This window comes from Columba livia, chromosome 2 (assembly GCF_036013475.1).
Source record: "Columba livia isolate bColLiv1 breed racing homer chromosome 2, bColLiv1.pat.W.v2, whole genome shotgun sequence".
Taxonomy (NCBI): domain Eukaryota; kingdom Metazoa; phylum Chordata; class Aves; order Columbiformes; family Columbidae; genus Columba; species Columba livia.
Window position 1 is genome coordinate 80,058,495 of NC_088603.1, and position 72,089 is coordinate 80,130,583.

The 72,089-nt window shown below is 39.8% G+C and overlaps 1 protein-coding gene and 1 long non-coding RNA gene across 2 annotated transcripts in view; one reads left to right on the forward strand and one right to left on the reverse strand.

Annotated features, from left to right (window-relative positions):
- Nucleotides 1-3,615: 3,615 nt before the first annotated feature.
- Nucleotides 3,616-40,831, reverse strand: LOC135578558 (uncharacterized). The gene is made up of 3 exons (XR_010470335.1): nucleotides 40,791-40,831; nucleotides 34,364-34,439; nucleotides 3,616-12,758 (listed from the first exon to the last, which is right to left on the reverse strand). It is a non-coding gene; the product is annotated as an uncharacterized LOC135578558 (long non-coding RNA).
- An 8,024-nt stretch (nucleotides 40,832-48,855) lies between these two features.
- Nucleotides 48,856-72,089, forward strand: part of MC4R (melanocortin 4 receptor) — a 28,855-nt gene continuing 5,621 nt past the window's right edge. The window contains exons 1-5 of the mRNA XM_005510159.3: nucleotides 48,856-49,848; nucleotides 51,532-51,633; nucleotides 59,738-59,899; nucleotides 61,847-61,894; nucleotides 63,152-72,089. The exon at nucleotides 63,152-72,089 is cut by the window's right edge and continues 5,621 nt beyond it. Of these exons, the coding sequence (XP_005510216.2) occupies nucleotides 63,237-64,232 (996 nt within the window). The 5' untranslated portion in view covers nucleotides 48,856-49,848; nucleotides 51,532-51,633; nucleotides 59,738-59,899; nucleotides 61,847-61,894; nucleotides 63,152-63,236 and the 3' untranslated portion in view covers nucleotides 64,233-72,089. The remainder of the gene's footprint in view (nucleotides 49,849-51,531; nucleotides 51,634-59,737; nucleotides 59,900-61,846; nucleotides 61,895-63,151) is intronic.

Consider the following 72,089-nt stretch of genomic DNA (forward strand, 5'->3'; position numbering starts at 1 on the left):
CAGATCCATATTTACAGAACTAGTTATCCCATAGGAAAAAAACATATGACTAAACTGTCTTTGATATTGTGAATAGCCTGGTTCTGCTTAGTGCCAGAACCAGAGTGAGAGTTGCTAACAAAACATTTCTCCATTTTACTTTGTTGTTATTGTACTAGTCTCTTCAGCCCCTTAATCCTCCTGAATGTTAACTGGATGCTTTTGCTTGATAACTCAGTGTGTTGAGCTGTTCGAGCTGTGTTTACAGAGCGTGATTGATCTGCATTCACATCTCTCCAAGAGCTGCAACTAGTAGTAACTGTGGCATTGAGTTTACTTATTCATCTTCACAAAATGTGAGCCAAATATCTAAATTTTTCTACTAAATCTCATACTTTGGAGCTAAAGAGTTGTTGTGTACTAACAACAGCTGTAATGACTCATACAGAGATGCTTTTATTTTGCTTCCCCTTATTGAGATTTTCTTCTTTTGGTACTGTCAAAATCATCATCATCATAAGCAAGGCCTCTGTATGTAAAATGCCATCTAAATAAACGAAATCCAGCTGAAAATTCCTGTGTAGAGACTAAGACAACAAATAAACACTTTGATAAAGGTTACTCAGGAGAAATGAGACAGTGGTAGACAACACAACAGCTTCATCTCCACTTGCATGTGGGAGGGACATTTCTTCCAAGAAAAATTATGAGGCAGGATTTGAGGGAGGCCAGTGAGGTGGGATTAGAGGCTTAGAGAGCTCCTGCTTCTCCAGTGCAGAGCACCAAGATACAGAGAACTGGAAATGAAGCAAATTTGGTGACAACAACCTTCCTGGTGACTGAGTGATTTTTAATCTTTTTCTGTTCAGCAAGACTATATAGCATTGTATCCATTTAAGTTAGCCTGTGACTTTGGGTTGTTATATAAAGTAAAACATAGTGTTTATCTGAGTCAGATTTTATGAAGTTCAATAGTTCTTTTTCAATAGAAAAAGAACATATAAGTGGATAGTAATGTATCGTTACTGAAACAAGAACAAGAATAACAATTAATATATAGAGGAACAGGAACAACAAGTGGGTTTCATCCAAATGGCACCAACTGGGGGTATGTTGTAATGAGTCATAGTTCAGCAGAGGCTTTCTGCAAGTGAAACAGCACTCAGTCCTTTGCAATCTCATAGTTTCTTATTTTCCAAAGAATAATATGGATGGTAGTGTTCCAGGACAGGATCTCATCTGTACTGTCACAAGGATTATGGTCTGTGTGCAGAGGCATGGAAATACATGTCTGAGCATTGCTGACAAACCACACACTGTATCTAATACTGTAAATGTTGTACAGAGTCCAAATTCATTTTGGTACTTCCAGTTTTCATGAGTCTCTGCTAACTGAATTAATTTGAAAAGGAAACTTATTTTTACCTTGATGCAGGTTGCTGAGGAGGCAGTGGGGATGAGGTTTGAGCAAAGAAGCAAAGCCTATTAAAAAACATTAAAATGAAAAGACTTGATGAGGAACATATTGCTTCTGTGAGCTGATGAGAATTCACTGCGTGGGAAGAAGTCTGCAATAAAGCAGCAGATAACGTGTTCTTAAACGGTAGATCAGGAGTCTGCCTAGTGGAACAGGCAATCGGCAAAAATCAACTATTAATCTTTGAAACTCTTCTCACTTGGAGAACAATTTCCCATAGATGAAAATGATCCTCTACAAACCCTGTCAAGGCAGAAGTTAAAGCCTTCACTCCTTACTATTACAGGGAACACTGTAAGTTTCTCACTTTGCCTTATAATGAAGAGCTCAGTCTGGGGGAGGATTTACTGGGGAGGAGCAGAGTCAGGCAAAGGAAAGCCATTCTCTAATGGATCCTGCAGCACAGCAGAGTCCTTTTACTGCTTACTCATCCAAGTGCTCAAACAAGAAGAAGATTTGTCTCCCTCAGGCTCTATCTGCTTGAGAAGGAAGGTCAGGTTAGCTCAAGAACTGGGATTTGACCACAGCTAGTTCTTGGAGCTGTGCCAGCAGAAAGAGCTGCTCTCTCTGCTGCCTGTTAGCAGCCCGTCCCCATGCCTTGTTGCAGGTATGTCTGTGCTCTGCCTTTGCATTACTGACCCAGACTTTGCCTTGCCATCTTGATTTCCCAGCCTCCTTCAAGAACTGTCTCATAGCTGCAGCTTCACCTCGTTATTGCTGGACTGTGACCAACCCTGGGCCACAATCACGGTACCAGCTCTCATTAAGCTTGGCTTACTGAGGTGAAGTGAGGCTGTGCCTCATGTAAGAGAGGAGAAAAGGGTATGGTCCTGCTGGCTTGTGGACACCTACCTGCTAGCAGAGTTCTTTGTGTGAGCCTGTCCTAACCCATCTAAGCAAAAGCCAGCAGGATTGGTTCAAATGGAAAGTCTCTGGTGATCTGGTCCTTCCTGACTGAGCTAGTTCAGGGAAGTAATGAGCTCAGTCTGTGGAAAGCAATGGTCCCATGGGTGGGGAAACTGGTGAGTGTCTCTTAGCATGCTAGGGTCAAAGCTGTCTTCACTGGCACATCCTTGCCAAGAAGATGTATCTACACCCCTATCTCCAAATTGGTAGAAAGTGTTCTCTCAACTGCTGCCTGACCCTGAGAACCCAAAGCCAGCTGGATGGGGGTGTTCCCCGGGTACCAAAGTCCTTGTAAGCATGTCCAGAGCTGACCCACTGAGAGTCACTTGATGCTCTCAAGATTTAGTCCTAGATGTAAATGTCCTAGTACAGGTCCTAGGTATTCCTCTGCACCTCCCCTCAGGGCCCCTGTCTGGACGTTATTTTTACTATATCTAAGATAGAAACTAGAATACATAGCTCATAAAATGCAACTGTGTCCAGTTACTTTTAAAACCACAGGCACTGATACCTTTGTCAAGCAGAACATGGACACTAGAGGATCAGGTTATGGGGTATTGCCTGTATCCCAGGGATGGATTTCTGGTTTTGACCCCCAAAAAGTGATATACAAAGAGTGGGTAACTGTGGCTCTTTATATTACTTACCTGTGAGTATTACGACAATGTTACTTTATTGCTGTCACCTTACTACACCAAAACAGACTTGCTTTTCAGTCTCACAGATCTGAAAGTAAGCTGTGTTGCCTGGTACTGTGAAAGATTTTCAGAGGCTCTCAAACAGGAATGGACAGAGTGCTTACTTTCACTGATGGAAACAAGATAAGACATATGAGAATTGGGTCTGTATCCCCAAAGGAGTGCGAGTGAAGAAATCTTCTCTACAAACATCCTGCAGCAGAATTTGTCATGTATCATCTACTGATGTATGTTATAAATAACTCTTTTTTAAGCTTATTTTCACAACAGAGATGTGGTATAGAGAGTAGTCCAGTGTATGTTCTGAAAGAAATACGCTGATAAATTGTATTTTTTTTCAGTGGTGAGACTCATGTGCTAGTTTATTTTGAATATCTAATCAAAATAATCTCCTACCACCTTATTCTATTTTACTTTGTCTCAAATAATTTGCATTGTTTCACATTCTGCCACTGATTTTCCAGCCAAGTTTCACAATAAAATTCAAACCAGAATGAAATTTTTCTCTAGATAAGTAGGGGGAATTGAAAACAAGTCTGCTTTGTTGCACCAGTATTGCACTCTGTCATAGGTATAGATATTATATATGTGTATATATAGATATATATATGTGTATATATAGATATATATATATGTGTATAGATATTAATAAGTAAGATGATAAGTCTAAAGGGAGTAGAGCAATTTCCACTACTACTAATTTTCAGCTGTCTGCAGAACCGCATGCAGTTTTCAGCTATCCCATTACTAATGCATAAGTTATCAATAGAGCTACCTCAGTGGACATAAAAAATAACAAAGCTTTACTGAATATAAAGTCAGGTTTGTGGAAACTCTGTGCATACATAGTTGGAAGCTTCCACACTGTTAACTCCTACTGTCTTTCATTCTTTGGTATATAACTTATGTAACTAATGTACAAACAAATTCTTTTTTTTTTAATATTCATCATGGGCTGGTTTCAGCTACTGTATACAAAAGAACACTTACAAGCATAGTAGCCTTCTTCAGTTTTTTCAAAAGTGTCTTTAACTCTTCAGATCATAAACAAGGTTATTATCTTTACACTCCAGTGGATGAGATATTGCTTTGTGATTGCTGTGCAAGGGGATATGCAAGGGGATAAACAACATAACAGAGCTCACATACACCTCATTGGTGTAAATGTTGAGTGCGTTGCTACAGTAACAACCCAGAATGAAGAATTCACTAGTTCCTTCCACTGATGTCTCAAATTACTCAGCGTTTTGGAGGTGAAGGAAATGTTTGTTCTTGTTCAGCAGAAGACTCAAAATAGCCTTAATTTGATTTTTGGAGCTCTCCATCAAAATGGGAAAAAAATTTAAAACACAGATTTAATCAATCAAATATTTTTCCTCACTTCTGTTTAAAATGCCCGTCAGTGAGATATTTGTGAGAAGACACCTAATGTGGAAAGGAGAAAATGGAGCATTAATCTAGAAAGAAATGAGAACTCTCAAGCTTAGAATTCATAGACTCATAGAATGTTCTGAATTGAAAGGGATCCACAAGGATCATCGGCTCCAACTCCTGTCCCTGCATATGGCAACTCCACAGTTCACACCATGTGTCTGAGGGCATTGGCTAGTCTTTTCTTCAATACTGTCAGACTTAGGGCTGTGACACCTCCCTGGGGAGCCTGTTCCAGTGCTCCCCTACCCTCTGGGGGAAGAACCTTTTCCTAATGTCCCACCTAAACCTTCCCTGGCACATCTTCCTGTCATTCCCTTGGGTTCTGTTATTGGTCACTAAAGAGAAGAGTTCGGCATCTACCCTTCTTTCCTCCCCATGTGAGGAAGCTGTGGACCGGGATGGGTCTCCCTTCAGTCTCCTTCAGGCTGAACAAACCAAGTGACTTTAGCTGCTTCCTCTTCAAAACCTTCACCAACTTCATAGACCTCTTCTAGACATCCTCCAGTAGCTTAATATCCTTTTTATCCTGTGCTGCCCAGAACTGCACACAGTGGTCCAGGTGAGGCTGCACCAGTGCCAAGTAGACCAGGACAATCACCTCTCTTGCCCGGCTGGCAATGCTGTGCTTGATGCGCCCAGGACATGGTTGGCCCTCCTGGCTGCCAGGGCACACTGTTGGCTCATGTTCAAATTGCCATTGACCAGAACCCCCAGATCCCTCTCCATGGAGCTGCTTTCCAGCTTCTTATTCCCCAGTCTGCATGTACAGCCAGGGCTGCCATGTCCCAGGTGCAAAATCCGGCACTTGTTGAACTTCATGCAGTTGGTGATTGCCCAGTTCTCCAATTTTCGCAGATTCCTCCACCAGGCCTCTCTGTGCTAGAGAGTGTCGACAGCTCCTCACACTTTTGTGTCATCAGCAAACTCACTAAACAATCCCTCAAGTTCTGAATCTAAGTAATTTCTGAAGACATTGAAGAGTGCTGGCTCTAAGATGGATCACTGTGGAACCCCATTAGAGACTGGTCTCCAGCCCGACGTAACTGCATTTATTAGAACCCTTTGAGCCCAGCCCGTCAGCCAATTGCTCACCCACCCATCCAGCTGTGTGCTGGACATCTTGTCCAGAAGGATACTGTGAGAGGCAGTATCAAACACTTTACTGAAATCAAAAAATATCACATTGACAGGCTTCCCTTGGTCAACTAGGTGAGTAACCTTGTCGTGGAAAGAAATTAAGTTTGTCAAGCAACTTTCACCTCATGAACCCTTGCTGGCTGGGACCAATGACTAGTTGCCAGGGTCATCCCTGTTGCCCTTCTTGTAGATTGGTACAACGTTTGCCAGCTTCCACTCATCCTGGACCTCTCCACATTCCCGGGAGTGTTGAAAAATCACAGAGAGAGGTGTTGCTATGATGTCAGCAAGCTCTTTAAACAAGCTTGGATGAATCCCATCAAGTCCCATTGACTTGAAGGGATCTAACTGAAGTAGCAAATTCCATACAAATTCCAAATTGATTGGGAGTTTGTCGTTCTTGCAGCCATGGTTTTCTAACCTAGCATTATGGTGGCCCCCAAGTCCATCTTTGGTGTTGAAGACCGAGGCGAAGAAAGCATTAAACATCTTGACTTTGTCTATGACCCAGTTGATAAGGTGACCACACTCATCAAGTAATGGACCAATGTCATTTCTAGTTTGCTTTTAACATTAATATATTTTAAAAAGTCTTTTTTATTGTCCTCTGAAGTAAAGGCCATCTTCAATTCCAATTAAGCTTTGACAGCATGAATTTCCTCTCTACAGTGGCAAGCAGCATCTCTGTAGTCCTCCCATGTTGCCTAACCTTGCTTCCACTGACACTGTAATTTTTTTTTCATTGTATTTCAAGAAGATCTCTGCTCAACCAAGCTGGCATTTTGCCTCACCTGCTAGATTTTCAGCATTTGAAAGTCAGTGCTTCCAATTAACTTGTGTCATACCTCTGCTCTTGTATTGGGAACTTAGATGTCAAGCCCTTGAACAAATCTTGATTTTGCAGATGCCTTTGCTGGTTGAAGATGTTACCCTCTTTCACCATACATGACTTCAAGGTGGAATATAAATCAATTGAGGTAAGAGCTGGACCAGAAATTTTTTAAGTGTTTCCATGCTCACTAAAGAAAATAAGTTTTTAAAACTCCATGTAGAAACTTTTTTAACAGCACCTGATTACTTGGGTTCAAACCTGGACACTAGGTTTTGAAAGAAATTTAGTGTAGAAGCACTGACTCCAAAACCATGAAAGCAGCAGGAAAACAAAAAGAAACCCATATTCGACTAAGCCCTGGAGAGTAACAGACTGTTAAGTACAAGACTGTTAAGAGTTAAACAAACTGTTGCAAGCATATATAATGTCTGCAGTTGATTTGTAATGAGACTGAGGCAGCAGAGAGCAAAGTTTTCAATTTCAAAATACAATGCTCAGTACTTCAGGGGACAGTTTCCTGTTCTGTTAGTTGCCTGAAGTTTAGATCAAATGAACTATGTGTTAAATCAGCCTTCTGCACTTTCGCTTGCACTTTTCTGGAGTAACAGCAGTTCTGGCACTGGCAGAGACATCGATGCTTTGTGTTAGGATTCTTTCACCCGCAGAGATAAGAAGTGTTATCAGCATGTTCAGTGATGCTGTGATAATGAGGTCACAGCAGAGCAGCTAAAGGAAGAGAAAGTGCTTAATTTCTGGTTGGTTTTGGGGGTTGGTTTGTTTTTTTCTTTCAGATGAGAAAAATAAGTGCTTTATCTGAGCAGTTCAAATGCTTTGAAACATACAATTTCTGGGGTAAAACTGAATGAAGAGAGCTCATCTTGACATGACAGCTGCTGGAGTATCCTTCATAGCTCCTACACAGCCCAGTCATTAGGACAGTTCCTGCTGAATTCAGTAAAAATCTCAGTCTCTAAATCCTGGTGTACTTGCTTCCACTCCTCACCTGGTGGTGAGGAAAGTTGATGCTTCTGGAAAATCTTGAAGTATGAGCAGCAAATCCAATGATCTTAAACGTGTGATAAAATATCTCCAAATAATGTATTAAACATCCAAGTGTACAAAGCTGAAACAGATACTCAGAAAACAAAGATTATTTTCTATGCAGAATGTTCTTCTCCTGTTTCACACCATAAATATTCTAGAATTTTCTTCTTTCCCACTTCTCAGCATCTTTACCAGACATGAGTTGGGTTCAATAACAGGTATTTTATGCATTCAATGAAGCTCCAGTCAATGTTAGTTCAAAGTAAAAATGGAAACGCTTCTTTGGGATTAATTGAATTAGTGGCTTATCTACTTCAAAGTGCTGGCATTAACAAGGGTTGTGACTATGAGTGGGCATAAGGATGCTTCCTGTTGTCCTCACCAGCCAGCTCACCAGACTTAAGAGCCTGCCTTGCTTGCTCAGTCTTTAATCCATGATAGAAGCAGTTTTGAAACGAATGTTTAGGATCAACAGCTCAGCTTTTGGAATGGCTGACTGATAAGGGTGTGTTTACTACTTTCTCTGATGTCCTTGACTCATGTTATCCACTTAACATTTATTTAACTCCTCCTTGCTCCACTCAAACACTGCAGACTCGTTCTAGATTCAGAAGAACTATTATGACACCCTCTTTGAGGAGAAAAAAAGCTGGAGTTCAGTTTCTTATTTCACAGAAACACAGAATCACAGAATTTTAGGGATTGGAAGGGACCTCAAAAGATCACCTAGTCTAATCCCCCTGACGGAGCAGGAACACTTAGATGAGGCTACACAGAAAGGCGGCCAGGCAGGTTTTGAATGCCTCCAGAGTAGGAGACTCCACAACCTCCCTGAGCAGTCTGTTTCAGTGTTCTGTCACCCTCACTGAGAAGAAGTTTCTTCTCAAATTTAAGTGGAACATTTTGTGTTCCAGTTTGAACCCATTACCCCTTGTCCTATCATTGGTTGTCACCGAGAAGAGCCTGGCTCCATCCTCGTGACACTCACCCTTTGTATATTTGTAAACATTTATAAGGTCACCCCTCGGTCTCCTCTTCTGCGAGCTAAAAAGACCCAGCTCCCTCAGCCTTTCCTGATAAAGGAGATGCTCCACTCCCTTCATCATCTTTGTTGTCCTGCGCTGGACTCTCTCCAGCAGTTCCGTGTCCTTCTTGAACTGAGGGGCCCAGAACTGGACACAATATTCCAGATGTGGTCTCCCCAGAGCAGAGTAGAGGGGAAGGAGAACCTCTCTTGACCTACAAACCACCCCCCTTATAATACACCCCAGGATGCCATTGGCCTTCCTGGCCACAGGGGCACAGTGCTGGCTCACGGTCATCTTGTTGTCCACCAGGACTCCCAGGTCCCTTTCCCCTACACTGCTCTCTAATAGGTCATTTCCCAACTTATACTGGCACCTGGGCTTGTTCCTGCCCAGGTGCAGGACTCTACACTTTCCCTTGCTATATTTCATTGAATTTTTCCCCGCCCAACTCTCCAGCCTGTCCAGACCTCACTGGATGGCAGCACAGCCTTCTGGCGTGTCAGCCACTCCTCCCAGCTTGGTGTCATCAGCAAACTTGCTGATAATACACTCTATTCCCTCATCCAAATCATTGGTGAATATATTGAATAATATAGGCCCCAGTGCTGACCCTTGAGGCACTTCACTAGATACAGGCTTCCAACTAGACTCTGCCCGATTGACCATGACTCTCTGGCTTCTTCCCTTCAGCCAGTTCTCAGTCCACCTCACTACCCGATCATCCAGACCGCAATCCCTCACTTTAGCTGTAAGGATGCTGTGGGAGACTGTGTCAAATGCCTTACTGAAGTCAAGGTAGACCACATCCACCGCTCTGCCATCATCCATCCATCTTGTTACATTCTCATAAAAGTCAATGAGGGTGGTCAAGAATGACTTACCCTTGGTAAAGCCATGTTGACTGCCCCTAATGACCCTCTTACGCTTGATATGCCTTGAGATGGCACCAAGGATAAGTTGTTCCATTAGTTTCTGAGGGATGGAGGTGTGGATGCATAAATTAGGAGTTGGTTAGACAGTATTGGTTCACTTCAGGTCTGAGATGGACTACCAGGACTACAAAAATCACAAATTTACAAGGCTATTGATATTTTTTGTATCTTTGCTGTGTGACTAACACTGATCATTCTCTTGTTTCCAGTGGGTGGGGATTGCATTGCAATATCTGTTGCTTCCTCATCTCTTTGCCAGACATTTTCTCTCCATGACATTCTGTTTCTCAAGGAAGGCAAAGTGGCTTTTCAAAGTGAGCAAGCATTACAGGAAAGACTCTTATTGGGCATTGTTTTTCATTTTGAAGCATCTTTCCTTTGTAGAAAGCAACTGAAATCTTGATACATTGTGCCTGAATTGACAGCGTTTTTCATAAACACTAAAACTCTCGTCTGTGCTCTTGTATCCTGCCTCAATTACCACAACACCACCCGCTTTAGCATCAAAAAAAGCCTTAAAAAATAGTCTTGCTTCATGAATACCTAACTGTAACACTTCTGCAAAGATATTTTTTCCAGACAGTTACTCAGCACGCTTCCTTTAAGATGTCTGAAACTGTTTCTTCACAACAATAAGCTACAATTTGACTCTGAACTTCCAACTTCTGACTCGAAGTACTTGAGTTATCTCATGCAATAGTTGAAGTCTCTTAAAGATACTGACAAGCTTTCCAAGTTGTCTACTTGCCTTCATCTTTTGCTAGCACGGGAGAGTCTTGGTTCATATGGAAGGCTTTTTTGGTATCGGTGATTCCATTGTGCCCAGAACAATAGGTTAAATATGGTTATTCAATGTGCTTTTTGAGATGGCCTATGTATTTTGGGAAAACCTTGTTTTGGTACATCCCTTATTGGTATCTCTCCCCATTCTACCTGCAACTTTCAAGTATTTGCAGACATTTACAACAGCCTTTAGTCAGTAAGGATCTGACTACCTCTTCCTTGCCCCCAGCTTTGATAGAAGGATTGAGAAATATCTGCTGGTAGGATAAGCCAGGGTTGCAGAAATCAATAAATCGTGAGATAATTGACTACATTTTACAACCAGTGTTTTACACCAGACAATGAATATTTAATGATATTTTTTAGGTAAAATGATGTGAGGCAGGACAAGGAAGTAAAACTGATGCTTTTGGTATTTGTTATGTACTGCATGCCTATACATTTACATTAAAACTAAATAAATTTTCAAATAAAATGTGTTTCTTTGTCAAGGTAGTAACAACATTTTAAAATATTGCACAAAGATATAAGAAAAATTTTAGGGCTGGATGCACTCATTTTTTAAATATGGATCAGATGTCTGTCAAGAAAGAAAGTCATAACTAGCTGCCTAAAATCTGAAGGTAAATTATCATCCTGATTCTGCAGTGCAAGTCTGGGTTGTAAGTTAAAGATATTTACTATGAGGCAAGAGACAAACAGAACAGAGGTGATCTACCTGTGACAATCTGCTCTTGAGTTTAAATTGTGTTCACTAGTCTTATGAACCTGTATCCCATATACTACGGATAAAGTCTGTTTGCATGTTTTGCAGAGCACGAACCTAAGAGTTTTCTTTAGATCATTTGCAGCAGTCTAAGCAACCCGGCAAGAATGAATCATGAGCCACTGAAATCACTGGACTGGAGAGTTGCTAAGCTGATTGAGCAAAATCACCGAGCTAGAAAAAACAATATCTTGTCTCTTGTAATCGTGTTGGAAAGGTCTGGTTTTAGTTGTTTTGGTTTGTGGTTTGGTTGATGGGTTGTTGTTGTTGTTTTGTTTGGTTTGTGGTTTGTTTTGTCTTTTTCTCTCCATAAATTAAAATTAAAAGTCTTTTCATGTGTAGCATTGAATCTGAAACTCTCACAGTTCAGTCCAACTTTCAGTCTTCTAAGGTACAGATACTAGTAAGTAAAGCATTAATCTGAATCCCAAATATGTGGTATTAAATCTATGGGTAAATATTGTTAGATGAATGACCAATTAAGAGGAAACTGTAGCTACATATGCTGTAATTTGCCAGGGGCCCATTCAGTCACTTAGTAGTTACATTATTGTGGTGTCTTATCTGAGATGAAAGGAAGCAGTTGTTTTCTTGAGGCTGCAAAATTTTGTAGTTTTGCATTAAGAGAACGGAATTAGTGGGACGTCCTTGATTTCATTTACTTGCCCTAAAGGATCCCTTATAGTCAAAACAAAAACTGATAAAAAGTATTCCAGTAGACAGAGGAGAAATGAGGAGGGAAGAAGAGGAAAATTATTTTCTAAGCACAGCTTCCCAGGAAGAATAGAAAAAGCTGAAAATGCTGTTAAACTTAGTGGGTGGGACAAGATTAAAAGCTGTGAAGAGCTTCTCATTAACTCCATTGTCCTATGGCATTTTTTGAGGAATGCTTCTTTAAAAGCTGGCTCCTTCGAGTACAGATTTGCTTTCTCCTCACTCACAGAGCTATTATTTGCCTTTGCAAGATGAGGCCACTTATGAACACACCAACATTTTACAATGGAAGCTTCTATCCCTTTGATAAAATACAATTGCATAGAGCCCTTATTTAAGTCATGTGAGGAAAGGAATCTAACTGTAAAATGCTTATATATATATACATCCACCTGTTCTAGTGTCTTATTTTGTGTATGAGTTCCTCAGTGAGCCCACATTTTGTTCTCCAGGCAGATCCCCTCCCTTCTCTTGGCAATCACATTAAGTCCTTAGCACAACCTGGCATAAATGGATATGGAACTCTTTATATATTCATGGACCACAGTAGGTATCACACTGGGTCACTTGGTACAGTTTAAGCCAAACTAGAGCACTTCAGAAATGTGCTCTTACCAGAACTGGCAACACAAAGCAGACACTATGATTAATCAGCCATGTATAGACCATCACCAGCCAATACAGAAGAAGCAAAAAAAAAAAAAAAAAAAAAAAAAAAGTAAAACAATGAAAAAAAAACAACACTTTGTGGGAACTTCAAAATCTACGGAAGTCTGAACAGAAGGTATAGAGAAGAATAACAGATTCTGGTCTATGATGCAAGCTAGCGTACTTACCTGTCTCTCCAACAACCTGCCTAGAAAGCAGTAGAGGAACCTGCAAACCATCAGCATTCTTCAGCTCGTCTCACCAGAGCCCTCCTAAGCTAGTGACCTAGGTAACTAGCTTTTCAGGAGTGGCAGCTGCTGGCCAGGTCACTAGGTCTTCTTCCTCAAGCTGAACAAGATTTCCAACATGGAGAAAATAACCTGCAATAAAATCACATTTCCCCATTCAATTTTGCATTCACCAGAGCTGAGTTCAAGAGAAAGTAGTTTACTAGTTCCTGCTAGGGACAGAAAGCAAATACAGTGATATCTGTATTTAAATCAAATCAGACTTTAAATTAAAGGCTTTGCTCAGTTCCTATGAGTTCCACCTCAATACTTTTTTCCTCCTGAAATTACTGCAATTTACCATCTAAAGGATGATGCTCCTTTAGTGGAAAATTATGGCAGTGGAGTAATTTGCTTCTGATTAGCTACTTCCTGTATTTAGTAAAATGAATGCAAGAACATAACCTGAGTCTTCAGTAGATCAGCTAGGAGCAATCTAGCTCTATCAGGACTAATAAAACCATTAGCTATTTCTTGTCTTTCTTTCCCCAGGTCACTTTCTATTTTATAATTAATCAATTTCTTGCTTACTTGTATCTGTAAATTAGAAGCAGTACACTAAACAGAGGAGGTAAAGAAAAGAATGACCATTCCTAATCTAGTCACAACTGCATTCAAATTAAGGAAAAAGCTCCTCAAGAGACAGAGATTAATGGTTGGTCTTGTAACAGTATAAGGCTGTTTATTTACAATGAAAGCTCAGCAGCACCTTAAAACAGGTGCAAGTTTCAATTTAAATCACTGAAATTTTTTAAAGTGGTAAGATTTTTCTGGTATTGTTGTTTATTCTTTTATACTTTTCTTACACATCATGTTCTGAAGCTGTTTTTAAATGATCGCTGTTGAACAAGCGATCTGCTTTTTTTTCACCAGAGGACAGGGAGCACAGAATTGGTGATTTGAGCCCCCTTGGTAGTCCATGTAATATTAAGCACAATCGTTTTTACTACATCTGCCTTCTAAGTGTATAGATACCTATACAATGGCAAAGAACACTCTCTCACCATTCTGAACAGAAATTAAGATGAAGGCTTTCTTTGTGCACTTTTAAAAGAAAAAAATTAACCTGGAAGATCAGATGGTAATTTATCATTTGCTAGTTGACAATCTAATCTTCAGTGCCGTTTGCTTCCACCAGCAAGCAAATAGGGAAGGGAGGTACTAATTTTTATTCTCATATGTGTTGTTATAGGTGCTCTATGACTGCTTCTATTCCATATAAATTAAGTAAGTTTACACCCAAAATTTACTTTCTGTGAAGTCTGACAGATTGTCAATATATGGAGCTTGTTTAGTCAGTTTTGAGCCACTCCAATGATTCTTGCTTAGGTAAGTTCTAGCAGTCCTTGTCTTACTCTAATGAATTTTTCATGTCACATTTCAAACTTCATTATATATATTCTGATCTTGCTATTTGACCTCCCAAATGCATTAGTGATAATACGAGTTGCATCAAGTTCTCAGCACTGCAAAAACAGAGAGGATCAATTTCTGTGAGACTTGTTAATGCAATAGCATAAGTACCATCAATGTTCTGTTAAGTGCAGTCACTAATAACCTTTTTAAACATTTATTCTTTCTCCCTGTGCTGGTGCTTTATATGTTCATAGCATCAAGATTCTTCTACTACCCATTTTCTGTGCTGCTGCTGTTGGTGTTTTTGTGCCAGTGCATGCATAAATCAGTTCTCAAGTGAATTATGCCCACCCCTTATTCACAACTTTATTCCTTCTTGTCTTAACTAATGCTATTAAGTCCCCTCCCACTACATTGCATAAAGTCTGCCTTTTGAATTTCAGTCACAGAGGAATGCTGTCACCTAACTGTTCTCTCACTCCGCAGAAATTGTCCCCATCCAGCCTCGATCACTGTACATTCCATCTTTTTCTTCCATTTTTAGTATTTTCCTTGTAGTTCTGAAATCTCTATGAAAAATTATCTCATCCTCACTTTACTTCTGAAATGTCATCCAACTAAACCCCCAGGGCACTCCTCAGCTGAGCTGAAAGTGTTAAGAACCAGGAAGAGGAATGTTGACTTAAGATGTCAGTGAGGGTTCCCTTCCTAGTTCCTGTTTAATTTGGAATGGAATGGCAGATATGAGTGGTGGCTGGCTGGGATTTGTGAATTTAACTGTTTGGAATAAAACTTACTTGGCAAGCTATTTTTCCCTAAGATACTTACTTCAAACATCTTGGAGGATAACCTATCTTATCTTTGGTGTTCATGGTACTCAGTCTTGCTGATTTCTAAATCCCATCAGTATTGAAGTGAACTGCACAAGTGCCGTATAATGTTTAAACAGAAACAACAACAAAATCTTCATCATGCTGTTGAGTAGTATCATCTGTCCTGGTAATGACTGCAAAGTACATCTGCTTTAGAGAGGTTCAATACCTTTGGTATTAACAGCTGTCTTATTGGACTGTCCCTCATCAGTAGGTTGTTTGCTAAGTTGGCATCAGTTTTGTTATAGATGAAATTATAAAGAAGATGCAGCTTAAAAGCATACAATAAATTCCAATTAGATAGATCTTCCGAGTGCTGTCCTAGTCTTTCTTATGTCAATTGAGAGAATGTTTATGTACACTCCTCTTTTAAAAAGATGCCACCATGACTTTTTTGTTTAAAGTCTTTCTTTTGAGAAGCTACAACACCATTTTATTAATATATGAATGGGAAAACTTTATCATATATGGAAGTATATTTATGCCACTAGGACTTAAGACTTCTGCTATCTGGAAGATCATGATGACCATTCATAGATATTGTGTCCCAAACTCACATCAGCTCAGTGCACCATCTAAACAACGTGTTGCTCCATATGTGAACAGGTCCTGAAAAACATTAGGGTCTATGGATTCAATGGAAACATTTTACTTGATTTGATTGTGCTCTAATTTGGTTCTTAAAGTACTGGCAGGGGTGCCTATTTTGGCTTTAGGTTTTCTTTCTTGTTTCCTTGGCATAAATTTCTATTTAGAATTCTGTACATCACTCCTGGTTTTGTATTTTGTATGTAGTCAAGGGGCAAATGATTATTGCTTACAACTAATATTGTAAATCCTTAGATCTCTGAATCATTTTTGCTTGGGCGTCTGTTTACTGTGCATGGAGACTTAAAAACAGAATTATACCCACAACCTGTTAGTGTCCAACAATATTCTTAGTCATGGCTAATGCTCATAGTAGTGTGTTGAGAGCAGAATGCCTCAAGGCCAGGCATTTACCTCTCCCAGCATCTGCTGTCCAAGCTGTCACCAAGCTGATGAAGATGTGTCAGCCTTTGTTCCCGGGAACACACTGATCCTTGATCTTTCTGAGTTGCCATCTTCTGACCCTCCACTCTCTCACTAGTTTCTATATCCTTTCATGTGGGCATTTCAGTTCTGAATCCTTGAGTTACTAACTTGTTATTAATTCAGCACACTTACTCCTGTACTCTGTGTTCCTTTCTTCTTTCTCATCTTGCCTCATGTAGTGCCCTCTGGGCTCTCTCACAAACTAGTGGGGTTAGTCATAGCTCAACATTTTTTTTTTTTATTTTTTGAGTAAGGCAGGATCAAAGTCACAAGTTTGGGTGTTACATAATGTGTGTTGGGACATAAGCTACAACATGAGATGACAAATAATTGCATTGTCATTTCCAGTGAAGAAGGTAGCAAAACATTAAAGAGGAGTAGAAATGAGGGTCAGGAGGTATTTCAGCTTGAATGCATAGATATTCAGCAGAAGCTAGTGTCCTTTGTGGAAATGCATACTTTGTTCTGAAACTCTAAATTAATTTATCTGAATTTTGTAGCAAAGCTCCTTTTCTAAGGAGCAAATAATTTCTTTTTCACTGTCATAGTCTGCGTCTTTGAACAGCCTTATTTACCCGGCATCACTGCAGTACTACATGTTCTCTGTGCTTGGTAGAAATGCTAAAAATGGGAAATGTCAAAATCATTGAAAACTATGTTCGAATTTCCAATTATTGAAAGAATTTTCTTTAATGAGGCCTGTTGGACAAGTACTAAGTGTTATTCCTACTGTGTTGTTTCTGATGTATAGTGATAATGTAGAACCATTGTACATTGATTTCTTGTACAAGTTTGATGCAACCTTACTCATGTTAGGACAATCTTCTTTTATGCACTGAAAGAGGTGAAAAAATTGAATCAGCAGTGTAACAAACATACAGATGAACTTCAGAGGCACTTCTAAAAAAAGTGACTTTTAAAGAGTTAAAGAAACTGAAGTCAGCTTTAAAAGTAATATTCTGTGTATCAAAACAATAAACTTGACACTTTCTCCCTAACTGCATGCAATATTCACAAATTCAGATGCTTTTTTGTTGTTTTGAGTATGGTAAAAATACATGATAATTAAAGTGAACAGATGACTCAGTAAGCTCTTAAACTTAAAAAACTGGAAAAGAAAAAGCCAAAAGAGTAACATATATATATATATATATATATATTTTTTTTTTTCTAGACAACTTGTCACTGAAACATTTCTGCAAAACACTGGATAATACACAACAGAAAGTACATTTGTGTAGGAATTTGTAACGGTGTTCCATAAAACACTTGGACTAGCAAGCATACTACATGCCGTTCTGCCTAAGCTAATATACCTCAAATAGTGTTCAGAGATACTCTGTGTCATTATAGATACAAATATTGTAATATACATATAACCAGCTGTAATTGATGAACATGTAGTATGTCAAAATCCACATCTTGACATCTTGATTTGTATTAAGTTACATATATAATATGGTCTTCTTTTTACTATTATGGAGGCAGATGGCAAACCTACAAGTAATTCCAAAGATAACTATAGTCTTTTCAATAGACAATTGCAGTGCTCAATAGTGCAGAATTTACTACAGGTTTCTAAAACTAACCAATATGAAAATGGCTGAGTGGACTGCCAAGTTCCTGAAGCCTGTCAAAAATATTTTAGATTAATTCACACCTTGTTGAATACTGACAGTGTTTGGAATTATATGTTGAATGACCTCTGCATGCATTAAATGACTCATCCTCACAACACTATAAGAAAATTCTTCAAATGACCCCACAAGTGCCAGAATACAAATAAGAAAAGGGTTCTCATACCAAACCATTGTGGGACTGAAATTTGTGATTTAACTTCCTCCTATTCTTTCAAGCAGCCCCCATAACCTCACTAGGATGATAAAGTGCCATTTAAGTGTAGAAAACTTGTTTGAATATTTTGTCTTTTAAACTACATGCAAGTTCCTTTCCAGGAGACTCAGTATGGTCAAAGAGCATTCACACTTTTATCTACATCAGGGATGTCAAACTATTTTTCACCAGTGGGCCACATCAGAGGTTACATTTATACAGTCCTAAAATTACATCTGGCCCTTTGAAGGCAGTCACGAGGCTGATATGGCCCCCGGTGAAAATGAGTTTGACACCCCGATCTACATCAACTGCCCTTGTGTAATTCCAGGCTCTTGGATGCCCTGTGAAGTGCTTTTGTTCTTAGAGAAGAATTTCTGAAGGAGATGCTCAACCAAATTTGGAATGTTCCTATTTTGCACTACTTGGAAAGAAAAGTTGTGGAAAGTAAATGTTCATAATTTCAGTTCCTCTAATAAATGGTGCTCAAATAATAACACAGCAAAAGATGGTGAATCATTTACCTAGTATGGCTCTTCGCATTTATTTTTTGCAATACATCATTTGACTGGTTCTTTATATCTGTAGTTCTTGGATGTTCTATTTATTGATCATTCATCTGAACTCAAGGGCTTTAATAAGGAATTAAATTTCTGTAAATATTTCAGGGAATGCAACTCTCTCTCTGCCATTACAAACAAGACCAAAGTGGGATATTTGATGCACAACTTTGTTGAGGAAAAGGAATTAAAGTTAAAATTCCTTGAACCTTCTCTGCAACTACAGGTTGTGTTGTTTGGTTTTTTTTTTGTTTTGTTTTGTTTTGTTTTTTTTTTTTCCATCAACAGAGAGACAGCTCATTGACAGAAATTAGGCAACTTGAAAAATAGCATGTTTTCTAGTTCAAGGAAATTTCTGGGCTTCTCTTTCAGAAGTACATTCTTCAAAACAGTGAAAACACACACACACACACACACATTAAATTACCTCTTCCAAAAATGCTCTTTATGTGTAAAGTATGGTTCCAGTGCAATTTTCACTCAGTCTTATGTAATATGTGGAGGAAGCAAGAATGAGAGAATGACCTTATGCAAATGAAGGAATATGAAGGACACGTTTGTAAGTTATTTTAGTGAACTGAAAAGTGATTGGCAATGTTACAATATAAAATGGTCTGCTGAAACTGAAAAGAGAGTGGAAAGCTCTTTTTTTGGTTTTATTTTGTAATGAACTTCTCTCTTCCACATGAAATCAACAATATATTTCTGTATTACAGAAAGGCATCCGTGAGAGTTTGTTCCTCTTCACTTTAAATACTCCTTATATCAAGGAATTGCCAGAGGCTTTCAAAAGCAGACTAGCAGTCATGCCTATGTGATTCCTCTATCTAGTAGCTTGGCCTTCTGGAGCTCTGACAGGGATTCATTTCTGTTTTGTTTTTAATTCAAAACACTGACATTTATGAAGGAATGGGTTAAACTTTCATCTTCAGAAACAAAAGAGTAACTAATAAATCTTGAAAAGAAATTGTTTAGTGCTAACATGTAAAGACATGATTTTTATAGCTTTGGGACTAAAAGTTTTAGCAGAAAGAGGAATGAAGAAGGACACCATATAACTGTGAAGAAATAAAACACATATACTGCACCAACACACTTTAAGGGAGGGCAAACAAGGGACCTTATTGGAACATCTGCAACAGATTTAAAATTGTGCTTAAATAAATTTTTACTAATCTCCCTGAATGCAGTTGGTAAATCTTTGCTGCTAAGATTCAAACTGAAAATGATACTATTTGTTACTTGTTTTCTCTATAATGTTTTACTACCTGAGACTCAATAAACCACTTGATGAGAAGTTGTTTCATCTCTCTAGACCACAGGTGTCAAACACACGGCTCACAGGCTGGATCTGGCTTGCCACCATGTTTTATCCAGCCCAGTACTTTGTTTCCACCCGGCAGCAGTGCCAAGGTCCTTGCCCTGTTGCTGGTCACGTGTGCAGCATGTGTGACACATTGTGCTGCAGGAGCAGAAGGGTGTTTGAATGAGTTTGACACCACCGGTCTAGACAAAGAGTTATATTTAGCTTCAACTATTAAATTCAGGGTGAGTTGTATCTGTGCCAGTTTTGCTGGGATCAAGTTAATGTTTTTCATAGTAGTTAGAATCTTCTTTTTAGTAGCTAGCACAGTCTGTTGTTTTGGATTTATTATGAGAATAATGTGATAACACACTGAACATCCCATGCCTTTGCCTGGGAAAAAAGTTAGTTTTCAATTCCTAGTAGCCAGGCCGTGTTTTGGAGTTGGAATGAAAAGAATGTGAGAACTCACTGATGTTTTGGCTGTTGTGAAAGAGACCAAAGACTTTCTTGACTTTCCAGCTGTAGGTGCACGTAGAAGCTTGGGGTGAACATAACAGGACAGCGCCTTCACTGACATCCAGGCCGGCCAAGGAGATATTCACTACCATTAGCATCTTGCTCCGTATATATCTGGAACTACTTTTTCGAGCTCTGCCTTTTTGCCTTTCTTTTCTTCTGGGGTCTGCTGGTCTGTTCATCTTCTTACCAGTGTGGGTTGTGGCTGCCTCCTGTGTGTTTCTGGCTTTTGTGGTTTCACCTGACTCCTTTCTGTTTATTCTAAAGAGGAATGAAAAAACATGAGATTTGCCTTTACGAGGTGTTTAAAGAGCATGCCAGGAGCACTCCTGACTGGGACCTAAGCAGACAATGTGTCTAGTACTTCCAGCAGTCTCAGGAACATGAGATGAGCTATACTCCTGAATTCAGCAGGGTCTGTGTTCTGCTGCATTGCTGCAAACCTGGTAAGATTCACTCATGCTGCTCTTCAGCTCAGAGAGTTTACAGTTTCTGTGTCTGTTCCAGACACTAAAGTTGATGGAAAGACTTCTGGCTTCAGTCCTGAACTTGGAAGTCCATGTCATTAAGGATTCAAAGGAGCTATTTTTGCTATGTATATCCACATTCTCAACTTGTTCAATGGTTCTTTTTGCTTGTGTAATTAATTATGGTAGATGTAATCAAATATGTAGGCTGCATAAGAGAAATCCCAAAAGGTGTGTTCCAAATCTATGTTTGGTAAAAGTGATTGATGATTCATTCTGTGGGACACACCAGCAACATTTATCCTATATCTGATTGTTAAAAAAGATGAATTAATTGCTTTCATTTTTATACAGCACTATTCAAAGGAATATGTAATCCACTGACAAACCCATATAATGAGGTTTTTAAAAAATCTTTGCCTAATTAACTGTGTTTCAGAGAACAATAGTTAAAATGTATTGCAAAAGATAGAAAGCTTTATTATGTTACAGAACAAAATAGTGCTTCAAAGCATTTTATACTCGTGACAGTTTGTTTCAGTATTCATAGCTAGTTACTTGCAGCAACAGCATCTCACTTTGTGAAATTGTCTTATCTATTGTTTCCATTCCAAATTACAAGCCATCAAAACCCAGCTGTCCTTTGAGCAAAGTCATAACCAGGTTGTCCTTCTGTTATGCAACATGTCTAGTCCTTTTGTCAAAGATGAACATTGCAGAAGAGACATTATGTGTTTTTATTAATTTCAGGTCAGGGCGTGTGTGTTTGTTTTTTTCTACTATCAATTTGAATAGGATGTTTTTGACTAAAATACTAATTTCCTCTTAGCCCACAGGGGATGTTTTTGTCTTAAAAGATGGAATTCATAGATTTCTTATTTTAAAGAAAAGGACTTGCTCTGAAAATGTATGATATCACTTTCTCTGAAAGGTGGATTAAGAGTAATCCCAAGATCTGTGCAGAACAGAGACAATGGATTTTTTTCCTGATTCATTAGTTTTATTTCAGTTTTGGCTTCATAATTTTAGAACATATGTGAACAGAAAAAAATAAGTTGTATATTCCTCAGGCATAAAATGACATTTAGCACTTGATATAGGAAGGTTGCATTTAAAAAACATATCAGTTATTTTATGTTCTACTTCCAGATCAGTGGTGATAGCTGATGTGAAAAATTGCAGCTGATTACACTAGTTAAATCTGATGTAATCCTGTGCTGTTGGAAATACAGTAACATTCAAGCTGGAGTTTTGTAAAATCATATGTAACAATGCCCAATAGGCAGTTCTGTCTGTATATATTCATTTATCTCCTATATGGAATATCAGGTCTGCACTTATTCTCAAACCTACACTCCTAGTTCCCTTGCTGCTGTGAATGACTATTTTAGCATTCTACATGGGGAAATTGTATTAATTTACTTCTGGCATCCAGACTCTAAAATATTTTAGCAGTTTGTAGGAATGTGATGGCATTTTAAATTTTGCATCAAAGAACTTTCTCTAGTTTCATGAAGATTTAGGAACACAAGAAATACCCTACTGAATGAGAGCAGGGGTCCATCTAGTCCAGCAGTCTGTGTCAGAACTCTCTCAGTCTCAAACACCAGTTGTGAATTTTTTATTCTGGGTGTAGATGACTTCTCCCAAGATGCACATTCTTACGTTTATCTGCACTGAAGTGATCATTGTATGGTTTCTTGCCCTTTATTCACTGCTGAACTCAGCAGGGAAAAGCTCTGCTGTTTCAATGGAGTTTCAGTTCCATTTTTAAAATTTAGTATGTCAGTGAGTATGGTTAGCTGGGAAAAACACTGGGAAAACATTTTCACCTGAAAGGATGAAACCTGTTTTATTCCCTTGTTTATTTGTACATATTTCTGTGGCAGTGTTAAAGCAGCTAGGCCAACATATGCAACAGATAGACATAGGCAGCACAGCATGGTGCACTAGTGCCATATTTAAGTGTGTTCCCTCAGTTGTGTGCTTCTGAAATCCACAGTATAAATGTATATTGATGGAAAAATATAACAAGTGCATAGCTTACTGATACCACAAACGGCCAGGTGTTTTTTTTTGGCAGCCTGCACATGCTCCAGCAGTTAACTTCATACACACAGAATTTTAATTGAGTAACCTGCATTTTCTTCAAGCAGGCTAGCATTCTGCTTTCCTGCTTCATTGTGAAATATTCCTGGGAATGAAAATGTCTTCTAAATGGAAGAGGATGTAAATATGTTCATGTTAAAATGAACAGAAAGGTTCAAAGAATTTTGCACATGGGAGAATGCAATGTATCATTGCACAGTGTTAATATATACACTTGCGCAAAATTGTGTCCAAGGCTGAAAATCTCCACAGGTTTGTCTATGACAAGAAACCACATCAAGTAATATTGATTACAAGGCTTGTTCAACTACTAGGCAGAGAATGAATAAGACCTGAAAGGTTACACTCAAATCAATTGCAGCAATCAGCTGTGAATTTTAACTTGACTGTACCTGTCCAAAATATTTATTTAGGTACAAGTGTGTATATGGGTGTAAATAAGCTTTAAGAAAGTTTAATTTTATTTTCATTAGTTGTGACACACAAAGTGTTTTCACTGTGGGAAGCAGCATATTGTTTCATTTCAATTTTCACCAGCATTCCTTCTTCCCATTTCAGACTTGTTTACTGACTGAATCTTACCTGTCAACAGACAGCCTAGCACATCTCATTGTGTGTTTCAAAGTCACAATCACCTGAAATAACCAGGAAGTAAGCAGACAGAATTAAGGTGGTAAATGTTCGTAAGTAAGAAAGAGCTAAAAAATGATTATGTAAGAATAAAACGTTGCTTTGAACAGAATACTTACAATTTGCTCTTTCCATGTGTCAATTTGGAGTTGTTTCTTTGATAATTTTACCATCAAGGATAAAGAGGGTCACTGAGTCTACAAGATAGGCTTACTCAAAGACATGTAAGGAATCAAATCAGAATAAGATACTCTATCCTTTATTTAATACTTGAGTGAATTCTAAAATACAAGATATGCAATGAACAATAGTTATTAAATTACAGATAATTCTGAAATGATGCATAATTCATCAAGAGTATTATGTCCACTAGTATTTGTAAAATATGGGTATACATTAGTGCTACAGAAAGTGAGCCTATCTCCTTCTTGTCTTTCTTGTCTTAGATGAAAAACATTTCAATTATGTAGCCAGATCCAGAAAACTTTTGGAAAAAAAACAGTGGGAAAAGAACAAGGACAGCTTTTAAGGAGCAGCTTACCATGGAGGAGCAGGAGAACCAGTGAAGGTCGTTCCCAGATTTCTGTGAATAATTCCTGACTGGGCCTTGACAGCTACACTTTTGTTTCTATTTAGTGTGCATATAATGATTTTAAGAAATTATTTCCACGCGATTAAGAAACAGTAGTTTTTATTGTATTTTTTCCCTGTTTCCCCATTCTGTATGCATTCATCTTGTAAGTTAGAGTAAGTATGCAGCTGTTTCATAGCATGAATTAATTGAGATAAGGTACATTTGAGATTGTTACATTATTCTGTGACTTTTTTTGTATCGTTTTGTGAATATCCAGCATATGAAGAAAAGGGGCAATCATCTTTTGCTGCAACATTTTTCATTAAGATCATCCTTTCCTTTAACTCAGTAACTTCATTCTATTTATTTGGCACAGGGTTTTTACACCTGCACCAAATACAGTAAGCAGCTCTGCTTTCTTCAAGAGGGCTGCTCAGGAATGAGTTCAAGGAGCTGAAGCATTTATTTTACATCCCCATAGCAGAGAATTTAAAACAAACTGTTTGGTACTTCCAGGTACAAAGGACTGAATGCTGCAGTGTGATGTAAATAGAGGTGTCCTCTCTGTGCCAGGGACCTTCTGCTCTGAGATTAATACCACACAGACCCAAAGCCATAGTAAACAAAGGATTCTGGACAGTCAGATACAAAGCTTAAATTAGCTTTCTTTGGGGCCAGTGGTACTCTCTGCCCAGTCTACTCACTCAGCTTCATTGAGGAGGATGGGATGGGAAATGTAGGTGAATGTAGTTATTGGCAACACAGCAAGATCTGCTGGCCCCAAATTAGCATGTGTGAGAAACTGAGTCTTCACGTCAGGTACATGTGCCTGTTCTGTCTCTCATAAATACTTATTCTTGTTCGAGATTCAAATGCAGTAAACATACCATTTCAAAAGTCAACCTCTGTATCAGTTAACAGACTTAAGTGATTCAACTGTGACTTTTTTTTTTTTCTTTTTTGAATGCTCATATCTTGTTCTGCTGGTTGTAGTGGAGTAGGAGAGCAGGGAGTGGACAGGAGTATTTTAAAATTACTACTGACAACATGACTAAGACATGATCCAGCTGGGAGAATGACTCAGAAAGCATCACCCTCATTTCCTTATGCTGAAAGTACATTTATCATAGGACAAACCCCTACTAAGTAGTTATTACGTAAGTTTCGGGCTTTAGATAGAATAGATTATTTTGAAAAGGCAAGCTGAACCTGTTTCCCTTGCCTGGGAGAGCAAGGAATCCAGACCCCATATTCACCTCCTCAAAGATGCCCATATACAAGCAAACCTCTCTTCTTTCCAAACAGGATAGTGCTGGAGGCTGTTGTTATTCTTTCAGGGATTGCTACATCCTTTGTTTCCTATACAAGATTTTGTGGGTCTGGACTTATATAACTATGGAGAATGCAGTGGTCCCATGCATAAGCAGCAGTATCTCGTTGTGTTTTAGAAGATAACAGGGTGTCTGAGCATCCCACAACAGGCAAAAACAATGTTAAAACCCTCTATTATGGCAGAGACTGTAGTTATATTAACTCAAAAGTTCAGGGAGGTTTGCAGACTACAAAGATATCTTTCATTCTTAATTCTGTAGTTGTCGCAAAGAAATGCTATAGGCAAAGCCTTCCTTCTGCTTATGTTTCTACACCCTTGATTTTCCCAGTCCAAATACTGAAGTGCATGTAGAAGAGAGGTGAACAGATAGAAGAAAGACAGTTTTGCTAGCTCAGTGCACAGAATAAGAAGTATCTGTATTGTTTAAAGTACTCAGGTCATTCAAGAAATAACTGCTCTAGGCACCATGAAAAAGTTGAATAAATGGTGGTCTTCACTTCACAAAGCTGAATAAGTCAAAACAGGCAGGAGTAGCAAAAGATAAGAGGTAAGTGAAAATTGAATCATATGCTTAAGAAATTTGTCTAGGCAGGAGCTTTAGGTAGATTTTTTGTCTCAAAAGCCCTAGTCTTGCTCTTGTAGTGCAAGAAAATTAAGGTCCTGGTCTTGCTGTTTAATGCAATATGTGGCCCTGGATTCAATTGACATACAATCTGTAGGCAAACCTAGCAGTCATTTAAAATGCTGACATATTCACTTTATGAAGATTTGCTACTTTATGTTGGTATTTATTTATTCTGAAAGTTGAGACTTGCATTATATTATGCTCTCTTGTGTATCCTTAAGTCAATGACAACATGTTAGTTATGATTTTAAGTAAAGAGAAAGCACTAATCTCCAGAGAAAGAAAAAGGCATTTTTACATTTCAAGAGGAAAAAGAATGAAGTCATGGAAGACTCATTTGATATTGTTTTTTATGTCATGTACAACAAGAAGAGAAAATACCAAAGCATTGAATTACTATCAGGAAACCCTGTATTCTTCTATCATCAAATTATTTCTCTTTCGTTTCATCTATCACAATATGAACTTTCTAAAAACAGCAGGTGGTCTTTAAAATTAATATTTAAAATGAATTAATTTGTGACCTTTAGGCAAGAAGGAAATAATTTATTTTGTTAACTTTTGATAATGTCTGATTTAGTCTGATTTGCTGATAAAAATAAAATGTAATGCATAGACATTAAAAAAAAATATATATGATACAACAGTGGGAACATTCACAACCTTAACAATGCCATCTTCATAATACTGTTACTTGTAATGTTTGAGTTATGTTTTGATTTGCATTAGAAATTCCATAGTCTTCATTACTTTTGTGATTTAAATCAGGAAGCTAAATAGTGGAAGGAAACTGGAAACCATGTAAGAAACCATATGTTTCAGGGCCTTGTAGAATTGGATTATTTGTTAGAGTTCTCTAGGGTAATCAATAACACCTTATCACCACTTACCCTTTTCTTGCATGCCTTGGGTTTTCCTGATATAAACCACAATATTCACACAATAAGAAAGGGACTAAGAGAAAGACAGAAAGAAAACTTGATCTTTTAAAATACCACCCAGTTTAGTATCTATGCTCTAGTAGAGATCTATAAGAATTATTTTTTATTATATTTTTTTAACGAGTGCTAATTTTTGGCAGACCTTAACCTTAATGCACTTTGTATAATGAAATTTTCATGCCTTTTCCTTCTAATAGAACAACTTGAAATCATGACATTTTCCCTTTTTTTTGTTTTTTGTTTGCCTTTTAACATTGACTGCTGTAAATAGAAGTTTATTAAAGATGCCAGCTTGCACTTTTTTAATCAGCTATTTACAATCATAATGAGAGCTGCAAATGAGCATGACCCAAAGGAATTATGGCAGAATATCATGCACTAAGTGTTCTCTCTCACTAATTTCCCTGGAAGCTTTAACATATTCTAAGCAATTCAGGTACAAGAAAACTGCACTGCACTGTCTTAACAAAAAGGAGTGGAGCATCTGTGAAATGTCCAGTTTCATTGACCTGCATCTACAGAAGGGCTGATTTTGATTTAACAGCTTTGCTTTTGTAGTAGGGGGTAAGGAGGGGTGATGTTGAAGTGAAGCTGCTTTACCTTTAACTGATACATATTTGTCTGTCTGAAAAGAATATGAGTTTAGATAAAAGAATGAGATTTTTTCAAGCAGGTGATTGCTCAGTAAATGGTAAAACTGTGTAGAAGATTTGTACAAAAGGACCAAATCAGGGTTGTGAGAAAAGACAAACTTTACTAACTGAAGTAAAAAATAAAGGTTCTGACAATTTTATGAAAAGCTAATTTTTTTCATGGTAACTTCTAGAGAAGAATAACCTTTCTCTCTTCCAGATTATGTGATGACTACATTAAGTTATGAAGTGGACTTGAAAAATGTGTTCAGAAGTCCTCCCAGGCAAGACTGTGACAACAGTCCAGTCTAATGCACAGAAAACTTGCAAATCAATACTGCTTACATTTTTTTGAAAGTCTGGCTACTCTTACGGTTGAGAACTTAATGCCATTTATTTGCTTACATCATCCAAGCTGTTTATAAACACAAACCTGGTATAAGACAGACAAGGAGTGGACCATCTGGGTAAGCTGCATCACACAGAAAAGAACAAATAACTCTATCCTTAATCAGGGAACAAGAAATAAAACATTTTTGAAACACCTCACAGAAGCACAGAATGGTTGGGGTTGGAAGGGACCTCTGGAGATCATCTAGTCCAATCCACCTGCTAAAGCAGGTTCACGTAGAGCAGATTGCACAGGAATGCATCCTGGAGAGTTTTGAATGTCTCCGGAGAAGGAAACTCCACAGACTCTCTGGGCAGCCTGTTCCAGTGCTCTGGCACCCTCAAAGTAAAGACGTTTCTCTTCATATTGAGATGTAAACTCCTATGCTTCAGTCTGTGCCCATTGCCCCTCATCCTATCATTGAGCACCACTGAGAAGAGTCTGGTCCCATCTTCTTGACACTCCCCCTTGAGATATTTATAAACATTAATAAAGTACCCTCTCAGCCTTCTCTTCTCCAGGATGAACAGATCCAGCTTTCTCAGTCTTTCCTCATAAGAAAGATGCTTCAGGACCCTAATCTTTGTAGCCCATCGCTGGACTCTCTCCAGTAATTCCTTGTCCAAAGAATTTGACTAATTTCCAAGACAGTAATTCTAAGACAGTAATGACTGAAGTTGTAAGAGAAGAGATCACAAAAAAACCCCACAACAAAACCCATCAGCTTTGAGATGGTCATAACCATCTCTAAATAGCAACAACAGCATGAAGACAGGTCAGATGACCATGCAATTTTCATAAATGTCATGCCCATCTTGTGACTAGGAAAAGATTTGTTTATAAAAATGCAAATTGATTTTCACAGAAAATGTTGCCAATTTTCTTTTTTTTTTTTTCTTTTCAAAATGAAGGCATCTAAAGACTTATTTTCTCTTAAAGAGAAATAGAGGAGAAAGAGGAAGGTAACTAATATTTCCTTATTTTTCCTCAAAATTCATTCAACTTGTAATTTTGCAGACAAACAGAAAGCACAAGCCACTGGAATTCATTTTCAGTGGGACATCAGGAAACACTTTTTTACTGTGAAAGTGTCTGAGCACTGGCACAGGTTTCTCAGAGATGCGATGGGGTCTCCATTCTCGAAGATATTAAAAACCTTGACTGAACACGGTCCTGTTCCACTGGCTCTAAGTAGCCATGCTTGATCAGAGGGCTTGAACAATATGACCTCCAGAGATCCCTTGCCCCCTCAACTGTGCTGTGATTCTGCAGTTCTTGAAAGAAAAAGAAATTCACATTTCCTGAGATTCTCTTTTCTACAAGTTACTATTTAGAAAATTAGTAGTCTCACTAAATCTGGTTTAGTTTTTATAGAGTCATGGGTTTTTTAATGCTAGGGAATGTATCAGATCTTGTTCAAAGAAGTCAAATCTGTTTTGAGCATTTGAAGGAGAAGAAAAAAGGGAGAAAGATTTATGCTTAGTAAAACCATGTGGAGTCCTAGACCATTGAGTTCTAGAATTCTTCTAGGAGAAACAGTGTGTTTCAGTTCAGTTGTTTTTAAACTGAGCACTCCTGGTACCTCTATTTCACAGTAATCAAATGCTATATCTTAAAAAAAAAAAAAAAAAAGAAATATTAAATCTTATGGGTGTTCATTCTACAGGCTCTTTATTTTCTAAATTCCTAGGAAACCAAATGAGAAACAATGTATATGTCACGGAACCCTTAATGTGCTTTTACCAGAGATTCTTTGTCTAATTCCCAATGTAAGTTTAACTACCCATGAAAATTGCTGCCTGAGGTACTTGTTGAACAGAAAACAAAGGATGCACACATTCAAACAAGGTAAAAGAACATGTTTTCCTTGGGAATCTCTCAAAACTTTTAGTTTTCTACTTGGATTAATTTTTCTCTTTCCACAGTGCAATCTGTGCCATTGTCTCAATAATTTTGCATGCTGCCTACAGGTTTAGGAAGGTTAAATCAAGAATTAGCAAATAACGAGTAAAGAGTTCTTTGACAAAAACGTTCATGAATTTTTAGACTTTCCTGAGGTATGACTGCATAGGAAATAATGTTTCTTTTGATTTCAAGCTGCTAGCCTATGCCCTTTCATGCCTAGCTATTATTAAGCAGAGCAAGGTATTTTTCATCAGTGATAAACTGAAACCTTGTCCTTCTAGATGACATCTGAAGATAAAGATTAAACTGTAGTGAAGATGAATTACCTACTCAATTTCCACTTTAATTACATTTTGTATTTATAATATTCTGCATTATTCAGGAAAATAGCACAGAATGCAGTAATCAAGTAATACACTTTTTGTTTCACTAATTCCAAGCAGTGTCCTTGAATAATATTTTTACTTTAAGTGTGACTTACGTGGTTTGTGTTTAGCATGTCAATGTCATGCTATTTTTGAATTCTAGACATCTCAAGTATGGTGGGTTTGCTTGTAGTACTTGGATCTTATCATTTATATTCAGCTAATCTGAAGCTGTACTGAACACTGAGATAGCTGAGGTGACATTATCCCACAATAGCTTGTTTTTTTTTAAAAAATTATTTATGTACAAAAATTACTCTGAAAAAAGTATCCCAAAGAGGATTCTATGAAACATGATCAAACATGAAGCAGGAAAATTCCTAAATGATGGATGCATATTCCTTGAAGTTACTAAAATGCATCAGAAAGGTTAAGTTGGCTGATTTCTGCAAAATAGACAGAGTTTTCTCATGCGTATCAGCTGAAGTGCTCATAAACTCTGGACTCATGACAGGATTCATGCCAGGCTGAAGATACCAAGGATGCTGGATTACCTCGTGAGTTAGAGGAGTGCTTCCAATTCAAAGCCCAAATTATTTCCAAAGAGCCTGTATGTCTTGATGGATCCTTCTGTTACTCTCCTTGTGCTAAAAATAACTTTTGGGAATAACTACCAAATCCTTTGGGAATATTATGGTGCTATGCTATTGTTTGGCTGAGTGCTGTCTATGTGCACTCATTTAGAGAAAGGTGCAGCATTAAAAAACAAACAAACATGGAAACTGTTTCTTTAGTTGATATGCATGGTATGCTAACATATATTATTCAGCATGTTTCTGACTTGGTGAATACTTGTCATCTGCAATAGATCTGCAATTCCAACATGTTGTCCAAATTTGGCATGCATAAACAGGTTAGTGTTTTCAAAGCCATTCACTGTGTGCTGCTGACGATTCCCCATAAAATTTAACAGTAGAGGTACTCCAAAGCTGATTATTAAATTCTCAGATACTCTTCTTGTGTCTGGGAAAACCTTGATGTTGATGCTTTTGTCTGAGTGTTTTGATATCTTTATGACAGTGATGCTATGACTCAGTGGTAGATAATTTCTCATATCATTCTGTCAGGACATGTTTTTATCAATAACATTTTACAGCTAAAATGTTGAGCTTTCCCAGTTTCAGCATTTGGACAGTAGGTCCCAGATGCTTGTTACTCCTTGTCAGCTAACATCCCAAATTGGCTCTGTGACTTAAGTTCTTTCTGCACAGTTGTATGTGTCGTTTTACATGACAGTAGTTATATTCTATGATTTTGTAACCTCTTAACCTTCCTTACTTATAAACATGATGTTTTGAGCTTCTTCAGTGTCTCAGCGAAATAAAGGCTGTTTTGTTTGTGGATTTTTTTGTTGTTGTTATTTTGGTGTTGTTTTGTTTTGTTTTGTTTTCCTCCAGAGTGGGAGCAATTCTTGCAGCTGTTTACTGATCCTCTCTGTTCTTAAGACCTCCCTGACCCAGCTGGTGTAGCTGGATGCAGTGTGTGGGGAACCAGCTCATTCCTGTGAAGCACGGGGGCAGCACCCTGTCCCGAGCAGCTCATGGAGAGGCTGTGGCCCCTGCTGCAGTGAGTGAGGAATGAGAACCCACAGCAATGCTGTTGGGATGTCTCTGGCAAGCACAGAGAAGCTTCCTAAGCCCTTTAGTCATTGTTTCTGGAAGGCTAACACAATGTCCCTGAAGAGCAAGCTCAAATTTAGGCTGGTGAAATTCATGGCACGTTAAAAAGTACGAACGATACATAGCTTCAATTCCTTTTTCTCCCTAGAGCTGCAGTGCTGACAGATGCTGTGTGGATACACATACAAGATTTTTTTTCTCAGTATACTTAAATTAGGCAAAGATTAGAAAACAACAAAAAGACTGCTTAAAAGCAGAGCTTGATAAAAAGAAGCACGAAGGCTTTTTATGAATAATACATTAACTTACAACTATTAGGCAAACAGATGAGAATTACAGGCTAGCCCCACTCACAGCAAGCTATGAGTGTGACCTCTGAAATTACTGTCCTCAAAATCCTGGCATGGCTGTCACCCAGTCCTGAAGATGCCTCAGTTCTTAGCCTAAAAATACTACATGCAGCTCAGGACTGTGAATGCCATCCCTGGGAACTACACATTTCATTGTAAAGGTATAAACAATTGATATTGCAAAGCTCAACACTGTTTCTCAATTCTCTGTTTCTTTTTGTCAGGATATTAAAGCCAAGCAAATAACATTGTTACCAGAGTAATTCCAGTGAAGTTGGTGGAACTTGGCCGATTTACAGAAGGTGAGGGTTTGTTTCAGTATGTCAAACAGGCAACCATGTTGGAGTGACCAAAGCTGGAACTAGAGAGTTTCTTGGAAGAGCACCAATGGGTTGTTTTACAGCAAGAATGGAAAATATGCAAGTACAGGGCCTCAGACTCTACAACATGGAGAGATTACTTCTTACATCTACGTAATGATCTTAATACCTAAGTGAGGTTCTCAGATACACAGCAAATAAAACTTTTGTCTCCGTATTCAGGCTACAAGCTTCATTATAGCTTGGTGTTTGGTGTGGGGTCTTTTTGGTTTGTTTTGTTTTGGTTGGTTGTGTTGTTGGCTTGTTTGTTCGTTTTGTTTCTTGGTTGTTTGGTTTTAGTTTTTTGTTGTTGTTGTTTTGTTTTGTTTTTAGCAAACAAGGGAACTGAATTAATATAAAGGAGTAACTTTCACACCTTGAACTCCCATGTTAATAACTCCACCTGCAGCTGCTTCCTGGAAGCCTGAATATTGTAGGGTTTTAAGATTATGTTTTTGTTAAGCTCCCTGAAATCTGACTGTAGAAGGAAGAACTGGTCCCAGTGAAAAGAGATGCACAAGTTTTGTAGCAAGGGCTCACATCCTTGAACATGTATGTGTTAACACTGCTAGCAATTTTCTGCATGAATTCCTCTGTCTGCACAATGATGATACATAATATTAGTCTTTCCTCTGGAAGGTTCTTATAAGTTAGCATCATTTACACTGAAGGAAAATCCTCCCCTTTGACTCCTTCTCTGTACTTTAATTAAATGCAGAAATAGCCTTAAAGACTTGACAGAGTTGTCAGAGAGAATGGAGATTGTTGTAGAACTCTGTAGAAGCTATATTTCTTCAAGGCTTTTTCCATATATTATTTCTGATGATCCACTGCATTGTATTACGAGCCTCAAAATCTGAAATGAAATATGCAGCAGCAAGATCCAGCCTTCCTAATTAAATCACTTGTATTTGTTCATCTTTTATCTAACATGTATGCTCTCCTTCAGGGACTTACATAATTATGGTTACATTCAGGTAGCCCAAATTCCATATGCATCCCCAGGACTAGTGTTCTTGATTGGCTTGAAGGCTTTTTCTTTATGCACCCACCTAATGGGTAGTATTAGACACAGGAACACAAGCAGAATGTGGGCTCCCTTCATGAGAGCTTTTCTGTGCCTGGAGTTTTGGAGCATGCTATTCTACAAGCTTTGACAAATCCATGTAGAATTTGAATATATCTGCAGTGGTACTAGTGGTACTAATCTGTTATGGTAGGAAAAATGAATACCTGCTCCGGACCCTGGACCCATCCATTTTAAATAAAGCAAAACCTCAGCAAGACTATACAATCTGATTTAGTATATTACAGGAGCTTAAGGTCTTGCAAGTATGTAGTAACAAGAAGTCAGCTCTTAGATCTCCGTGGAAATTCTCCCTATTGTAGTTTTTAACTTGGTCTGAACAACTCTGTAGCACTAAGTTAATTTCCAAGACTTTTCACCCCTAAATAAAAAATACACTTATTTGGTTTAGCTTGCTTTTGTTCTGAAGATAGTATGTATTACCAAAGAAGATATTAGGAATAAGTTTTGTGCTTCCTGAAGATCATGAAACTGTTAAGATAGTGGTGCTCATAGATATACTGTAAATTTTCCTGCTGGAGGTTTGCATAAGTGTAAGTAGAAGATCTTTATGGGAACAATAATAATAAATCCAGGACAGATGTTGATTAGTCAGGTTTATTGTATGCACTAATAAAACAGAACCATGAGATAACTTCGATACATTTGTAGAATATATTTTGTCTCTGTTTTAGATTCCTGAAAAAATGCATTGCGTTTCTTATTTTGCATATGTGTGCATGAGGAAAACAAACCTGACTGGGAAACAGACATCTGTGCTGCAGTTAGTGGTGTGGGCTACAGCTTATAACTCCAGCTGCCAAGATGCACCTAGAATGAAAATAACATTTCATTAGTGCTCCAGTTCTATCCAAAGAATACTTTTGCGTGTTTGCAGGTATAGCTTCAATTACTGCCAGTATGCAAAGGCATAACTAATAGAAGCTTGTGATTCAGTGACTCTTGTGATGCTAAGCCAATATGTTTTTGATGGAAACTGGAACATGTGTTGTTCATTTCAGTTGTTATTGGGTGCAGAATCTGGTGAATGTAAAATATTAATGATTTCCACCTTTCTCTTTTGTTCACTCCCAGCAAATTTTTGAATGCGCTGTTTTATTTACTCTGCGTTTTACTATATTTTTGCCTTTGCCAGAGGCAGTATGAAATTGAGTAAATTGAGTTTTTTAAGGGGCTGACAGGTTCTCCTTCAGTGCATGTATGTCTACTGCTTGAAAGTTACTTCAAGTTTGCATGACCTCTCCACATTGCAAGTATTGGTATTTTTATCTGACTGCATATCAAAATTGAGATGGAGTTGCTTGCACTATAGTATTCCTTATGAGATCCTGAATCTGTTTACCAGTCTCTGTGTGTATGTATTTGTGCATGCATGTGCAGGAATGATGGGGGCAGCTTACCTTGCTTCTCAGAGCTTACCCTGTGAATGTTTTGAATTTCTTTTACAGAAATCTTAGAGAACATAAAATTTTGACAAATTTTTCATTAACCACAGCAAAAGTAAGAAGGAATTGGTTCTGTAATACTATAGTAGACAGAACAGAGAGAAAGTAAATTACTTCTATTAAGGGACTGAACACAGTATTTCTGAAATTGTATCCAAAAGCATCCAGCTCATATCTGCTAAGCACTCTGAACATGCTCAGTGTGAACTATAGGAACAATCTGGCCTGGCATCACTTTATTCATATGCTAAAAAGCAATTTGGAACTTAAAAAAAAATTTCCCTTGAAGTAACTAAAGATACCTCTCAGTCTCAAATTCTTAACAGGTATTTAAGATGGTAAAAATCTTCTCATTAATAACCATATTTCCTTTATAAAGGAAATATTACTTTCTTGCTGGTTTTTCCCTGGGCCAACTTTAAGCCCACATGATGTGTTATAAGGACTGCAATCACACAAATGTTAAATAACAAAAAATAGTCAAAATATTTTCGTGTTAAAATTGAGAGTGTATATTTGGCATGAAGGTTTTTATCTTCCTGAGTTTAGCAGAAAAACTACTGTCTATTTCGTGAGGAAGAGAATCAGGACCTATATTATTTTGCTAACAAACTTTCTAGCTGTGCAGCCCTATTTAACTGTCTGTCATAAACATGGATTGGAAAGAAGATGGGGATGGGGATGTCCATTTCTCCTTGTAGTATATCAACCAACAAGAATACAAAAGTAGCACCTTCCTTTGGTTTACTTATATGTTCAAAGCTATTCAACTGAGAAACTAGGCCAGCTGGAAGTTCCTTACTCAGCCTTGTGATGGTGGGTGGAGTGGGGAAAGAAAACAACTCACCTGTGCTAATCAGCATGGGAAATCTATCACCAAAAAGCTATCTAACTGCAGAAAAAACTTTTCAACAAAACAAGTGACACTTAACATTCCTCCTACTTACGTAAAAACCTTCTGTATTGGAGCCTTTTTGGGAAAAGTAGGCAGCTGCATCACGATAGTACCTAGAACAGTTTCTTGTCAGCCAGGGTATGTTAGGAAAGTGGAATGTGATATCCAAGATGACAAGAAACATTCATCCTCTTGGAGATATAACAGAGCAGTGAGAGAAGATGTTGCTATGATTTAGAGGAACATACTACCAGGAAGGGTAACTTTCCTTCATCTTTCTCACGTAGCACTGTCCCGTCTCCAACACGTTTTCTCATTTCTTTTCCTTTGCTTTTACTGCACCACCCTCTGCAGAAATACAGCTTTAAAGACAGAATGATGCTGAGGAGCAGCCAGCTGGCATCTGACTTTGAAGCAATGCTTATTGATAGCATGATCAGAGGAAAAAAAAGCAAAGCTGTAGCAGAGGGTCTGTCATCTAGTGGATGCCCAACTGTACTCTCTTCTTGTTCTGTAACATTATTTGTGCAGTTCTGTCCAGCACTACTCCTTGAACAGTTAGAACTCATCACAGTATCACAGTATATTTGGGATTGGAAGGGACCTCAAAAGATCATCTAGTCCAATCCCCCTGCTGGAGCAGGAACGCCTAGGTGAGGTCACACAGGAACATGTCCAGGTGGGTTTTTAATGTCTCCAGAGAAGGAGACTCCACAACCTCCCTGGGCAGCCTGTTCCAGTGCTCTGTCACCCTCACTGAGAAGAAGTTTTTTCTCAAATTTAAGAGGAACCTCTTGTGTTCCAGCTTGATCCCATTACCCCTTGTCCTATCATTGTTTGCCACCGAGAAGAGCCTGGCTCCATCCTCATGGCACTCACCATTTATATATTTATAAACATTAATGAGGTCCCCCCTTAGTCTCCTCTTCTCCAAACTAAAGAGACCCAGCTCCCTCAGCCTTTCTTCATAAGGGAGGTGCTCCACTCCCTTAATCATCTTTGTTGCCCTACGCTGGACCCTCTCCAGCAGTTTCCTGGCCTTCTGGAACTGAGGGGCCGAGAACTGGACACAATATTCCAGATGTGGTCTCACCAGGGCAGAGTAGAGGGGAAGGAGGACCTCTCTCGATCTACTAGCCACCTTCTAATCTACTCTCGATCTACTAGCCATCTTCTAATACACCCCAGGATGCCATTGGCCTTCCTGGCCACAAGGGCACAGTGCTGGCTCATGGTCATCCTGTTGTCCACCAGGACCCCCAGGTCCCTTTCCTCTACACTGCTCTCTAATATGTAATTTCCCAACCTATACTGGAACCTGGGGTTGTTCCTGCCCAGATGCAGGACTCTACACTTGTCCTTGTTAAATTTCATTAGGTTATTCCCCGCCCAACTCTCCAGCCTGTCCAGGTCCCACTGGATGGCAGCACAGCCTTCTGGCGTGTCAGCCACCCCTCCCAGCTTAGTGTCATCAGCAAACTTGCTGATAGTACACTCTATTCCCTCGTCTAAATCGTTAATGAATATATTGAATAATATTGGCCCCAGTACTGACCCCTGAGGCACTCCACTAGATACTGGCGTCCAACTTGACTCCACACCATTGACTACCACTCTCTGGCTTCTCTCCTTAAGCCAGTTTGCAACCCACCTCACTACTCTATTGTCCAGACCACACCTCCTCAACTTAGCTCTGAGGATGCTGTGGGAGACTGTGTCAAAGGCTTTACTGAAGTCAAGGTAGACCACATCCACTGCTCTGCCATCATCCATCCACCTTGTTACATTCTCATAAAAGGCTATGAGGTTGGTCAAGCATGACTTACCCTTGGTAAAGCCATGCTGACTGCCCCTAATAACCCTCTTATCCTTGATATGCCTTGAGATGGCACCAAGGATAAGCCGTTCCATTACTTTCCCAGGGACAGAGGTAAGGCTGACCGGTCTATAACTACCCGGGTCCTCCTTCTTGCCCTTTTTGAAGACTGGAGTGACATTTGCTTTCCTCCAATCCTCGGGCACCTCCCCCATTTCCCAAGACTTGGCAAAGATGATGGAGAGCGGTCCAGCAATGACTTCAGCCAGCTCCCTCAGCACCCACGGATGCATCCCATCTGGACCCATGGATTTATGGATATCCAGACTATTTAATTGCTCCCTAACCCAGTCCTCATCAACTAAAGCAAACTCCTCCATTGACCTGGCTTCATCCGGGGTCTCAGGGGTACAGGGCTCCCCAGGACAGCCTCCGGCAGAGTAGACAGAGACAAAGAAGGCATTCAGTAATTCTGCCTTCTCTGTATCTTCTGCCACCAGGGCACCCATCCCATTCATCAGTGGGCCTACATTGCCTCTGATATTAGTTTCATCTGCTATGTATTTGAAAAAGTTCTTTTTGCTGTCCTTGACCCCTCTCGCCAGCTGTAATTCTAAGGAGGCCTTGGCTATCCTAGCTGCCTTCCTACATCCTCTAACAGCAGCCTTATATTCTTCCCAAGCGGCCAGCCCGTGCTTCCCTGACCTGTAAACTCTCCTTTTCTGCTTGAGCATACCCAACACATCCCTATTCAACCACGCAGGCCTCCTGGCTCCCTTCCTTGACTTCCTTCGTGTGGGGATGCTCTGATCCTGAGCGTGGAAGAAGCAATCTCTGAATGCAATCCAGCTATCTTGGGCCCCTTTTCCTTCAAGCAGTCTTGCCCATGGGATTTCCCCCAGCAATTGCTTGAAAAGGCCAAAGTTAGCCCTGATAAAGCCCAGGGTTGCAATTCTACTTGCTATTCTGTTCTTGCCACCCAAGATGCTGAACTCCACCATCTCGTGGTCACTGCAACCCAGGCAGCCCTCAACCTTTACTACTTCAACCAGACCCTCCTTGTTAGTGAGGATGAGATCCAGCAGTGCACCTCTCCTAGTCGGCTCCTCCACCATCTGCATGAGGAAGTTATCATCAATGCACTGGAGGAACCTCCTGGACTGTGGCTGGCTGGCTGAATGGTCCTTCCAGCAAACATCAGGGAAGTTAAAATCCCCCACAACAACCAGGGCCTGTGACTGTGAGGCCACTCTCAGCTGCCCATAGAAGGCCTCATCAACTTCCTCAGCCTGATCTGGTGGCCTGTAATAGACGCCCACAACAGTGTCACCCCTGCCAGCCTGCCCCTTGATCCTGACACATACACTCTCAACTCGCTCGTCATCCACTCCTGGGCAGAATTTAGTACATTGTAGTTGCTCTCTCACATAGAGAGCAACTCCACCACCATGCCTGGCTGGCCTGTCTTTCCTGAAAAGGGCATAGCCATCCATGACCACATTCCAGTCATGTGAACTGTCCCACCATGTTTCCATAATTGCCACCAGATCATAATCTCCCGACCGAACACAGGATTCTAACTCCTCCTGCTTATTCCCCATGCTGCACACATTGGTGTACAGGCATTTCAGGGAGCGAGCAGAGCACACCAATTTCTCCCTAGGGGCATAGGAGGCCACCCGGTCCTCACCAGTTTTAGAATGCTGCCCCACTGGGACAAGCCCAGCTACAACCCCATTCCCCTTCGAGCCTAGTTTAAAGCTCTCCAAATGAGCCCAGCTAATTCCTGCCCCAGCACCCTTTTGCCCCTGCGAGATAAACCTTTCCCACTTGACACTGTCCGGACTGGTGACTTATAAAACCAACCATTATCAAAAAATCCAAAGCCCTGCCTGTAGCACCAGTCTTGGAGCCAACCATTAAGAGACTGAATTTTCCTATTCCATCCCACATCATCCCTTGAAGATGGAAGGAGTGAAAAGAAGATCACTTGAGCCCCTGAGTCTTCCACCATCCTTCCCAAGACCTTGAAATCGTTCTTCATTCCCCTCAGACTACGGGAAGCAGCTTCCTCCCTATCTGTCTGGAAGACCAGCAGCGGGTAGTAGTCTGTCGGGTGCACCAGTCTGGGGAGCTCTCTAGCGATATCCTTGATCAGGGCTCCAGGTAGACTACAAACTTCCCTAAGATGAGGGTCAACCCTGCATATTGGGCCCTCGGTTCCTTTCAGAAGGGAATTTCCTATTACAATCACCCTTCTTTCTTTCTTTCTTATCAGAGGCACTCTTAAGTTGTGAAGTCAACCGCCTCTTCCTATGTGATCTTGTAGGCAGGCTTGGCACCACCTCCTCACCCACCTCTTCTTCAAGATCCAGGGCCTCAAACCTATTACGGAGGGGCACCTGGGGAGACAAAGCAGGCAGGGAGGGGGGCTGCCCGTGACGCCGAACCAGAATACACTTCCAACCCTCGTCATCTTTTAGGTCCCCTACCTCTGCCCGACAGCAACAAGGGTGGGGCCGTTTCAGGACTTCCGCCTCTGTCCGAGAGGGCAGGAGGTCCATCTCCTTTTGGGGGATACCTCCCTGGGGCCTTTCCGACTGGCACGTCAGGGTGTTACTCCACCAGTCGATCTCCCTTTTGCACTCCCTGATGGTCCTCAACATCTCAACCTCCTCCTTAAGTTTCACAACCATGTCGAGCAGATCTTGCACCTGCTCACACCTCACACAGATGGAGTGCTGGCCTCCCTCCCCCGGCAACAGCAGGCTCTGGCACTCCCTGCAGCCAGAGACCTGAACAGCCACCGTTTGGGACAGAACCTCCTCAGTCTGCGTAGCCACAGTCTGTTTGAGACAAGCTCTCCTCCTGGAGGCGACCATGGTCGTCAGCAGTCTGGGATGCTGGCAATAAGTTAGAGGGGCTGACAAGCGACAAGTGCTCTCTGCACCCTGCTACACAAGCTACCACACCTGCTGCTGCAGCACAGTGTGGGTGGGACTCACCCGCTACACAAGCTGGTTGCTTCTCCCTGCACCTGGTGGGCAGCGACTAATGGCTGCCCTCCCAAAGGCTTTTTCAAGGCAAGGGGAGGGGGTGTGGTCACCGTCACCGTGGGAACGCCCCCTGCCCAGTCAGCCGCTCTCTCGCAATGGCTGCCGGGGCTGCAGGGATCGGGACTGGATGGGACTCACGCTGTCCCTGTACGTTTCCCTCTGAGCTTCCTAATCTCAGCTGAACCTCGTGGTCGGCTGAACCCCGCCGGCTCCGGCTCTCGCTGGGCTGGCTCCGATCAGCTGACTGACTGATCAATACTACCCGTGAGCAATTAACATGTATATTTGGAAAGAAGCTCTACAAAGAAAAGATTATTTGTATTTTATCCATTTTGTGCATGGCTGACCCTCTCTGTAACTAGTAACGCTTACAAGAAAGCAGTGTCTTCAATTATTCTTGGTTGGGCTTAATCCTCTTTTTTGTTGGGTTTCCTATGCCAAGCAGACAGACTGTAAGTAACTACAAATTATAAAGAATATAACCAAGAACACACTATTTTAAATCTGGGACAGAGGAGCTTTGAGAAAGCCTGGACAAAAAATGTCTTTTGACATTATTTCAATCTGGAGGAGAGTTTAACGTGCTAAGAGTTCATTCGTTTTATTTAAATATCATGCAGCAACTCCCAGAAAAGGCTTCCCTCCTGCTGTTGGCACACATGCAAAAAGAGTCTTCCTGCTGTAATTAATTGCTAAGCTATAAAAGAACTTATCTTCCAACTTCAGATCAGAAAAAAGAAAATCCACATTTTTTTCTTGTATTTAAAGGAAATCTCTGCTACAGAAAGTCTCTGGAACATAGCAGTATTTGCAAAGAAAACAAACAGCTCTACATTTTCAGTGAAACTCATCCAGATCTGTAGTATGTGAGTCCTGCAGCGTAAAGCTGCCTTTGAAAAAAGTGTCTTTTTTTCTGATATGAGATCTCCTGACCTACTAAAGGTGCAGAACCTGGTAGGATGTAAATTACTGCTACCAGGGACTGGTCCAAGGCTACAGTTTTGCAGAAAAATATCTTCAATTGCTGCCTCTCTGGGACTTGGAAGGTGTCATATCAGAAACTATTTGAGAATTACTCTTTTTCTGTTGGGATGCAAGAATATATTATACATAGATGAAAAGTACAAAAGTCAGGGCCATGTTTCTGTTTTCCTGGCTGTCTGAAACAAAAGTGCACAGGAAGCAAGTAATTGATGATTTCTGCAATCTACTGAATTTTGCAGCTGCAAAAATGTACCCAAATTCTGCCTGATTAATTTTTAATGGATTGCCATTGCTTACGATCATTGTAGATAATTTCTAAACGTTCTGTAGAGGATTCACCATACAAATAAAACCAAAACATAAGCTCCTTAGGCAAACCTTTCATATTGTTTTGAATAGTGTAGTATAGTGTAATAGTATTAGCAAAATAAGCTCAGAGAACTAAGCATCAGGCATGCAATAGCACAAATCTAAATTCCATTAACCTTACTGGCTCATCCTTCAAAAGAGATAGAGACCATTTGGAAGTTCAGAGGACAGCAATGAGAATGACCAGAGGTCCAGAAAACGTGACCCATGAGGAAAGATTGAATGAATTAGCAAAAGAAGAAAAGCTAATGAGGGATATAAATCCATTAGTTAGACATAATACATATTAGGTAATTGCACAGGCATAAAACTGGTTGTTTTGCAGGTCCAAGGTGAGAAAAAAACAGTGACCATAAATTACAGCAGCAAAAATTTAGGAAAACCATTGTGAGAACAACATTCATGCATACAAATAGGTAATCAGCCGGTGCCAGCCATCTAAACACAGGTTGGAGAGTTGTCTGTCAGAGACAATATAGGTGCATAGAGAGACTTGAAGATGCCTGAGGGCACTTTCCTACCTCATGGCTCCTCAGGGGAGTAAACTCTAGGGGTTTGTGTCAAACCTGGATTAAACCAGTGAGAGTATTAACACCTCCTATATTAAGGTACAAAAACATACACAGAACCTTGAGTGACTGATATGCTCATTGTTAATTCCTGCTAGAAAAAACAAAACAAAACAAAACTAAACCAAAGAACAACAACAAAACAAACAAACAACAACAACAAAACACAAAAAACCCCAACTGAAACCAATCAACCAACCAAAAAACCAACCAACCAACCAAAAACCAACAAAAAACCCAAACAAACAAATAAACCCACAAAAACAAAAGAAGAAGTCTGAAGATCAGACAATATAACTTGATATTTCTCTTTCCCCTTCTTGGGGTACCCTATCTTGGGTCTTGGAAGTAAGGTAGAGTGTTCTTAAGCTATGATTCTTTTTTGTCTACCACAAGAGTTTGGAGTGTTTCTTCTCAGCTTCAAACTTCCTGCACCACTCTCACATTCCTACAGAGTCTTTCCCAGGTGGGACAACATACAGAGAGATCATCCATGAGTAATACAAAAGTGGGAAGAGCTGCAATGAGCACCATTTCCACTGATCATCACAGAAAACTTTGCCCATTTGTTTGTGTAGTAGTCACTTACATACATGTTGAACTGGCTAAAGTAACAAAAACCTATATATTTGTTGTGTTGAGGTGAAGGTCAGAATCAGCCTGTTTTTCTCATGCACTGCACACTGCCAGAGTAAGACACTATTCACAATGGAATAATTTTGAACTTATTTAGTTGAAGAATATCACAAATCATGTTCTTTACCCGGACTTATAGCATTGCTTATGCTTGGTCATTGGCGTCCATATCACTTACTTCTGGTGATCTCTGTGAAAAAAAAAAGAAAAACATTTCTTATTTTCAATAAATTATGAATCTAGATATCATTTTATCAGTTCAGTGGTTTGTAGTTTATCTCAGCTCCTGTCTATTTCACTCTGCCATAAACAAACACCATTACCCTGAACAGTGGAATTTTGTAGAGCATTTACAAAATTAGCAATCTATCTTCAGCTTGTTAAAACCATGATCTTAATGACTGGTAAACCTTGCAATGTTTAGAATTCAATTTTTGAAGCTTCACTGAACTTGAAAATTTTCTCATGAGATTCTCCAGTACTTGGCTTGACTTCCAGAAAATGGTCTAGAATTGCAAATCAACCATCACTATTAAGACACAGGGGGTTTTTTAGGCGAGTGTAGCAGAAGAAAAAATGTGATGACTGGAGAAATTTCCTCATTGGAAAGCAGATAAAAGGAGTTGGCATTTACACTTCATTACTGAAGATAGGTCAAGAATAGTTGTTGCTACTTGCTATTTAATCCTCTTCTTCTTCTGTCAGTTGAGGAGAAGAAGATGCTTACTTTTTTTTTTTTTTTTTCTTTTTTCCACAAGGATTTCAATGAAACTATCTTTGTTTCAGCTTGGAAAAATCTGTTTTAGTTTGTTCTGTGGTACTGATATAAAAGTCCTGTAGCCTGACATTAAAAAACTTGTGCAACACAGACTTTCCACAAGTTGAAAGGGCATGAGGACACGGTTATGCAATGGCTAGTTGGGGTCTAAACATTGTTATGAAGTATGTAGTGTAAGTCTGTTCACACAGAGAAGGAAGACATGAGGAAAAAAACCCCACAAAACAAAACAAAAAACTTACTTCTTGATTCCTAAATACCCAGCATGAAGTCACACAGGAAGAAAGGATGATATACTGATGAGAGAGATCAAGAGAGCATCTTGGTGGGGGAAGAGTGGGGCTGCAGAAGAAGAACAGCAGAATATCTCTAAATCTAGATCCTGGTGCACTCAGTCACCGTGGTCAGCAGCTCCAGTGCCGGCACGACCCACAACAGAGCACTCCAGTGGGGTGCACAGGGTGTTTTCCTGAACCAGGAAAACCTCAGGGGAGTGGAGAGACATACCAGGAGCCCGCAGCTTGTGTGACAGCAGGTGATGATACCTGGGCAGGGCCAGGAGCAATAGCAGCCAACCCACCACCCCCTCACCCTGACATATAAAAGAAACCCCAGGAAGGGTGTTGTAAGTCTACCAGCTCTATCAGGGAGCAATAGCATCCACCCGACAAAAGGCACCTGGGTGCACCTCCCACAGGTTTGCTCACTGCTGCCGTTCAGTGCTGGCACAAGAGCAGGGCACACTCTGCAGCCTGACAGCTGGGTGGCAGCGGGTTCCCACCGCAACTCGGGGAAGCTGCATCAGTGGTGGTGAGTGTAGAAGAGTTCAGAAAGAATGATATTAGATTCGTTCAAAACAAAGTTAAGAAAACTCTTACCTTGAGAGACTCAAGTTAAACTTAACACAAAGCTTCTATTTTATGTGCATAATTCTAGCTTTATGCCCAGAGATTAAATATCATAGACTGCATTACTCTGAAATTCTGGTTCAAAGATAATAATTTGCACATTAGTTTTATTTTGTGTGTTCATCCCAAAACATCAATCACCCACTATTTATATAAATTTTGGCTTTCTTAGCCTTGATCATTTTCTTGGGACAGATAATTTCAGTCCATTTGTTCTGCTTTGCTTTGAAGAGTGAAATACTACATCTAGCAAAAGTCTGTCATGTTCATTAATGCTTTTATAAAAAGAGGGAATAATTACAGTATTTTTCACTTAGGATGAATTATTGGTTTCTCAGTTATTTGGAAAATTGAATAGGAACATCCATTTCAGATTTTACTTTGTCTTTTTTGTTTTGTATGTCCTAGCTTAAATGAAAGATGGCAGTCAAAGCCAGACTTTGGATAACTGACTTGTAAAAAAAAAATGGACTCCTAAAGGCAGAATTTTTAATGAATTAGTAAAAATTTTGCCCTTGATTTTAAGAGAGCTTACATAGCTGAAGAGTGACTGAATGTTCATACATTTACAATATATTTGCCATATACTAGCTGAGCTTTAGTGATATATTCAGCAGAAGACATGGCATATCTAAAAATTATATTGTTAAAGAGTTTCAGAGTATTACTATTGGTAATAAAATGCAAATAAACTTTTATTAAACCTTTATACTATTTTTCCCCTTACACTTAGAATAAGCTTTGCCAAGAGCTTGAGGAGAACTTCAGGAACTGTATGGAACTGAATTGGTATTTCACAAGGTGAGCTGATTCAAATGAAGGTTTAAAAGTAAAATTTCAACAGGTTCTAGAAAATGTCTCTGCCTGAGCAAGAAACCTATTAGTGTCAGACAAAATTATGATCCCTACTGTGTATGAAATAACTTAAGATTGCATGAATGTAGCAGTGGGAGAGTCAGAAATGCTGATGTCTATCCAGCCACAAGGTAATAAGTCTGATCACCATCTTGATCTCATTTCAAAATAGCAAATGATTGAAATTTGGACATGAAAATGGTAAAATGTATTTACTGTCTGAATTCAAAGAAGGAGTCTGCACAACAACCCCCACTGAAGATACTTGCCATCCAAGCACAGAAAAAGGGGTATACCGTTAGGCTAGAAAGCATGAAAAGAAATCAATAAAAAGCTCTGAGTTACAATAGAAAATTCATGAGAGTTTGGTAGTTTTCTAAAAGCACATGCAGTTTGTTTCGAAAAAAAAGTGTAGCTTATTAATCGTATCTGCCATTAACCTCTGCATTAACCTCTGGATTGGAAACTGTTTTGGATAGAAAATGCCATGGGATGGAGCTAATAAAAGCACAGAGTTTAGACTCCTGTGAAGCTTGATATTCTCTTTAAATGGCTTACCTTTTGAATTCTCATTCAAGTTGGTCTCTAGTCCAGGAAGTGCTTTGAATTTAATAGGAATAGTGAGAACTGCACTGTGTTGAGTATTTGTAGAGAGTGGGTTCAATATAAAATTGTAATTTAGGTAGACATTGTAGAGGTCAGCCAAGAATTACTTTCCTGTGTAAAAAACAGCCCACTCTGAGATGTCAATTGCTCTCTGAGGAAAAGATAGATTGTATTTTTCACAATGTCTAGGACAATGGAGTCCTATGGTCATTTAGTTCCTTCACATAAATATATCAAACACTTGATACAAAATAACAGAATCACAGGATCACAGAATGTTAGAGATTGGAAGGGAACTCAAAAGACCATCTAGTCCAATCCCCCTGCTGGAGCAGGAACACTTAGATGAGGCTACACAGGAAGGTGTCCAGGCAGGTTTTGAATGTCTCCAGAGTAGGAGACTCCACAACCTCCCTGAGCAGCCTGTTCCAGTGTTCTGTTACCTCTACTGAGAAGAAGGTTCTTCTCAAATTTAAGTGGAACCTTTTGTGTTCCAGTTTGAACCCATTACCCCTTGTTTTACCATTGGTTGTCACTGAGAAGAGCCTGGCTCCATCCTTGTGACACTCACCCTTTATATATTTGTAAACAATAATAAGGTCACCCCTCAGTCTCCTCTTCTCCAAGCTAAAGAGACCCAGCTCCCTCAGCACTTCCTCATAAGGGAGATGCTCCACTCCCTTGGTCATCTTTGTTGCCCTGTGTTGGACTCTCTCCAGCAGTTCCCTGTCCTCCTTGAACTGAGGGGCCCAGAACTGGACACAGTATTCCAGATGGGGTCTCCCCAGGGCAGAGTAGAGGGGAAGGAGAACCTCTCTCTCAACCTACTAACCACCCCCTTCTAAGCCCAGGATGCCATTGGCCTTTCTGGCCACAAGGGCACAGTGCTGGCTCATGGTCATCCTGCTGTCCACCAGGACCCCCAGGTCCCTTTCCCCTACACTGCTCTCTAAAGGGTCATTCCCTAACTTATACTGGAACCTGGGGTTGTTCCTACCCAGATGCAAGACTCTACACTTGCCCTTGTTGTATTTCCTTAAAGTTTTCCCCGCCCAACTCTCCAGCCTGTCCAGGTCTCGCTGGATGGCAGCACAGCCTTCTGGTGTGTCAACCACTCCTCCCAGCTTGGTGTCGTCAGCAAATTTGCTGATAGTACACCATATTCCCTCATCCAAATAGTTGATGAATATATTAAAAAATACAGGCCCCAGTACTGACCCCTGAGGCACTTCACTAGATACAGGCCTCCAAATAGACTCTGCCCGATTGACCATGCCTCTCTGGCTTCTTTCCTTCAGCCAGTTCGCAGTCCACCTCACTACTTGGTCGTCCAGATCATACTCCCTCAGTTTAGCTATAAGGATGCTGTGGGAGACTGTGTCAAATGCTTTACTGAAGTCAAGGTAGACCACATCCACTGCTCTGTCATCATCCATCTATCTTGTTATGTCCTCATAAAAGTCAATGAGGTTGGTCAAGCATGACTTCCCCTAGGTGAAGCCATGTTGACTGCCCCTAATGACCCTCTTATCCCTAATATGCCTTGAGATGGCACCAAGAATTAGTTGCTCCATCAGTTTCCCAGTGATGGAGTTGAAGCTGACTGGTTTATAGTTACTCGGGTCCTCTTTCTTGCCCTTTTTGAAGACTGGAGTGACATTTGCTTTCCTCCAGTCCTCAGACACCTCTCCCATTTCCCAAGACTTGGCAAAGATGATGGAGCGCAGTCCAGCAATGACCTCAGCCAGCTCCATCAACACCCGTGGGTGCATCCCATCCGGACTCATGGATTTATGGATATCCAGATTACTTAATTGCTTCCTAACCCAGTCCTCATCAACTGAGGCAAACTCCTCCATTGTCCTGCCTTCCTCTGGGGTCTCAGTGGTACAGGGCTCCTCAGGACAGCCTCCAGCTGAGTAGACAGAGACAAAGAAGGCATTCAGTAACTCTACCTTCTCTGTATCTTCTGTCACCAGGGCACCCCCCTCGTTCATCAGTGGGCCTACATTGCCTCTGGTATTAGTTTTATCTGCCATGTGTTTGGAAAAGCCCCTTCTGTTGTCCTTGACCCTTCTCGCCAGGTTTAATTCTAAGGAGGCCTTAGCTTTCCTAGTTGCCTCCCTACAACCTCTGACAAGAGCCTTATATTCTTCCCAAGTGGCCAGCCCCTCCTTCCATGATCTAGAAACACTCCTCTTCCACTTGAGCTTACCCAGCAGCTCCCTGTTTAACCACACAGGTCTCCTGGCTCCCTTCCTTGACTTCCTACATGTTGGGATGCTCTGATCTTGTGCCTGGTAGAAACAGTCCCTGAACACTAACCTAAATTCAGTAATTAAATATGACAGACCACTAATTCTGCACATATTTGTTCAGAAAACAGTAATAGACTGTTTGGAAATCACGTGCCTTTAAACAAAATTGCCTTTCTTGCCACTGACTGTCTAAAAGCACCAGAAAGTCTTCAACTTCTCCTTTCATTAATTCCTTGCCATTATGTGTGGAAAACTGTCTCTGGAGATGTAGGGCAAATGTAAAGAAAATAACATATTTTTTCAAATGAGAAAAGGTTTTTTAGTGTTCAACAGAACTAAAACATCAGTGGCCTTTAAATTGCTTGCTTAATACAAAATACATAGATATTCTCATATAGCAAGCAGTGGGAGCACATACTCATATTCGATACTTAAAACAGACCTATAATACTTCATCCTGTTTCTCTTTTCTGTCCTTTAAATTAACCAGAATGTAATTACATGTTCTCCATGACCCTAGCATAGAACACTACTCTTTCGGCTCAGAGTGATTTGAATAATTTTAAGCAAGAAAATAATTTGCTTGAATTTTAATTACCTTGCTAACTGTCATTTATGTGGAATTTGTACTAGGTGAGGTGGCATAGAAGCTTATGGCCCTCACAAGGAGCTTGCTATGCTTCACGGCAGAAAATCTTTTTCTTACTACTAGTTACTGATATAGAGAGATGCTTACATGAGCTATTTTAAAATAAAAGTCTTTCAGTACTTAGCAGTGCTTGCTCTTCCTAATAGATGAGAGCTACACACATTACACCTGGAAACCTTGAAAGGGAAGGTTATGCCCCTCCTATGAGTAGCTTCTCAGCTGAAGGTAGGGTTGTTTTCCTTCCCTGTCTGGTTTTCCTTGCTTCCCAGAGACTCTGTGGGTTTGACAGGATATTTTATTTCCTCTACCAGATACAACAATCTATAATCTGAAGTAAGCAGAAGCAATCCAGTTTGCTAAAGAGTTGTCTTAAGGAAACTATGACCTTGTATTAGGTGAGTGTTGCAACTTTCTCAGTATTTTTGCCCCTGGAGTTATGCTTATAACTGAATTAGTCTGTTTCTAAGCATGTGATAATGCACATAGATTAGGTACCACAAATAAGCTAGTTCACTTCCGTAACTGTATTTTACTCTTCTCCTCTTGTTTTGATAAGCATTTTCTAAAATTACAAAGAAAACCTCCTCATAGGTGGAGAAAAAAGTTGCTTGTTTGATTTCTTTCAAAGGAGTTCTGAATTTCATTTCTTAAAGAAAGATGAAACAGCATTTTTCTGGAAAACAGGTAATATGTGATCTGACTTAACTTAGTTCTTGTATCTGACTGAGTTTGAAGACAACCAGAAAAAACACTCAGAGTTCTTAAATAAACATGCCAAAGAAGTTCTGTTTAATATTAGCAGTGATAATTGTTGGAAATTGTTTCCCTTCTCAAAAAGAAATCTAACTCAGACAGTTCTTCCCAGGATGTAATTATCTATCATGTTCATTTTGAGTAAGCTTTTAAAAGATTCCCATGGTGATGAAAAATTGCTTGTTTTTTTTTTTTTGTTTTGTTTTTTACAAGTTTTTTCATTTTTCTCTGATGATCTTTACCTAACTAGTCTCTGAAGTGTTTTTTTTTTGACACTTTTTTAGTTATCTGCAGCAATATCTTAATGTGTAGCACACTGGCTTATCTGTATACGTTTGGTCAGGCTAATAGTCCCTGGAGGGATTTTAGCTTGTTTTCTGTTTTCCTTTACTGGAAAGAAAATGTAGTGTGCATTTAAATTGGCTTTGTTTCCCTTGCATCCCGTATTTACAATTCTCTGCTTTGTTCTTGTACACCATTATGTGAGGAAGAAATCTCATCTCTGTTGCTCACGCAGCATCACAGTAGCATTCACTGTGGAGTAGAGGGCTAGAGAAATGACCCTGCACACAAGCAGTTTGACAACCCAGTTTACATGACTGCAGACACTCCCTGTCTCATTGAGGAGTCCACCATATGGCATGTCGGGATCTTTTGGTACTTTCTTTTTCCCTGTTCTCCCAGAAAGTAATGGTACTAGCAAGGGATGTAGAAACCTTCCTACTTTTCTAATCTTTTATTCCCTGCCTACAACAGTTGTCTATGGAAAATATAAGCATGCTGTATGTCATAGACAAGTGGAGACATCCCTGGGCTTTCCTTTTAATTTTAGAGATATTATTTGTTTATTAATCTATGTATTTATTAATTTATTTTTGCATATATAACTAGAAGATCTTCTTCATCTGTTTCAAGTATAAGCTCTTGGATGGGCTAAGCTAATTTGTTCCCCTTCCATCTATGAATTCCAAGATCTTTTTCTGTGATTTTCAGGTCCAAGACCAAAATTAAATGAAAAAAACCCAAAACAACAGTGCAGTATTTGTTTGAATACAGCATCCACTACACTGACGATTCCTGTTTAGCCCTCAAAGGTTTCAATTAACCCTTCAATTTCTCAATTGAGCACTCAGCTTCAAAAAAAAAAAATCTATTTCTTTTCAGTAAAAAGATAAAATACTATTAATATATTAAAGAATTTCAGCTCTGACTTGAGGCCTCTGGGGATTTTCTTGATCACTTCTCAAAGATGATGTACTGTCACCTACAGTTCTCTAGAAAAAAGACTGCCTCTGAGCCTTTATCGATCTTTAATTCACTTTCAGGATTTAGATGCCCACCAGTTCTATCTATTCTGTTGAAGAAAAAGCATCTCTAAGCCCAGGTTGAATTCTCAGCCATCCTGCTTTGCAACATGTCATAACAAGGTGATTCACATCTTACTCTTCTATGGTGGCTATCTCCTTTGCCTCCTGTTCTTTCTCTGACAACATTAGAATATGGAGTTTTGGACACCATAAATGCAAGAGGTACTCCATTTAACTTATTGCACTGCTCTCATATACCCATTCATCCTTTCCTTTTTATGAAAGTCTGCTATGACAGAAAATTATCAGCCCCTGTCACAGGCAGCCATAAAATTTGTATCCCAGCAGTAGAGAGGAAAAGCATTTATAATGCATGCTTCCTCATCCTAAAAAGAAAAGAAAGGAGACACCTCCTGACTTTAATAGGAATGATTCTTCAGTGATGACTAAAAGTTCTGAGTAATGATCTAGCACAGATGATCTCTGCTATTCAAAAAATAAATAGGTTCATACCCCCGAATTTTCTAAGAAGGTTTTCTCTATGAGAGCTTTGAAAATAAAATATTTCTACTTTCCAGTGGGTCAGCTTCACTGTCAATACAGTTTTCTAATTCAGACTTTTTAAAGTACCAGAGATCTTTGAAAGAATATCACCGGTTGCAGCGGTTGTCACAAGATGAAATGGGGTATTCTTGTCACTGTATGTTGATGACTGATGTAAAGAGATTGTCAAGAAACCAAACCACTGCAGACACACTATTGCTCTTCAAAAGTCTAGACATTCTGTGTTTTCCCTTTCTGTGTCCAGTTCTTAAAGAAAACTGTGACAATTTTGGATTGCATGCTGGTGAAGATGTGTAAGACAGCACTCTCAGGTTTGTTCTTTAATCTACAGTCTCATCCTAACACCACAGCTGGTTAACTCACTTATTTGTCATATGACTTGGTGCATCTTCTTTTTGCCTTATACCATACTATGACTCCAGTATATCTAGCTGTTTTCAAATAACTTAATTCCTATGGAGGAAAACATTTCATAAGGAGATTAGCCACTCCCCGCTGAACTGACAGACTCTGTCCAGGATTTATCCAATATCTTTGCTAAAAACCAGTGTGCTTTGAAGGGCTATCAAAATGGATGGAAGCCACATAAATCCACTATGTAGCTATACAATTAGAGACTACCTCTGTTGACAGAGCTGAAACTGCCTTGGGTTTTCTTGAGGAGTAGCTCCTATCTCCTGTACATGGAATTACATATATATTTACATGGAATTATATATATATATATATATATATATATATATATTTGTGTGGAAAACATTAAGGAGGGTTAAAATTATGTGTTTTTCAGTACCTGTATTTATGTAAGTCCTTCTAGACATAAATTATGCATCTTGAACAGTGGCTACTAAGCAGAGAGCTCTCTCTGTAAAGGTACTAAAGAGATGATGTCATGGTAACAGCAGTAGACTAGTAATTTGTGAGCTTGTCATATACACAAAATGCATAATCAGAGAACCAAGATGTAAGTGAAACAATACAAGGGTTTTAGTATAGAAGACTAGCATTCTTATACCCATAGATATTAAGCACAAAATAGCTGGATGCAAACATAGGTCCCATAGCTATAAACCATTGAGAATGTAAATTTACAATACTGAATTACTAAATGCTGGGCTGTTCGGAGTTTATTTTGGAGTGAATGGACTGTACTTCCTTAATCCATTTTTTTTCTGCATTAAGTTACTATCAGACTATGGTTTCTGTAGGATTAATGTCCCCTCTTATTTTATAATACATGTTCAGATCTAACTGGATGTATTTGTACCCCCCACCTGCATTACCACAAGGTTTTAGACCCCAAAACTCTGCAAGCATAAGCCTTTTAGGGCATGTGCCATCCAACGCTATAAGATAACGCACACATTGGAGGTAGGGTCTTGCCTGCAGCTGCTGGTATCTTCCTTAAGACAGAAAATAAATAATCCTCATCTACACAGTGTTGTGGTTTAACCCCACATGGCAACTAAGCACCACACAGCCACTCAATTATTTTCCCCAGCAAGACTGAGGGAAGATTATCAGAAGGGTAACAGTGAGGAAACTTGTGGATTGAGATAAAAACAGCTTAATAACTGAAATAAAATAAAAAATAATACTAAAATGCAATTAAAAGGAAAATAACAAACCCAAGAAAGACCAGTGATGCAAATTAAAACAATTGTTTACCACCAACTGACTGATGCCCAACCAGTCCCTGAGCAGCATCCTCCCTACCAACCTCCACCTTAGTTTCATTGCTGAGCATGACATCATATGGTCTGGAATTTCCCTTTGGTCACTTGGGGTCAGCTGTTCCAGGTATGTCCACTCCTAATTTTTTGTGCACTATCAGCCTACTCACTGGTGTGGTGAGAGAAGCAGAAAAGGCCTTGGCTCTGTGTGAGCGCTGCTCAGCAGTAACTGAAACATCCCTGTGTCATCAACACTGTTTCCAGCACAAATCCAAAAATTAGCACCATACTAGCTACTGTGAAGAAAATTAACTCTATCTCCACCAAAACCAGCAGACAGAGGGTTCTAATTGATGGTTTTCAAACCTACTTGTCGTTTTGCATGTGTAGCACAGTATATGTCAAAGAAGTGACCTTACGACATTTCCATTGGAATAACAATCGTCTGCAGAATTGAATAGACTGGAAAAGAAAACTCAGGCTGGATAGTCACCTTCTGTCTCACAGCAACTGTAGGTTATAGCCCCAATCTGAGGACTTTTCTGAAAAGCTGAAGTGACAAAATCATCAAAAACAGTTGCTTTTTGCCACAATGCAACCTCGGGCTGCCATTAAATGATGATCTGTCAATTTTTCTGCCTTAGTTCTCTGCTTCTCACTCAATTATAATGATACCTACAATTTTTCAAGCTTTCATGGTTAGACAGCTGGACTGACTAGATCATTTTTCCGCCAGAATAAAATGCTACTACAACTCTCACACAGAAAAATGCCGAATATCATTATGGCAGAAAACTGAATATGATAAACTGGAAAAGTGAAGATCATTCTAAACTTCCTAATATAAAATTATCTCACAATTTAAAGTGAGAGAAGCAAGGGTAGTGCTGAAAACTGCTCTTTTAAGGAGCATATGGGGAGTGAGGAAGAGCATGTAGTATTTTGAAGTGTTTTCTATGTTGTATTTGTATACAAAGGTCATGAACAAAGGAAAAGGTCAGGTTAACAGCTTATTTTTTGACATAGAACAAATTGAGGAAGTCACATATTCAGAATTATTAGTTTTTGGTTTACTGTTCTGGATAAACAGCAATATTTAATTTGTACTTAACTCTGCATGCTGCTTTATGTCTTTTGGAGAGGTATCTGGAAAAGGATATCAACACTAAGGTGATTGTGGAGTTATTTGTACAAAGTGGTTCAGCTGAGTTTGAACAGGCAAGCACCTAAATCTACAAATAAATAAAAGAAAATTGATTATTTGGGAGGGATGGAATGGGGGAGAAAAAACTAGGACAAGGATGGTGATTACTGCATTGACTGCAAATTAATGATCTCCATGATCACAACAACAATCACCTAAAATAGAACCGAGCTCAGATTTAAAGAGTCAAGTGCTTAAAGGCTCTGTGCTCCCCAAGCCATTTTAATGGAAAACATTCAGCTTCTGTGCCTTTACAGCATCTTCAAGCAAGTGCAAATGTATAATTTGCCAGCAGAGTATACATTTCTGTGTTTTTCAGTGGCCAGATTGGCTAAAGAGTTATCCTGCTTTTCTAACTAACAAACATGAGGAAAACAGGCAAGCTACAGAGAATCCTGCTCTCAACACTGAAACTCCTTTACTTAAAAACTGCTTGCACCTCAAGTGGGAAGGGTTAAAAATAAATTACAAACATTACAAGGCAATCAGCACTCCAAAAAAAAAGGCTAGATGAAAATGTATAGAGCAGTTTTCCACTGACCAGTGCTTCCATTTGCCTGTCACAGGTGGGCTGACAATTGCTTGGACTGATGGTTTCAAAAGGTAATGATCGATGTGCTGAACACTGGACTACAGGCCAGCTGATAGCTGGGAACAAATGTAGTACTCTGGGGTGTTTACTGGTTGTATCTCCATCAGCAACAAGGATGTCAATAGAGAATGCACTATCCACAAATTTGCAGATCATAGTAAGCTGAAGGCGTGGATGGTGGACCTACTAAACAGCAGAGCTTTGGTCCAGAGGGATGTTGGGAGACACGAGTATTAGGCCAAAAAATAGCTTTATGAAGGTGAACCAGAAGTAGAAACTTCTTTGCATGGGCTGGAATAACCCCACACATCAGTACACAACCGGCACTGACTGCCTGAGTAGCAGCTTTGCTGAAAAGGACAGTGAAGTGGTTATGCTGAATGTGAACCCCAATGTGAGGCAAAAGTGCAAATGAGGCAAAGCAGGCACTCAGCTGCATTAGAAGCACAGCTGACAGATTGAAGTAGGTTATTATCCCTCTTGACTTGACATGTGTTAGGCCGTACCCAGAACAGTGTTCAACTTTGGGCCGCTGCAGTTCAAGAGGGATGTGGAGAAACCAAAGATGGTTCATCAAAGGGCTGTCACAATGGGCAGGAGTTTAGATTACATACCCAAGCCATAATCTGTGACTGCTGCTTCTTGTTGTATTCCCTGGCACTACCAAGAGGAGTTTATCCCTATAACCTTTACACCTTGACTTTCATTAATTTGTACTTCAAGACTGCTTGAAGGAAAAGGGGCCCAAGATAGCTGGATTGCATTCAGAGATTGCTTCTTCCACGCTCAGGATCAGAGCATCCCCACACGAAGGAAGTCAAGGAAGGGAGCCAGGAGGCCTGCGTGGTTGAATAGGGATGTGTTGGGTATGCTCAAGCAGAAGAGGAGAGTTTACAGGTCATGGAAGCAGGGGCTGGCCGCTTGGGAAGAATATAAGGCTGCTGTTAGAGGATGCAGGAAGGTAACTAGGACAGCCAAGGCCTCCTTAGAATTACAGCTGGCGAGAGGGGTCAAGGACAGCAAAAAGAACTTTTTCAAATACATAGCAGATAAAACTAATACCAGAGGCAATGGAGGCCCACTGATGAATGGGGTGGGTGCCCTGGTGGCAGAAGATACAGAGAAGGCAGAATTACTGAATGCCTTCTTTGTCTCTGTCTACTCTGCCGGAGGCTGTCCTGGGGAGCCCTGTACCCCTGAGACCCCGGATGAAGCCAGGTCAATGGAAGAGTTTGCTTTAGTTGATGAGGACTGGGTTAGGGAGCAATTAAATAGTCTGGACATCCATAAATCCATGGGTCCAGATGGGATGCATCCATGCGTGCTGAGGGAGCTGGCTGAAGTCATTGCTGGACCACTCTCCATCATCTTTGCCAAGTCTTGGGAAACGGGGGAGGTGCCCGAGGATTGGAGGAAAGCAAATGTCACTCCAGTCTTCAAAAAGGGCAAGAAGGAGGACCCGGGTAGTTATAGACCGGTCAGCCTCACCTCTGTCCCTGGGAAAGTAATGGAACGGCTTATCCTTGGTGCCATCTCAAGGAATATCAAGGGTAAGAGGGTTATTAGGGGCAGTCAGTATGGCTTTACCAAGGGTAAGTCATGCTTGACCAACCTCATAGCCTTTTATGAGAATGTAACAAGGTGGATGGATGATGGCAGAGCAGTGGATGTGGTCTACCTTGCCTTTAGTACAGCCTTTGACACAGTCTCCCACAGCATCCTCACAGCTAAGTTGAGGAGGTGTGGTGTAGACAATAGAGTAGTGAGGTGGGTTGCAAACTGGCTTAAGGAGAGAAGCCAGAGAGTGGTAGTCAATGGTGTGGAGTCTAGTTGGAGGCCAGTATCTAGTGGAGTGCCTCAGGGGTCAGTACTGGGGCCAATATTATTCAATATATTCATTAATGATTTAGACGAGGGAATAGAGTGTACTATCAGCAAGTTTGCTGATGACACTAAGCTGGGAGGTGTGGCTGACACGCTAGAAGGCTGTGCTGCCATCCGGTGGGTCCTGGACAGGCTGGAGAGTTGGGCGGGGAATAACCTAATGAAATTTAACAAGGGAAAGTGTAGAGTCCTGCATCTGGGCAGGAACAACCCCAGGTTCCAGTATAGGTTGGGAAATTACATATTAGAGAGCAGTGTAGAGGAAAGGGACCTGGGGGTCCTGGTGGACAACAGGATGACCATGAGCCAGCACTGTGCCCTTGTGGCCAGGAAGGCCAATGGCATCCTGGGGTGTATTAGAAGGGGGGTGGCTAGTAGATCGAGAGAGGTCCTCCTTCCCCTCTACTCCGCCCTGGTGAGACCACATCTGGAATACTGTGTCCAGTTCTGGGCCCCTCAGTTCCAGAAGGACAGGGAACTGCTGGAGAGGGTCCAGCGTAGGGCAACGAAGATGATTAAGGGAGTGGAGCACCTCCCTTATGAAGAAAGGCTGAGGGAGCTGGGTCTCTTTAGTTTGGAGAAGAGGAGACTAAGGGGGGACCTCATTAATGTTTATAAACATATAAAGGGTGAGTGCCATGAGGATGGAGGCAGGCTCTTCTCGGTGGCAAACAATGATAGGACAAGGGGTAATGGGATCAAGCTGGAACACAAGAGGTTCCGCTTAAATTTGAGAAAAAACTTCTTCTCAGTGAGGGTGACAGAGCCTGGAACAGGCTGCCCAGGGAGGTTGTGGAGTCTCCTTCTCTGGAGACATTCAAAACCCGCCTGGACATGTTCCTGTGTGACCTCACTTAGGTGTTCCTGCTCCAGCAGGGGGATTGGACTAGATGATCTTTTGAGGTCCCTTCCAATCCCAAACATACTGTGATACTGTGATACTGTGATTAGATACTAGATTAGATCAATCTGCTATTAGATCACCTCTTAGCTTCCTTCTCAGAAAAACTTTACCAGTCCGTCTACCTCTCCTGTAGGGCATGAAACCTAGTCTTGCGGGATCCAGATTAGGAAATACTTTTTACCTGGAAAAGGAAGGAATAACAGGAACAGGTTATGCAGGGAGGTAGTGGGATGTCCATTCTTGGAAGTTTTCAACACTTAGCTAAAAAAGCTACAGGTGATCTGATCCAATATTGGTGGCAATCTCACTCCAAGTAGGAGCTGGTGTAAATCCAATCCAACCAACATTTCCATGAGTCTGAATAGAAGCTTTACTACACAATTTATTCTTGATGGACTAAGAACCCCACATTGATTCATTACCTCTTTTTTGAACTTGTTTATACAAGTACAAAGAATAATTTATTTGATCTATATTTATTTTTTTTATATATATATATTTTTTTTTTCCTGAGAAGTAACATTACACATAGACATCTCAAGTTCTATACCTTCTACCATGTGGATTTTCTTTACTATCTGCAACAGACATCACCTTTACTTCATCCAAAACCACTGCCAGTTTTCCTCTGTATTCCTATGTATCCTAGGGCAGAATCTGAAGTTTATGATATTGATTTGTCTCTCCATATTTGTACAAGAATTGCTAGAAAATAAACCTATATGTTCACTGATCAACTTAAAAAAAACTACCAGTCCAAATACAAGAACAAGTGTCTCCATATTGATCCTATGCTAATTTACAGAAGCTAGAAAGAATCAAAGAAATGTTACTTCTGATAACATCGGGGGGTAGGATGGAAAAGCACATTACATTATTTGAAACACTTTTGGTGAGTATTTTGAGTGTTAGGCAGAATTTGCCTCTGCTGTAATATAGAGATATGATGCAGACTAAAATCCCACAGAAGCTTACGAAGTTTAATTGCCTGTCTCTTTTGATATTTCAGAATCATCATGATAAAATATACTATAGTCTTTCTACTGTGTTATGGACCTGAGGTTTTGAATGCACCAAAAAAATGGATCTGAGCATATATATCAAAACTTCTTTCAATTATGCTTGTGCATGTAAATGCAGCAACACCCTTTGCACAGTACCGGCACACTCGCACAACTCTGAGAGATTGATTAAGTGTTAATAATCTATTTTTTTGGCTCCTCCTTCTACTCAGCTTCTCACAACCCCTCCTCTGTTTCCACTGACAGCTGTTGACATGGTAAATATCAGTTCTGTGCTTGAGCAACATGGACATGGGATTCAAAGAGATCTCAGACTGCGCATCTGACCGGGGAGGTACCTGCGCTAACCCTCTCTACCATTCTTTTTCTCCCATAATACAGCCTGCTCATGACTCTGCCCGTCTTCCTGAATCACCAGTGGGATTTTATCTGCTTATTATTGATTTCAGTGAATGCTTTCTTCTGATTTTCAAAAGCAACTGTCAGAGGATAATTCAACTCTTCAAAATGTGAGGTGGAGATGGCTGTAACCCTATCTGGAGGGTGAGTGTTGGGGGTACCTGGTAACAGAACATAGGACTTGGGGCAATTGTGTAGTCTTAAAATAAGGATTCTAAAGAGGGTCAAAATAATATTTTTTATTATATGACTCTTAATTATGTTGAAAGAGGAGGCAGGTATCAAGTCTTCATTGATATTTTATTTCTCTTATGATCTCTTAAGATCTGGAGGTCATATTAATATATCACTGTTATAAATTTATAGTTTTATGCAGCCATCGATGTTTTTCCATGGTACGGAAAAGCTTGCTAGTCACTGCTTTCAAAAGAAATATTAGCTCAGCTTTGGTTTTTAAAATTTAAGAAACAGTTTAGGCAATGTATTAGAGGCAATGCTTCTGCTATCTGTGACTAGAAAAAAGATGGAATATTGACACATCTTCAGGCATGGAAGAGCTAGAATCCTTTGAACTATTTTAACATTATATGATTTGTTTTCTGTTGAGTGGAAGCCGGAGGCATGTATCTGTCCTCTACCATAGAAGTATTTAGATGTATACACATCTCTAATTTTAAAAAAGTGCTCATAGAACCAGTTCTACCTTCTAGTCAGAGAAGGCTAATGGTATATCACCTCTTCAGTGCTTCAACTGAGTTGCTAAGCTACCATAAGTCTACTGCTCTAAGTCATATACCGTCATCTTACAAATATGAATGGCTAACTCCCCCAAGCAACCCTGCCCCAAGAAGGCAAAACAGAAGTATAAATTTTGAGATGAGTGATAGCTGTGGGTGGGAGAGAAGTGTCTTTTTTTCCTTTGTTACAACCGATGTTGCATTTTTATATCCATGTCCAGAGAAAAATCAAGTATGGAGCATTGTCTGGATAGCTTCTGAGTGAAGAGAGATAGTAAGTGGAAAGATAACTGGGGATGAGAACAGAGATAATGTGCAGGGAAAGAGAAGAGCCAGAAGAGGGATAGACAGACAGACAACTCTAGCAAACAAGGCAGTTTCCTCTGGACATTGCTTCTCTCTGTGAGAGATCCCTGTGCTGTGTGTACTTTCAGCAGTGAGAGGGATGATGAAGGAAGGGATGTTGAGTGGCTGCTTCCCTAAGATAACTTGAAGATTATACATTTCTGGCTGCAGGTATAGAAAATTACAAAAATACCTGTCTGGGGAAACACTGCTCTCCAGCATCAGTCTTCATGTAAGTTTTCTCGCTCTCACATCATAGCTACGTCCTTAAGGGTTAGGTATGCAAGTCCTGTCTGTGGCAGGAGTTAGTGTATACTGGCCCAGGGATCAGTAACTAGATAATAAATCTTTTTGAATCCTGTCTTGCATCATATCTTCATAGCAAAGTAAATCTCACCCTCTCTGCAAGCTATTCTCCACTGCAAGGATGCTGTTGGTGAATGATGTTTTCCAAACTGATAAGTGTTTGATTTTCTGTGCTGCAAGGTATTTTGTCTTAGGTGTTTATGTTTCAGCTTTATGAAACAAACTCTCTAGGGAAAGGCCTAGTAATAATTGGCTGAGGCTTTTCTTCTGATACAAGTCTTTATAATAATAGATCTATAGCAAATCCAAATGTGAAAGTAAATTCATACTTCAACCCTGGTGCTGGGGTGTTGAATACAGATAGTTGTCCTTCCACAGACATGATGATGCATAGAAGATTAAAAAAGCTTGAGAGGTTGAAGAAATAGACTCTTGTGGCAGATACAGACCCCTCTGTAGCTTTCCTGGTAGCTGACTGGAAATGTTCACTCAAACAACTTCCTTGCAAACATTACTCTCAGGTGTAGTGACAGACTTTCCTATAGTTTTCATAGCTTTAAAATACACCTATACTTTAGATTTTGTTCACTATATATATATATTTTTTTCAATCCTCAATTGCAATGCTTGAAGAGGAAACAGCAAAACAACTTTTGTTCTTGTCTCTTCATATTCATTTGGCATTCTTTTCCTCCTTCTCAAGGGCTTTCCCTGGCAGACTGCACACAAGTTGACTTTCAGCTCATGTCAGGTAAGCACAGGGACGTCCCTCCAGATGGACTTTTAGGAGTTTTATTGATGTCTTTGTGTCATTACCACTGTATGATCCCCATTTCTTACAGGTTGCAACTTTGTCTATTGTTGCTTTCCTTTATCTGTTCTAAATGCAGATTTTTATTTATCTGCCCAACATCCTAATTCCTGATGGTAATAGGGCTTCTGCTATAAACTCTATAGTTTTTTCCTTCTTGTAAATAAGACAATGAAGAAGGCTATTACCAAGAAAAAAATACTTTCTTTAGGACAGTTTATTAAGGTGTTTCTAACTTTGGCTCCTTGTTCTAGTTTTGGTACTTAGATGGTCTCCATTTCTTAAAAAAATATAAGAAGAATAGAGATAATAATACAACCTTGCAACAACACATCTTGCAAATGGACAACTGAGGCATCGAAAAGCTGGCAATGCAAGGGAGATCTGGGAGAGAGAACTAAGATGAAATAAGTATTCTCTTGCTCCATTGTCCTTTTCCTATTGTACCACATATACAAGGCAGTGTAATTTTGTGCCACAGAAGGCGCAAGAGTAAATCACAGTAAATCACAGTCTGAAAAATAAAAAGCTATCAGTGAAGCTGCAGGAATTCTGTAAGATTGTTAGTACAGTTCTGTAAGATTGTTAATCAAAAATCACTATTAAAATACTACTCTGAGAAGTTAAAGTAGGGAAAAAAATCTCTGGTAGCCTGTCTGTTCTCCTGTAACTACTGGTAGCTCGTGCTGCATCTGAATCTACCGTGCCTTGTGATGCTTCAGAATCAGCAGCCCCTCGACTCTCTGCGGCTCCTGAGCCCCATTGGCTGGAAGGCAAAGCAGAGGCGGAGAGTGCCTTGAATATTTTTTCCTCCACACACCATAAAACAGGCAGCCAGCATGCACTGTCTGATAGCGAGACTGGTGCTTGCAGTTTGAAATTAGTTTCTGTTCTGCAGCAGCCACTTGGGCATTTTATGTTTGCCTCTCTTAATGGAAGGGAACAAAAAAAAGCCTTGCAGCATGCCAGTGAACTAACAGGAACCGACCATAGGGGAGAATCTGGTGCAAACTTACAGGCTCTTGGGACTCTGTGATATAGATTGCCAAAGTAAATGTGGTGATGATGATTCAGAAACTGCGTCTGTGAGAGAGCAAACCAGCATTTCTGAGTTTGAAACCTTATTTTGTAACAGCAGTCAAAGTGTTCTGAACTGCTGCCTGCCTCAGTGCTGGCTTATTTTTCTTTTCTTCCCAGGCTGAAAAGCCAAAGAAGGTTTTCAAAGGAATGCAAAAGGAACAGGAGTTTTAAAAACACGAAGCTGAAAGGAGCTCTCCATAAGATGAATTTCACCCAGCACCGTGGGACACTCCAGCCTCTCCATTTCTGGAACCACAGCTACATACTGCATGGAGCTCCCAGCGAGCCCAATACAAAGAGCCACCCCTCCGGAGGCTGCTACGAGCAACTCTTTGTATCCCCTGAAGTGTTTGTGACTCTGGGCATCATCAGCTTGCTGGAGAACGTCCTGGTCATTGCGGCAATAGCCAAGAACAAGAACCTTCATTCACCCATGTACTTCTTCATCTGTAGCTTGGCAGTGGCTGACATGCTAGTGAGTGTATCCAATGGATCAGAAACTATTGTCATCACGCTGCTAAACAATACAGACACAGATGCACAGAGCTTTACCATAAACATTGACAATGTCATTGACTCAGTGATTTGCAGTTCCTTGCTTGCATCAATTTGCAGTCTCCTCTCAATAGCAGTGGACAGGTACTTTACTATCTTTTATGCCCTCCAGTACCATAATATCATGACAGTGAAGCGTGTAGGGGTCATCATCACATGCATATGGGCTGCTTGCACAGTCTCAGGCATTTTGTTCATCATTTACTCTGACAGCAGCGTTGTAATCATCTGCCTTATCAGCATGTTCTTCACTATGCTCATTCTCATGGCATCCCTCTATGTCCACATGTTCATGATGGCTCGGATGCATATCAAAAAGATTGCTGTTCTTCCAGGGACTGGTCCTGTTCGTCAAGGGGCCAACATGAAAGGGGCCATCACTCTCACCATCCTGATTGGAGTTTTTGTTGTGTGCTGGGCACCATTTTTCTTGCACCTGATTTTCTACATCTCCTGCCCCTACAACCCTTACTGTGTGTGCTTCATGTCCCACTTTAACTTCTACCTTATCCTCATCATGTGCAATTCCATCATCGATCCACTCATTTATGCGTTCCGGAGCCAGGAGCTCAGGAAAACATTCAAGGAGATTATATGCTGCTGTAGCCTGAGAGGGTTTTGTGATTTTCCTGGCAAATATTAAACTGAGTGGATACTTTATTGTGTAAGACACATGCAGCACAGACTTCCAAGCCTTTCTCAGCAGAATTTGGGTTAAATCTTTAAGAGTGAGCACCTCTTTCTGTCTCCCCTCCTTCTCATCCTTGTATCCCATTCACACGTAACTCATATTTCTGTAGAATGTTTGTTATATCTACAGTTTGTAATTTATTTGTGTGGAAAGAGAAGTAACACTTCATACCCATTTGTAAGTAAGCAAATAAATGTAATGATGAATGTGAAATACATACAAACAAGAGCAGCTGTATGTTCCAATTGCTGACAAAACATATAACTTGCCTGGCTTACAGTACATATTGGCTGATACTGTTCCTTATGCTGTTGGAGTAATCATAACTATCCATTACATTATATCCAGCTTAAAATAGAGCATATGCTTCTCTTTTAGAGAATCAGAGGTTCTCTGGAATTAGAAAGCAGGTTTTTCATAAAGGTTACTGCAACCGACAAGCTGTGTTCATTCATTCTGAACCCTTTTCCTTCTACTCCACAAGCAGCAATTATTTCTTTGTTAAGCTTTTTGCCTACAACAACAAGATTTTTCAAATGCCTGTTACTGAGACAATTGAATGCTTGGGTTTCCTGTTTGGTTGTGGTGGTTTTTTTTGTTGTTTGTTTGTTTGGTTGTTTTTTTGTTTTAAAATTTATTTTATTTTTCCCAAGGTGATAATTGATGTATGTGTGAGAGTATCTTTTTTTCCAAAGTTGAAATTGTTTCATGGATCATCTGTTAGCCCTGGATATATTTGCTAGACTGACATCCAGGTAGACTACCACCCTCCATTTACCTATGAAGCAGGTATGTTTTTAAGATTGACAGTGCCAGCAACAATGTAAAGATTCACTGAGAGATATACCTGATGAAGATGAAGAGGGAACTTCAGTTTGAGCATTCAGTCCTTCCTTGTTCTGAGGTGGTGTGCGAAAGAGGCCTCTGTGCTTCAGAAGAAAATACATCCTTGTCAGAAACAGGCTGCCCTCTACTCTGAGGTGTGGTGTTAGCAGATGGGATCCACTGCCAGGATCCTTACAGAGTCAAGGCACATGTGAATCTGACTTGAGCACCTCAGATCATATTGAGAAGCATCTGATCTTTGTGGGGTCAGTGCTATCACATGGAAGGTATGCTGGCTGACAAGTCTCTAAACCCATGCTCTGTATCTGGCAGCCCTGTGTGTTACTACTGCTTGAAGTCAGTTCACCTTTTCAGGCAGCTGTTTGATGTGTCCTCAGTTTCATGCTAAAAGGCACACCACAGATTATAATAGGGATCTCAGGTCCCTGATTTTAGCACCTTTGGAAGTGTTTAAAGTATAAATGTCAGTACACAGGATTCTACGAAGGTGTCCCTTAACACCTCGACAATATCAGCTTCTATTTAAGGGTAAAAAATAATTTATTTATTCCCAGAAAGCATAAAAACATAGTGGTTAACTGGTAGAACACCTGAAAAGTTCTGACTTAAAAACTCAGAATTGAATGGAAATAATAATTTAGGTTTTAATTCTGGATGCCTGATTTTACCAAGGTGAGTGGTGAATTAGTTGGATGAGCGGTCCTATTAATTTTCTTGGAAACAGCTTGTTACCTCAAACTGCTTGTTCCCTCATTAAAGAAAGATACAAAATTAAAAGGTATTTCTGAGAACCCGATTTTTGCTGCCTGGGATACTTCTCCAGTCAAAAGCTGATCTTTCAGTTGTGGGTAACTATTCATGACATTGTAAAACTGTGAAAACATTTGATCCTTTGTCAAAGAGCATGAAGGATTTAAGGTGGGTCTCAGGATCTTTAATTTCATTCTACTTACAGGTAGAGTAAGAAAATAATTTGACTTTGTGCATTGAAGTCCCTTGACAGACCAGCAGGAGAAAAATCATGTCTCCTACACATTAATCTTGCAGATGGTCTACCCCATCCACCACACTTCTTGCAACACACCCTGTTACCTTCTCGTAGCTTTAGTAAATGATATTGCCACTTCACAATGGTTGCTGTGTGGAAGATGTTGAATTAAAACTACTACATTAACTTGACTTACTTTCTTCTTGATGAAACTATAAACATTTCAATAATACATAAGAAGAGGAAAAAAAATAGTATTTAAATTAATAGTTTATCCAAAAATCCAATGGACTTTATTAAAGGCCTTTCTTGCTCTCTGAAGATATGTCATCTATGCAAAAATACTCTGCTGATAATGCATGAAATTGCTGATGTCAGTTTGAACAGAACACAAATATAACTTGATCATTTTTGGCTTTCTTAGCTATTTTAGGACCATAAATTATGATATTTGGCTCCAGATATTCCCTTTGTAGACCCTTGATGCAGAGGGGCTCCAGTGGAAAGAGAGCAAGTTACTACCTTAGGTACTCTGAACTTTACCTCCAAAGTTTCTCTGTCTCCCCTTAGGCTATACAAGGACCAGACACCTAATCTAAACACATCTGAATTCTGAAGTAAACTACTTCCTGACCTTCTAGTTGATTACTAAAACTAGCAGTCTCACTTCTTTTTGCAACTCAAGGGGAAGAAAAATAACAATTACTTTGTATCTTGTTAGTGTGGAGGCTTTTATCAATGGTTTTCTTGTAGTTTCCAAAAGCATTGTGTATTTCTTGACTAAGACTTATCAAGACAGTTGTGACCCCATTATGCTCTAAATACAATTTAGAAATCTAATTTTTAAAACTAGCTTATTCCAGAGTTTTAGTGACTCTGAGCTGGCTTAGCAGCTCTTCTGTCTTTGTTTTATAAAGCTAAATGTACATACATACTTTTGAAAACAGTTTTTAATTGAAGAGGACTTTTTCATTTCATGGTATTATCTCTCAGAGTGTAATTTATTGAAATTGCTGGCAAGCCTCCTACATAGATAGCTTTCCTGTTCCCAGATACTCTGTTCTTTCTGAGTAGCTGAATCAGTTTGTGTTTGCCTATAGCTCTGGCAGCTTTCCAGCAAAGAGTCATAGAAATTGGTGTTGTGAAAGATAAGCAAGTTCATCTAGCTTGCTGGAGAGTGGGAACAGTGGAGGATTACATTCCACACTCGATTTGCTGGAGCTTTGTTCTTCTATTTGAAAATCTTCTAAGAAAATGAGATTTCTTTCTTTAAATATGTGGGTCCCTAATCACTTTAGCACTCAGCATTTTAGTCATGTTTTTTAACCAAGGAACATTCCTCTGCGGCAAGGAAATGGCTTTGTCTCCACTTTACAGGTGTAAGAATATACATTTTCACTTCTGCTGGAGAAAAGGGGCTAATGGATTTGCTCAGCCTCCTAGAAAACAGTCTTCGCTTGAGCTGGGTTCTCCACCCTTCCCAATAACTGGCTGTAATATAATACACAAAACTTCTGAAGAAAAGGTCTTTCTTCAAGAAGGACGTTTCTTTAGCTTTAAAGTAGTTTTTGAACAAAGTGAAGAACTCAAAAAACACTTACAAGGATGCAGCTGGTCTCACTAGAGTGGGTTTTGAATGATGATCCAAGATCCCCTTTACAACTGAAATACACTGTCATCTGGAAGTGAGGAGAAATACACTGATGGACTCACGTGTTATTGAATGTGCAGCCTTTATTTATGCCTTTAATAGGTGTGCAGAGCACACGTTATTAATGTAATTCTAAAATGGATTTGTTGTTGTTAAACTGATCCTATTCTACAATGTGTTCATTGGGCTTCTCTATTCTCAAGCTGAATTCTGGTGAAGGAGAACTTTTGTCCTGATGTTAGTTATAATATACTGTATTGTTTATAGGCTTGAATAAAAATTGCAGTCTCAGTCCCACTGGAAGGAGCTCTCAGAAGATGTACCTTTTGGGATGAAATTTTCATTGTTTGTCCAGAAATTACTTCAGATTGTAAACTAATATTCCAATCCCTTAAATTGTATCTCAAGTGTCCTAGTGTGGATGAAATGCTTCTCTCACTTATAAAAAAAAAAAAAAAGGAGACTTTATACGTCACAGAAACTGTCTACTGCTACTACGGATACTGTCATATAAGCCATGTTATGAATTGGCCATGCTTGGATTTTTTTTGTTTCAAATGGTTCTGTTGTCCTAGCAGTTTTTAATATTTTTGCCCACTCTGTTCGTAGAAGAAAAAATTTTCAGATTTGTGGATTTAAAATAGCCCTCTTTGTGTTTGTAATGTAAATGTACTCATCAGTTCTGTTTTTACTCATTTGATCCCTTGCAAACATTGTTCATTTGTTTCACTTGTTCTCCTTTACGCTTGGTATATTTCTGTATTTTTATATTTCTGGACTGCCATTAATCTGAGTTCTCCAAGTCATCGCATACTCACCACACAGCCTTTGTGGTGGGTTTGCCTTTGGCCAACAGCAAAACCCCCACACAGCTGCTTGCTCACTCCCCATCTTGGAGGGACAAGTGGAGAAAATCAGAAGAACAAGAATGAGAAAGCTTGTGGGTCTGGGTGAAGGCAAGGGTATCACAACTACCATCACAGGTGAAACAGGCTTGATTTGAGGATAATGAACCTAATTCATGACCAATTAAAATGAATATTTACTTACTGATTCAGCTACCGGGAAACAAAAAGTCAAAACACCAGGACAGTGTTTTGCCCTTTCTTCCCCAGGCTTTCCCCGAGGTGCCCGCCCGTGGCTGAGGGGCTCAGCTGTGCCCTGCGCTGGGGCCGCTGGAGCCGCTGGAACCGGCTGTAGCCAGCACAGGGCAGAACTGGACACTCCCACAGGGGCCAACCCGGCAGCCCCGGGGCTGCTGTTGCTGGTACCTTGGCACCTGCATCTGGTTCAACATGGTAGGCAACAATTCTGTAAGCAGCATATCAAGTGAAGTCTCATTGCTCTGTACATTTTAGTTCCATTCCACAGAAACCTCCGCACCTAAATCATTAACCTCTTTCATGTCCATAGCTTCAGCTACTCTTTTTTTTTTTTTCCCTGCAATGAACTAATCAACCCAAAATGTTCCCCTCTTCGTCTCTTTCCTGCTGAAGAGCTCTCACTGTAGAGGTTCAAAACCCGTTATTAGCTTCTGAATTAATGACTTTGAACAATATACTGTTAAGTCCCATCCTATTTCTATTATTTCAATCCTCAGAATGATCTGCCTTCCCTAATTGGTTTTCAGATAGTCCTTTTTGTGGAAATTGTGGACAGCTTTTACCACCAAGCACTGACGCTGGCACATCCCTCTTGACACAGCCCTGTGGGTCAGGCTGCAGCCTCTGCTGGCTGTGTCAGCAGGGATCCGTTCTAAATCTTGCACGTACTGTGTTGTGCATTAATAAAAAATAATTTATATATGTTTCCAGGTGACAAGAAAGAAAACTAAAACTCATAAATGTGTGCAATTTTCCATACTTAACTGTTTTTGAAACAAACACATTATAGCTTATTAGAGCTTTATTCTTTGTGAAAGGCAGTGGGTGAGTAAATGAACATAAGTCCAAGTACATTTGGAGCCAGTATAAGCGGAGCATAAACAAAACAGTTTATTCGTGCAATAATCTGCAGTAACTGTTTTGAAATGCAGAGGAATTAAAACATATTATGAAGATATTATGAAGATAATATCCACTGTAAAAATATCTTCTGTTGAGATGGCATCTCTGTGCACATCTGAGATTTCTTCTTTTGCTAACACAGGTAATGCAGAGTACAACATATGCTCCTCATGTACATCATAAAAACAAGCAAGCAAGCTTTCTAATGTTGTATTCAGTACAGCTTAAAGGCTGATTTATTAAAAAAAACAGTCAAGCTTGGTTTTCCCATTGAAAGTGGAGACAAAAGAAGGGGTCTGAATTAAAAAAAAAAAAAAGAAAGAAAGAAAGAGAAAAAAGAAAAAACAGAAAAAGAAAAAGAAAAAGAAAAAGAAAGAGAAAGAGAAAGAGAAAAAGAAAAAGAAAAAGAAAAAGAAAAAGAAAAAGAAAAAGAAAAAGAAAAAGAAAAAGAAAAAGAAAAAGAAAAAGAAAAAGAAAAAGACCCCAGGTTTAAATTGCTACTATTGAGGTAATCACCACATTTTCCCAATTTTGACTAGGCCAAGGGAGTCTGAAAGCTTTCTGGAAAGCAGGAATCATGCAGATAACTGTCCCTAGATTTAGCTGGCTGTGCATAAACCTGCCAAGTTCTGGCTGATGAGTGGGTGTTTGCTTTAAAGCATTGAAAGTCATCTAACAGTGTACACCATAGATTATCACTGATGCTTCTAATTATCAAGATACACATACAGACACAATAAAATTGCAAAAAAAGCCTGGCTGTGCATGAAGACAAACATAAATAATGTATGTTTGGTAGAAATAAATCTTTACTTATTATTCTGAAGATTTTACTGGGGAGATGAGGTTGATGTCATTGCTTTCTTATGATTATTATCTTCAGCTTCACCCATGGAAATGCAATACTTGCAAGTAATACGGACAGCCTAATTTTCCCCTCTAAGACAAAGTTGCTCCAGGCCAAATAGCATAGTATTTCATGCAATATTAAAGGTAATGCTGGTATAAACTCACTGAGAACTTAGGCAAAATTTTGCTAAAATTATGCATGTCAATGGTGTGTATATGGTGTGTAAAATTCCATGCTTCTTTCATTTTAGTGCAAATGTTACTACTGACCCTCCCCAGTTTCTCCTGGAAGAAATGCTGCTGCCTAGAAGTAACCAGATGCCCAAAGCATTTATGTGGGTTTCTCCCGTGACCACCTTCACCCTAGTGAGTTCTAGACCCACTGAAACTTCTGCTCTTCTCCCTGGACATCACTGCTCTTGTGTCCTGTGCTACCTGACCACCTTCTTTCCTCTTGCTAGGCCTCCCAAATTCCAAGTTTATCTCCTTCCTAACTGGGGTATATGCACATCTCCTCTCTCCAATTGACTTCTGATCCAAATGAGCTGTCATCTCCCAATAAATAGTTCACAAATGTAGAAGGACTTTTTTGCATGCTTGAAATATTAAAGCAGTTACCAACACTTTCTTTTATCAGTATTAACACTGAGCATTTGAGTTTGCAACCAGAGATACATTGAGAAGAGCTATGAGTCCACATTTATACATTCAAACACTGCCAGCACAGCCACTTGTCATCAAATTAATTACATTTGGTGAACAGTTTTGATGTTTCATCAATCATGGAACCTGAACCTAAGCATGGAAGGCTCAGTTCACCTGCCATCTTCATCTATCTTTTTCTTCACCCTTGAGGCTGCTGTTCAAATGCTGGGATACTCAAGGGATACAGGTTTTTAGATGCTCAGTGGAAAAGTTTGTTTATTCCAAACTGAGTTTGGTTTTTAACTGTCATTTAGAAGGATGGTCTGAGCTCAGAAAATCCCAAGGAGAGATGCTCAAGGAGATAAGCTCTTCTCTGTGCATCTGGATATACAAAGAAAAGCAAAATTTTGAATTTAACTCCTTCTGAGGTATTGCTTTCCCCTCCCACATGGTATTGTGGATACAGCAGTGTAGCCAGTGAATGCCTTGAGAGACACTGTGAAAATAGGTCTCTTCATAGGGCCTCAGCTTTCCTGTAGTCCACAGAAAGAAGAGATAGAACACACTCACAGCTTTTCTTACTTTTCTATGTTGCTGTAAGAAATAAGGAACACCTCTTCTTGTGGAAAAATATAGTTTACTAGAAAATCATTCAAGTCATATTTGAATTAGAGGAGCTTGCCTTCTAAGATTTAGTTTCTTAACCTGAATTTTATACTCATCATATTTTCTTATTCCCATTCCCCTAAAGAATATCCATTAAACTTTGTGATTTGCTGTATCTGTTGTCTCATGCAGAAATTAAAAATGCAGACAGGATGTAT